Genomic DNA, 72,089 nt, shown 5'->3' on the forward strand with positions numbered 1-72,089 from the left:
TAAAGGTATAACATTTTTTGAAAAATTCCTATAGAGATAAAACAATGTGAGAGACCTGGGTTCGATCCCTGGGTTGGGAAGATTCCCTGGAGAAGGAAATGGCAACCCACTCCAGTACTCTTGCCTTGAAAATCCGATGGATGGAGGAGCTTGGAGCAGGCTACTCTCCGTGGGATCTCAAAGAGTCGGGCATGACTGAGCAACTTCACTTTCACTTTATAGAGATAAAAAGTTGCAGAACAGAGAAAAACATTTATCTTGTTACATTGTGGCCAGACCTTTGTATACAGGGGCAATAACAAAGGATTCCTGCACCAAGAAGTTTACAACAACCCCACCCCCACCAGCCCTGCCTTTAGTATAAAAGATGCCTGAATTCTCACTTGGGTAAGATGGTTCTTTGGGACACTAGTCCATCATAGTCCCAGTCTGCTGGCTTTCTGAATAAAGTTGCTTGCCACAACAACTCATCTGATTTTTTGACCTGTTGTATGGTAAGCGGTATGAGTTTAGACTCAGTAAAACTTTAATGATTCGACCTGTTACTTTTAATATTTTAAAAATATTCCACAGAGATCATGCCACCAGTTCACTTAATTTCTCAAAGGGCTGTTAAAGGGTCTAAAACCATAGCTCTCATATGAATCGAAAAGAAACATATGTCTCAGATTTTATTTAACTCATTAATTAATGAGGGAACCAGCAAGACATTACAACAGATTCAAAGGATGATTCAAGGGACACACATCTATGTGCCATCATGAATGTTAAAAAAAAATTTACAAATAGATGCAGAACTGGTCAGTAGCTTCAGGGCAAAAATCAATTGCATCTGTGGTCGAAGTTCATTTGCATTTCTAAATACTAGAATCATTTATATTACTTTCAGTTTCTTACAACTTTTTATTAGTCAGTGCCCTACAAAAACAGCACCAATAAGTTATTTATTCATTAATCAATTATGAGAAATTGGTCCACGTGATTATGGAGGCTGAAGAATTCCTTGACCGTCTGTCTGTAGGATGGAGACCTGGGAGGGGTGGTGGTGTGGTTCAGTCCAGATCTGAAACCCTGAGAACTAAAGGACTGATGGTCTAACTTCCAGTTTGAGTCTGAAGGTCTGAGACCAAAGAGGGCCAGTCTCTGAGATCAGAAGAAGACTGATGTCCAAGCTGAATAGTCAGACAGAGAGGAAATTCATCCTTCCTCCACTTTGTGTTCTTTTTAAGCACTCGACCCTGATGCTGGGAAAGATTGAAGGCAGGAGAAGAAGGGAGAGACAGAGGATGAGATGGTTGGATGGCATCACCAACTCAATATACATGAATTTGAGCAAACTCTGGGAGATAGTGAAAGACAGAGGAACCTCGTGTGCTGCAGTCCATGGGGTCGCAGAGAGTCAGACATGACTTAATGACTAAACAAGAACAGCAACAACAAGGTTAGATGAAGCTCAAATCTGCCTGCAATATGGGAGGCCCAGGTTCAATTCCTGGGTCAAGAAGATCCTTTGGAGAAGGAACTGGCAACCAACTCCAATATTCTTGCCTGGAGAATCCCATGGACAGAGGAGCCTCATGGACCATGGAGTTGCAAAGAGTCAGACACCACTGAGTGACTAGATGATGTGACCCACAGTGGGAAGGAATCTGCTTTCCTCAAGTCTACTGATTCAAATGCCAACATCTTCCGGAGGTGCCTTCCCAGACACACTGAAAAAGATGTCTAACCAACTCTCTATGTGCTTCCATCCAGTTGACACATAAAATTAAGAAACTTAGAGTTTCCAGAAGCTCAGAGACAGCTCAGGTCCTATTAAATCAGATAATCCCATAATCTTTTTTCCCCATTTCAAAGTTTTCACCACTCTTCTTGATGTTTCTTTCTGTATTAGAGTTAAAGACAAACCTCTTGTCTGAATCCTCGGTCTGGACCCTGCCTCTCCTCTGCATCCAAGGCCACCCCCCCACACCCTCCCCCGACCCCACACCTATTTGCATTCAGGTCCCATAAGGCTCTTCAATGTCTTCAGGGTACCAGGCCTCCTGCCATTCATCCTGCTGCCAGCAACCATGAGTTCATTTCTCTAAGTCTGTGAATCACTTTCTGTTTTGTAAGTAAGTTCATTTGTATCATTTCTTTTTGGATGCCACATATAAAGGATGCCTGGTGACTGATATTCTAAATGTCAGGATGGAATGAAGCCAAGAAAACAAAAAAGCACATTGGGCAAAATGAGTTATGTTGGCCTTTGATTTTTTGGTTCCTGTGGCTCATTGCCTTGGAATCATTTGAGTTTTGAATTATCTCAGTCCTTCAGGGTCACAGCTCCTAAATAAGATGCTTTAATCCTGTGTATATTTGTGAGATATTTGACAAATATATTGACTCTCCAGGTCTACCTGCTTGTTTACCATTTTTCTGACCAGCTCCTAGCCCCAAAGCCTGGTTGAGAAGCAAAAAAAAAAAAAAAAAAAAATCTTTTCCTCTATCCTCTTAGGTTCTGAGCCTGAGGCCTGTGAATTAAACTGACTATAGCTGGATTAAGAGGAGAAATGTTTATTTTGTATGCATATGGGAGCCAACAAAGGAGGTAACTGTCTCATTGAATGGTTAAAGACTTGCATAGCTAACTTACTAGGAGAAAGGAAGCGGTTGAGAAAAGTCATCTTAGGCAAAAAACACAGTTTTTTTAGGATAGATGGGAGTTAAGAAGTTTGTGGTGACATTCGTCTACGCAGGCATGAATGGTCTTTCTGTCTTCCTTAGCATCATAAACTCCCCTGGAGACAGGACTGGGAGTAGGTCATTTATGTTTTCTCTTCTGGGAGTAGACCTACCCTGGAGAGAAATTTATGGCAACCTAATTTCCCAGAAGGTGCTGTTTTCAATCAGAAAAGGAAAGCTCTGAGAAGGTTATTTTTCCCTTTGTCTTTTTTTTGCATCTGTTGCATCTCAATCTTCAGCTTAAAAATAATCTTTATGCCAAAGTGGCATGTTTTGGGGTGGTGTGTTCCGAATCCCTTCATCTGGAAGGCACAGTGTTTCTCCCATATTCATTGCTTTCCAGGGTCTTACTCTCAGTATAAGATCCACACCTTTGCCCTGAGTTCCATGACTGGATTAGAAGGTGATGGAGAGCAGCCAGAAACTCAGAAAGAACCGTAAGAGAGTAGACAATTTGGTACGATGTTGCTTCATGATTTGGGGGATGACTTTTTTTTAGGAATTATCAGTGCTCCGAAAAGCGAAGTTCCTTGATTCGCTTCCAAGGGGCTGGGGTCTGGGACGTCTGTAGAAAACCTCTTAGCAGTTCTCCAGCGAACCCTCCATGGGAAACAGGACTTGACTTTTAAAGCTGGCTCTACTCCAGAGGACTTCACCCTCAGGACTTTGTTTTTTTTCTTTCACAAAAGAACCTGTTCTTGTGGACGTGGAGGAACCTGGCTGGGAGCAGGAACCGGCTTTGCCAGCCCCAAGCCTGTGCCGGAGCCCAGGGAGCAAGGTTGGCTGGCGGCCGGCCGGGTCGGCGTCCATATCTATATCCACAACCATGCGCAGAAAGGGGCTGCTGTCCTCCCGCTGGGGCAGGAGGGCTCGGGCCTGGCTCTGCTGGGTGAGAAAGCTCGTGGGCGGGAACCAGGGGTGGAGGCCAGGTGGAAGGGCAGCCGTGGCCCTGAGGCGGGGCGTTGTCCGTCTGACCGGCCCTCGGGCTGGCTGATGATTAACTGATAGTCTGCTGCTCTGGGCCCGAGGCGGGAGGCCACCTCTGTGTGCTCGGCCTGTGACGTGAGCCACTTCCTGGTAACAGCTGAGCACCGTCCAGATTCTCTAGTGGCCGACAGATTTGCTCCTGCGTTTGTGTGGGGAGAGCTCGGAGGCAGGAAAGAGGGGACCGAGAACCTTCGCTGAAGGCCTGAGGGCCAGATCCACCTGCCACAGGTGAGACACCCCGTGGGCCTGGTGTGTGGCCAGTGGACTCCCCGCAGGTACCGGCTTCCTCCGGGGAGCTGGTGCTTAGCTCCTGGAGGCCCGCTAGCTGGCCTTGGGGGAAAGAGCAATCTGAGGCATATCTGTTTCCCAAATTCCACAGAGTTAAAATGAAAACACCGGGATGCCCTGTGAGTGTAGGAATTTTAGACTGTTTCTCAATTCTAGCTTCATTGGGAGCTGTTCTTGGGTTGCGTTGAAAGCTGAGACTCCGCTGGAAAATTCCTGGCATGCCTGTTATTCATTGGACAGACTTTAAATGCCGTTTATTCTTCCCCAAGTCTTCCCCAGTGGCTCAGCAGTAAAGAATTCTTCTGCAATGCAGGAGATGCAGCAGACTCAGGTTTGATCCCTTGGTTGGGAAGATCCCCTGGAGGAGGAAATGGCAATTCACCCCATATTCTTGCCTGGAGAATACCACAGATAGAGGAACCTGGCAGGCTACAGTCCATGGGATCGCAAAGAGTTGGACATGACTGAGTGACTGAGCATACACACATATCTTTCCCCAGTGAGAGGGTTGATGGAAGGGAAATTGCTCTAAATCTCTGGAAGTTCTAAGACTCCCCACATCTGCTGGCAGAGTAAGCGCCCCTCTAAATATGGGGGCGCCCTGAGCTGAGGGACTGGGTGGAGGAGGTGCCTTGGTGCCTTTGTATGTGCACAGAGGTTTGCAGAGAGCCCCTTGTGTGCATTTAAATTCTCACTGTCTTCCTTGTTTTGGGGTTTAGAATTTATGTTGATGCCTAAAGACAGGATGTCTGCAGCCCCTGAATTTTGTGGTATCAGGCTGTTTCTAAGAACCCAGCCAAAAGGGTGTGTGTGTGTGTGTTATGGGTAAATAAATCAGATGATCAAATTCAACAATTTCCTTCCTGAGATGACGAGCTTGCTGGGTGCAGATGGGTCTGCTCAGTGTTTCTGCCTTGTCTGGGCAGTAAAGAGTGGTTGGTATTTAAATCCTGTCCTGATGCAGTTTAATAAGATTTGAGACTTTTAACATTGCAGTTCTTCAACTAAAAGCAGGTAATGCAAGTCTTCTGTAATAAAATGAATAAGAAGTGAAATCTCAAATTACTCCACCAAGATATGAACTTGCAAATTACCTGGCAGAGATTTCCTTTAATTAAAGGGACTTGTCTGAGCTCAGTTACAACTTGAAATCAACCTGATGACAGTTCTTCTCTATACCCACCCTTTGAATAGGGTTTGCTCACAAATCCACATCTGGGTTCCTGTAGCACTTGGGGTGTTCCCATACCCCAGCCGGGGGGCTGATGCTGAGCTTTTAGGAATGGCCTCATTCTGTCACACAGAGAATAAGTGAATTGTCATCTGGTCCTAGTTGGCAGCTCAAGTGACCCTGACCATCAGTGATTAGAAATACTTCATGGTGGACCTTAAGCTCTTGCTGCAGTTTCAGTGATGCTGGGTCCACACTTCACGTTTATTGCTTTTGGTAAAATGTGTGACTTTTATAACTCGGCAGCTCAATTTCTCCTCCATCCTCTGCTCTGGCCTAGATTCTAGGTGACTCGCCTAGCAACTGACTTGTCCACTTGTGTTCATCGAACCTTGAAAAAATTAGTAAATGATTTATTTGGTGCTTGGTAATTTGGGATCTTGGATCAATCTGGGAAGCCTATGATTTTAGTTTGTGTTCAGCTGCTGGACAGCTTGGTGAAAGTGAAAGTGTTAGTTCTTCAGTCATGTCTGACTCTGAGACCACCAGGGACTGTAGACCTGCCAGGCTCCTCTGTCCATGGAATTCTCCAGGCAAGAACACTGGAGTGGGTAGCCATGCCCTTCTCCGGAAGCTTGGAATCAAAGCATATTTGCAGGGATTTGCTGAGTCTGTTTTCGATGATGGAAGAGGCTGAGGTGGGATGCTCCTGCTGCACAGGTACCATGACCCCTTACACGACACAATTGCACACAAGTGGACATGGTTTCCTACACAGGCTGAAATTTACTTTCCAAAGTCATCAGAAAACAAAGAGGGGGAAATCCCACATTCCTTCTCGTGATCTTGTGAGCAACCAGTGACATGCTACCATGTAAAGAGGGGGTCACAGGCCCGGGGGTCCTCAATCCTTCCCACCCCAACTCTGATTCAGCAGCTTGTATGTGGCACCTTTCACAGGTGGAGGTGATGCAGTTATTACCTGTGTCTATTTCAGTTCTCGTATTTCTGCTTATGCGTTGTTGTGGGGCCTGCCTCCTACGTCCTGTAAAAGAAGACAGGATGGATCCCAGGGTGGGTGGGTCAGTTCATCACAGAACCCTGTGCAGGGTCTCTGATGGAACCTGTTGCCCCCCAATTTGGGGGGATGGGTTGTATCCCCCAAGTGGAGGTTTGAAATTTGTGTGGATGCCAAAGCCAGAGTGAAAACTCCTGGCAGGTCAGGTCACTGTGCTAAGGATGGGTGAAATAAAGAGCCCCTTCCCTGGGGCTGAGGAGCAGGTGTTTCTAGAGACAATTCAGAATACATTCAGTGGACGACTAAAATGCTCCAAGCAGTGCTGGTGACAGTCTTGGACAGGCCTGTCTCAGGGAGAAGGAAAGAATAAAACTAAAAATGAGGGGACAGGGAGTGAGCAAGAGGGTTATCACAGAAAAAAGGATGGGCTGAGATATGTGCATGACAAGACTGCCTTGTGCTGCAAGGGGCCAGCAAGGCCTCACCTGGTCTATGCTGACCGCTCCCCTTCCACTCACCTTCATTCTCTGCCCAGGCCCCAGAGTCTCTCTGTAGTTCCGCAAACAAACACAGAGGCACAGTTTCACCCCAGGGCCTTTGCACCTGCTGTTCAGCCTGGGAGGCCCTTCTGCACTTACCCACCTGCCTGTCACCTCACCACCTTCCCTACTCATGGGACACCTTCTTGGGAGCCTTTCTCCGATCTCTCCTCTGAACCATCAGCCAGCACATCCCCCACACCCCCTCACACACACTCCTCTCCACTGTTTGTCTTCATACCTCTTACCACCTTCTAATAAGCTTATGATCTAGGTCTTCATTTTGCTATTTTTATTCTGATAATGTAAACTTGTGGGTAGGATTGTTTTTTCTCAGTGATTAGAGCATCCATTCCCATCCATATAATGGAAGGGAATAACAGTAAACCCACACTCAGACCTCTCAGTCAGTGATTCTGTGGTCATTGTAGAGCATAGTAGGTGTTTCCATGATTTATGCATGGGCTTGGGAGCAAGATCACTTAATACAGTGATTCTCAGACATGAGTATGTACCAGAATTGGTCCCATGCTTAACTTTGGGCAGAATTCTTCCTGCTCACCCCCTAGACCTAATCCAGTAGGTCCAGGGTAGGCCTGAGAATCTGCTTTTCTAAGAAGTTCCTTGGTGGCTCAGCAGTAAAGAATCCACCTGCAATGCAGGAGACTCCCTGCGAGGCAGGAGGTGTGGGTTTGATCCCTGGGCCAGGAAGATCCCCTGGAGAAGGAAATGGCAACCCACTCCAGTATTCTTGAGAATCCCACGGATAGAGGAGCATGGTGGGTTACAGCCCATGGGGCAAAGTCTCGGACATGACTGAGTAACTAAACCACCACCACCAGGTAATCAAACCACCGACAAGTTCCCAGATGAGGCTGGTGCCCCTGCTGATCAGGCTGAGAAGTGCTGATTCATCTCTCCAGGGACACATGCGCACTGGGAGGGTCCCCTTGGGTCTCTGCAAGGGGACCAACTGTGACCTGCCTATTTTGCTTTCCCAGGTGAGGAGGAACATGTGAGATGGAGGGAGCTGCCGAGAGAGGCGTCCTGGCCGTGCTGGTGGTCCTGGCCGTGCTGGCAGGTAGGGACCACGTAGCTTGGTGGGATGTTCTGGGGTATCCTCCTGGAGTGGGCAGAAGGCACCTGGAGTGGGCCCTGGGGAGCATGGCTGCCCAAAGATTCTTTGTTGAGCTCTTCGAAATGGGTCTCCGTCCTCCCTCCACTTCCTCCTGCCTGTGCCTGCGTGTGCTCAGTTGTGCCCGAGTCTTTGTGACCCCAGGGACTGTAGCCCACCAGGCTGCTCTGTCCATGGAAGTCTCCAGGCAAGAATACTGGAGGGGGTTGCCATTCCCTCCTCCAGGGCATCTTCCTGACCCAAGCACTGAACCCAGTCCCCTGCATCGCAGGCAGATTATTTACCACTCAGAGGGGTCCATTGTCTGCCATGCCAGCCCTACTCCAGAAAGGTCCTTCATGTGCCTGTGAGCCCACAAATCCTCCACTGCGGGGTCCTCGCCTTGGGAGTCTTGCTGTGATCCCTTCCCAAAGTCACTGCTCTTGTTAGAGCATTACATTCTCCTGCCTGAACTTTCTCCTCTGATTCTACCTGGTCTTCAAGGAAGACCTGACTCAGGCATCACTTCCTCTCTGAAGCCTTCCTGACCTTGCAGTTTTCAGGACAATCATCCTATTTCCCATTAATGACAGAGTAAGGGGCCCATCACCTGTGAGACCTCCTGGTCCCCCCAACAGCTCCTTCTCAGCCTGGAACTTTCCCAGGGTGTCAATCAGAATGAATTCCAGGTGTCCCAGACCAGGGTCTCCCAGTCAGATTCTGCATCGCAATAGATGGAGAGTGCAGATCCTGGGGTGCTTAAAGTAACCAGTTTATACTTCAGCTTTTTTTGGACTATGTCTTGTGCTGATTTCATTGCTTCTGGTGTGTTTTTCATGTTTTCCTAGCTAGTTCTAAACTCCTCAGGGTATTCTTCCTGCAGTGATCTTAAGGTGCTGTATTGAAGAATACAGAAAATTGTGCAAGTCGTAAAGGTACAGCTTGATGAAATTTTACAAACTGAGCACTTTTGTGTATCAACAAGGAGCCCAAGAACGTTTCACAAATGTTTCCTTTAGCCCCTCCCCCACCCCTTCCCTAGAGAGACTGTTATTCTGACTTCTAGCTGTGTAGATATTTTGCTTGCTTTGTACCAAACACACCTATGGGCTTCCCTGGTGGCTCAGGCTGTAAAGAATCTGCCTGAAATACGGGAGACCCAGGTTCTATCCCTGGGTTGGGAAGACTCCCCTGGAGGAGGAAATGGCTACCCAATCCAGTATTCTTGCCTGGGGAATCCCATGGACAGAGGCACATGGGGGGCTTCAGTCCATGGGGTTGCAAAGAATCAGACATGACTGGGTGACTAATGCTTTGACTTTGATATACACCTATAAACTCTGTTTCAGAGGGCTAGATAATATTGTTGTTGTGTTTTAAACTCTGTCTATGACAGCAGTGAAAACATAACTAAAACAGAAATAAAATAGTACAGGGACGATCAGAGTGTGTGAGGTGCAGTCAGGACTATTCCATAAATGTTGGTTTTGGGTGTGTTTACACATTAAGACAAGGGAAGCTGGCTCTGGGGTGTTAACACGTATTTGGGGACAGAGATGTTTGGACGGCCTCTGTCTTGTGCAGGGTGTTAAGCATTTTTTTAGGTGGTTGATGTGCATTTGTCTGTAGGCTGGAAAGAAGACATTTTCTCTGCTTGTGCAGAACTTAGGGACTCATGGGGTGCAGAGCTTAAGGACTCGTGGGAGTAGCAAACCAGGCTCAACCATATTTCCAGGATATGGCTCCCACATGACTTTCTCAGTCACAGTGGCAAAAACCTCTTCCAATGGCTTAGCAGGAAATTGTTAAATTCCATATCTACAATTCTTCTGAGCCATTTACCCTGGTGGCTCAGATGGTAAAGCGTCTGTCTACAATGTGGGAGACCCGGGTTCAATCCCTGGGTTGGGGAGATCCCCTGGAGGAGGAAATGGCAATCCACTCCAGTACTATTGCCTGGAAAATCCCATGGACAGAGGAGCCTAGTAGGCTACAGTCCATGGAGTCGAAAAGAGTTGGACACGACTGAGCGACTTCACTCACTCACTCACTCTGTTTTGAAGGCAGGATTGGCTTGGGTTGAGGCTTGGGTGTGGCTATTCCAAGAGGGCAGAAGTTGTTGTTCAGTCGCTAAGTCGAGTCTGTTTGCGATCCCATGAACTACAGCATACCAAGCTCCTCTGTCCTCCACTGTCTCCCAGAGTTTAATTTATTCATGTCCATTGAGTCAGTGATGCTATCTAACTGTCTCATCCTCTGTAGCCCCCTTCTCCTCTTGCCTTCAGTCTTTCCCAGAATCAGGGTCTTTTCCAATGAGTTGGCTCTTCACATCAGGTGGCCAAAATATTGGAGCTTCAGCTTCAGTATCAACCCTTCCAGTGGGGATTATGGGTAAATTCTAGAGCCCCATGGTGGGTGGGGATCCATTGAAAAATTCTGACCCCCTAGGAGGCTTGAAAAGTTTTGGGTAAAGACTCCTTCTTTTTTAGACTTAGCTTTGAGTAGCTAAGGGCAGCCTCCATGTGTACGCAGAGGGCTCCTGCCAGCCCTCTCCTCTCCACCTTACACCCAGCATGGCGGATTATACAGAACTTGACCATCCTGTTTCTTCACTTGGTGAATATTCACTTGGGGCTCTTATGTGCCATTTAGTTGCAGGCACAGGGATGTGCAAAATCGGGCAGAGTCCCTGCTAGCCAAGAGCTTAGACATCAACTAATAGAAAAATCAATACGAAATCACCGCCGTGACAAGTGCTTCACTGATTCAAAATCCTGTTCTGGATAATTTGACTTGTGTAAAGTGGTCTGGGAAGGCTTCCTGAGGGGGAGACTACTTGGCTGGGAGCAGAGGTGTAAATGAGACTGGCTCTCCAGGCAGTCTCTGCCTGTGCAAAGGGAGCCAGAAAGAGCTGGTAAGTTTGATAGATGAAAGATGATCTGGTGGTCAGAGGGTGGAGTTGGGGAAAAATGAAATGGATGTGAAACTAAGCAGGGTTTTAAGATATGATAATGTTAAGGATGATCTGGTCTATATTCTAAAGGGTGGAAATATTTTAAACAAAGTCTGGGATGGGGGTAGGGAAGGGTACCCGATCATATTGGCGTGTTGAGATCTGTCTGGCTGCCACGTGGAGAGCAGTCTTGGGTGACGGTGGCGACAGTGATGCTGGCACCCCCTGCTGCAGTCAGCAGGATGCGGCGGGCAGCTCAGATCCACCTCCGGACCCCTTCCTCACTCCTCAGTCTCCTTCTGATGGCCCAACCCTCCTTTTGGTTTTCTTTTTTTTGAAAGTCTTTCTGATGTGGACTGTTTTTAAGGTCTTTATTGAATTTGTTACAACATTGCCTCTGTTTTATGTTTTGTTTTTTTGGCTGCAAGGGATGTGGGATCCTAGGGGCTTCCCTGCTCAGGTGGTAAAGAATCTACTACAATGCAGGAGATGGGGGTTCGATCCCCATGTGGGGAAGATCCCCTGGAGAAGGGAATGGTAACCCACTCTAGTATTCTTGCCTGGAGAACCCTATGGACAGAGGATCCTGGTGGGCTACAGTCCATGGGGTTGCAAAGGGTCAGACACGACTGAGCGACTAACACTTTCTTTCATGTGGGGTCTTAGCTCTCCAACGAGGGATCAAACCCATACTCCTTGCATTGGAGGGCAGAGTCTCAACCACTGGAACAGTAGGCAAGTCCCCTGCCTTGATATGCTTTGACTTCATTTTCACCTTTGGAGCTGCCTCACCAGGGCCCTTCCCTTCCACTTTATTTACCTTGCTCCATTCTGTCTTTTTTCCTCTTTATTTATTTATCATTATTATTATTTTTTATTTGGCTATGTCTTGGTTGTGTCATGTGGGATCAAGTTGTCCAGGGATTGAACCTGAGCCCCTTGCATTGGGTGGATCCCTGCACTGGCTGGACCCCTGCATTGGGTGGACTGAGTCTTAGCCACTGGACTGCCAGGGAAATCCCTCCCTTCTGCTTTTAACTGTCTGCTTTTCTATTCATTTCCAATGTTAAATAACAGATGGGAGCAGGTTAGAGGTCTACAGGTACAGGAGGGAAGCTTGAGAAGAGGTGAGTGGAAGACTAGAGGGGTCGGTTTGGGCAGACCCGCTGTCCCCCCATGCTTGGGAGACACCAACTGCTACCCTAGGGGGCTGAGAAGAAATCACTGTAGAAGAATGGTACTCATGTTCAGGATCTATCCATGGAGGACTGGAAGGGGCCAGGCAGCTGGCCACATGTTCCTGTGTGAGTGATTTTAGTTTTGCAGATGTTAGTGTGGTGGCAGTTCAAGCATGGGTTGGAAAAGAGTTTCCAGACACAGGCAATTTCAGAAGGGAGCGAGTTTATTAAGAACAAAGAGCAGAGATAATGTGGATACCACGAGTACAGTGAGGTGACCTCTTGACAGACCAGGGATAGTCAATAGTTTTGTGGGTTAGCAGCCAATTTTTATAACCTCAAGACAAAGAAAATTCCTGCTGGAAGGTTGGTGTTAGGTGAGTAGTAGGGTACTATAGGTGAGCACTGGGTGGGTACTTTTGCCTAACGTGGGGTCAGGGAGCTGGTTGGTGATGATCAAGGGGGTTTTGGGCAATGGTACAAAAGGGTTCAATCAGTTTTGGAGGTGATCTTGGTTCTGGCTCCACTTCTGTGGCCTTGGGGCAGGACTCCACAGTTAGGACACAATTAGTTGGAAGGGGAACTTCTCAATTCTGAGGGGCAGCCAGTCATTTACATGGAGATGCTTGGTGGAGTGGGATTTGCAAAGCAGGAGGAGAGAAAGGGTCGGGGTGGGGGCAGGGCAGGAGCCCTGCATTTGGAGTTGAAGGCTGTAGACATGACAAGCCTCAAACAAGTGGGTCAACTCTGGCAGGGGAGGACTCGGTGTTGGGTGACCCCCAGAGCTGGTCACTTCAGCGAGCGAGGTGGGTGGGGACACTGATGGTTCATTCCTATGGCTCTGCCTGTGGTTTGGTCCTTTGCTCTACAAACTGAAAGAGCAAAGGGGAAGGTGAGGTTTTGCATCGAGATGGGGACTGTTTGAGACAATTTTCTCATATTTGTCATGTGTGGGGCAGGTTACACACCACAGCTGATAGGATGCAGGTGAGGAGCAGTGAGAATTCAGGGCCTCACGTCACCTAAAATAGAGCTTCTGAGTCACAGGGCAGAGCTGGGGGGAGTCAGTTTGTGGTGGTAGCAAAGATCACTGGCAATGATGTCAGAGGGGTCTAGTGATTAGGGTTCGGTGCCTCCTGTTTAGCTTAAAGGCCAAGTTCAAATGGGAAGTCTCCGTTTGGCCCAGGTCCCTCCCTCGCTCTTGCTTCCCTGCACAGTAAGGTCTGGACCCTCATGCGTTCTTATTCCCACCTGCAGTCCACAGGGAATTTAAAGACTGTTTTGGAGTGAGCAGGGTTTTAGAGTAAGCGCGGTTTTGGAGTGAATAACCTCCCTGGTGCCAGGCAGTGATGGGACCAGGGTTTCAGACGCTTTGCTTAATCCTGTTGGAGTGGCCTGGACTGAGATGCTGGCAGGGCAAGCCTGGGTTTCACCCCCTGCCCTCCCACACCCAGCCCCGCAGGCTGTCTTCCAATCTGCTCACACGGACCTGAGTCTGAATGGGGAAGGATGGTGTTATCATAGCGTGGAGTATGACAGTGTGTCTAGTCTTTCTTTCCTCGCAGTATAGATTTGGCCCTTTCTTTTCTTTTGTGCTTCTTCCTAAGATGAGATTCAGGGCTCATGGAAAGATCCAAGTTGGCACAGCGGCTGTGGCTTCCCTGGGGAATAATCTCTGACTTTCCTTCCTCGGGCTTTCCCCGCCCCTCCCCCCCTTAAAAAAAAAAAATCCCATATCAGAGGGATCCTAGGATCAGAGAAATATGCCCACGGTTAAGGGAGAAGACCCACTCTGAGCGGTTATTTAGGATCTTACTTTTTCTCTTTTTATTATGCCCAGAGGCAAAATAAAGAATAGTGATCGTGTTTATCCCTATCTGGGATTAGTTTAGTTAATTTTGATCTTCTTTTATTTCTGCCTTTTTGAAGCCTGGGGGCCCCCTCCTTGACTCTACCTTGCAGGCATCTGGGTCCCTGTCTCCTATCCTCTCCAATGGACCTGGCCCTGCAGTGGGCACATCCCCTGCAGTGCATTTTGGGTACTTCAGTGAGTGATGGGCAGGGAGGTTCCTCCCCAGAAATCTTTCATACAGTAATCAGATTCCTTTAGAATCTTCCTTACAACTTGACCTTGTAAGATTGGAAGGGGGGAGCCTACAGTTCCAGAAGGTGATAGGAACATGTAGTCTTTACTGATGGTGGCAGGCGTGGCTGAGAAGAAACCAAGGGTGTGGGCTGCCAGGGCTCTGTTTGCCATAAACTCTGAGATCAGAGAGGAAAGAGTGGGAAGAGGGAAACTTCAGAGTGCAAAGAACTGAGTTTATGTCCCAGCAACATCCCTGTGCTCACAAATCCCGAGATGTTGCTGGTCTTCATTTCTTCACTATTAAAACATAAGAGGGGTGTTTTCTCGGTGGTCCAGTGGTTGAGAGTCTGCCTCCTAATGAGGGGGACACGGGTTCAATCCCTGGTCCAGGAAGATCCCATGTGCCTCGGAGCAACTAAGCCTGAGAGCTGCATCTACTGAGTCCCAATGCTGCAACTACCAAAGCCCACGTGCCTAGAGCCTGTGCTCTGCAACGAGAGAAGCCACTGCAACGAGAAGCAAATGCACTGCAGTGAAGAGCAGTCCCTGCTTGCAGCAGTGAAGACCAGTGCATCCAAAAAAACAAAGGAAAACAAACAAGCACACACTAGAGGCAGAAGATGAGAAATCGCGAAGACTCTTGGTTGCTATGCAAGTTCTACTTTGAATTATTACTACATACATGGGAAAGTCTAGGAAAACTCTGGCCACCACCTTGCTTTTCCTGGTGATAAGAAAATCAACTAAATGACTGAAAGATTCTTGAGTTCTTCAGGAGCAGAACACACTCCGTGTTGAGTGATTCTGCCTGAGTTCCTGTGAGCTAGAGTGGTCTTGGTCCCCTCCCTGGGGAAGGCCAGTTAGAAGTTGTCATTTCAGTTAAAGCCAGTGTCAGAATGCATCTGGTGAGGGAAAAGTACAATGCTGTGAAAAGTGTGAAGGAAATAATTTTACTTTCCTCTATGATTTTCTTGGTTTTCTTGCAAGTCACATAATAGTGACTGCTTCCTGAATGCTTGAGTGTCATTGTAAAGGCTTTGCATGGGTTGTCTCATTTGGTTCTTAAAACTAATTGCTGCGGTACTGTAAATCAATCTTGGGTCTGCTCGCCCAGCACATAGCCAAACCAGACTGCTGACACCAGGTTGTGGTGAAGGAAAATACAGCATTTATTGCAGGTGCTGAATGAGGCAAACAGGCAGCTAATGCTCAAAAGACCCAAACTCCCTGATGGCTAAAAGGCAGTTGAAGCGGGGAGGTCACAGAGTACATGAGCAGCTCATGGACATTCTTCTGATTGGTAAGAAAACAGGGTGGTATTTCAGATATCAATTTTATCAGCCTTTTGGTTCCAACTGGTCTGTGGTCTCTGTGCTTGTGAGCAGCAAGCAGCTAACTTCTTTCACCTGGTGGGGGTTTTGGACTCTGCAGAACAACTCAAGAATTTGGCTCAGAACATTATCTAGAAGACTCTTGAGAGTTCCTTGGACTGCAAGGAGATTAAACCAGTCAATCCTAAAGGAAATCACTGAATATTCAGTGGAAGGAAAGTTGTTGAAGCTGAAGTTACAATACTCTGGCTACCTGACATGAAGAGCCGACTCATTGGAAAAGACCCTGATGCTGGGAAAGATTAAGGACAGGAGGAGAAGGGGGCAACAGAGGATGAGATGGTTGGATGGCATCACCCACTCAGTGGACATGAATTTGAGCACACTCTAGAAGATAGTGAAGGACAGGGAAGCCTGGCGTGTTGCAGTCCATGGGGTGGCAAAGAGTCAGACATGACTTGGTGACTGAACGACAACAACAAATGATCAATAGCTCTGGAGGAGGAGCTAAGGGTCCTTGACTTTGTTTTATGGCTAAACTATTAATATTTTGTCTTGTTTGACTGTTTTCATGTGTGTGTGTTTTCACTTCTCTGATTAAATCTGTTCTTTGGGACTTGGGCAAGGCCTAGAAGGCTAAAGCTTTTCTACAAACAAGGAGGAGGAGGGGGTGGGGGAGGGGAGGACCTGTACCTGGGGAGACCCTGCAGCACCCTTCTGGGTTTCAGTACCAGTGACCCCCCCTGGTTTACAGTGAGAGGAGTGGTCAAGGAGAAGTGTGATAACTTGCCCAGTGGGCCAGGACTCGCTCCGGAGTCCACAGTCTTATGCCCTGGAACTACATGCTCATGTGTGGGAGTTTTAAACTGGACACTAGATGCTGTGAGACTCTATGAGGCTGTAAATGCCTCCCTCAAGTGTTCTTGCTGAGGGATCCCGCTCTCCAACATCCTTCTATGTATTTTCCCTCTCTGTGTCTCCCACATGGGTCTCTTCTCATCTTTGGAAAAGACCTGCCTCAGTGACAGGTCTGTCCTAAAGGTGCTGGGGGGGTGTGGTGGACCATGATCATGGCAAGCTAGGGTCTCCATTCTCTGTGCAAAGAGACACTTCCTTCCACTCCCCGCTTTGAGCCTTGAAATCTCAGAGGTGGAAATCATCTGTCTTCCCCATTTCAATGGGAGGAAAATTCCCACTTTATAGTGAGGCTGAAGAACTTACCTGAAGTAACAGAATTGGGCTAGTGGTGGCTCTCTGGACAGGCTGGGGTCAGATACTTCAGGGAATGTTCCCTCTGGAGGCGGGGCATTGCTTCCCCCATCCCCAATCTTGCTGGGATTTCCATAGACTGTGGAGTTGGGGGTGTGGAAAGGAGGGCTGTGGTTTCCTGTCCCCATGGCTTCCTGTCCACTGGCATCTCCTGATCTACTGGGAGCCCTGGTGTTGGGACCAGCAGGACATGGAGTCTGAGCCATTGGATGGTCCCGACTGGTACACAGAAGGGCTACAGTGTACAGCTGACCTCTGTAGAGTCATCCCCTCACCACCTGCAAACCTGGTTGTCTTTCAGCCTGTGGATCCAGCAGTGAAATCATAGAGGGTCCCAAGAATGTCACAGCCCTGAAGGGCTCGGAGGCTCGCTTCAACTGCACCATCTCCCAGGGCTGGAAGCTCGTCATGTGGGCTCTGAGAGGCACAGTGGTGCTGAGCATGACACCTAATGAGACCATCATCACCAGTGACCGCTTCACTTCGGCAAGCTACCAAGAGGGCGGGAACTTCATCTCTGAGATGATAATTCATGACGTGCAACTCAGCGATGCCGGGCAAGTCAAATGCAGCCTTCAGAACAGCAATCGGGATGGAGCCGCCTTCCTTTCTGTTCAAGGTGTGTATGCAGGCAACTCTGATGAGGAGCACTTGCAGTCCTCTGGATAAAACATCAGGTTGCAAAGAAGCTTCTGAAGCTCATGTCATGTGGGGACATCTAGGGTCAGCCTTCTGTTGGTACCATGCTTGGAATTATTCTGAACTGATGGATATTTTGCTGTTTATTTATCATCTCTCCCTCTCTCTCCCTTCTTCCCTGCCTTCCTTCTTCCATGTGTGGACTTGCCTTTGGCTGATATTATGCTTCTAATTTCTCTGAACTGACTAGTGTTTGTTGTTTTCTCATGTGTTTATTTCTCTCCTCCCTTCCTCACTGTCTTTCTACTTTCTTTCTTCCTGCTTCTCTTCCCCTCCCCTTCCATCTTTCCATTCCTTTATTTTCCATTTTCTCTTATTAAGGCTATGAAAGACAGGTTTTTTTTTTTTTTTTTTAATCACTTTCCCATCTGACCAATTTCAGTTCGAACAGCTTTTCTGGAAGTGTATCCTGGAATTCTAAGGCCAGTTGTGGTCGTTCGTCTTTGACTTAGAGAGAGAGAGTTGACAATCATTGCCCTTTTCCTAGTTTTTCATATCCTGGCTCTGTTTCTTTACCTGAAATCATGTATCAATTTTGAATCATGCTTTAACTTTTTCCTCTTTCTGGCTGAATTTTCCTAATCTCTTTCCTGCCCCTAGTGAGTCTTACAATCAATGGTGCGTGTTCACTCAACCCTACCATGTCTCTTAGAGAAAATAAAACAGTAACAAAATTTATAACAATGGACAACTTACTTTTCCTTTTATCGTTCATTTTCATTATAGGGAAGTTGTGGCATCAAAGGTAATTTTGAGGTGCTGAAGATTATGCTACATAGTGAACAAAATAAAAGGATACTTTACAAAGATTCAGAATATCTTTATCAATGTTTAATCATTTTGCATTCCTTGAAAATGTAACTATGTAATATTTATAGATGTATTGGAGCTTTTAGAGTTCCTGATTTCTATGGCAGCATCTCTTTTAACAGACTACATTGTGGCTTTGAAATTTTTTCTTATGTATATTTATTTGTTAGTTCAGGAGAAATTTCCGATGATTTGGTCTATATTTGCACTGCTGTCAAATCAAGTTTGATAATGTTTGGTGGAGATACAGGTCTACCTGTTTCTACTTGCTTATTTTTAAATTTAGCCAAATTGTTTTATCTTTATTTTTATGTGTCCTTGATTTTGTGTGGCTTAATTAAGGGTACAATGATACTCTCTAAAGTGATCATGTGAGGCTACCTGGATTATTGGCTTAGTTTGCACAGTGAAATTGTTCCTCTATTACTTTGTGGTAAAAGGAAAGAGCGCAGGACAAGGAATCAAAGATATGAGTGCTGGTTTTGTTGTCATCCCACCTTGGAGACTCCTGGAATGGCTCAATTTCTTTATCTTTAAAGTGGGGATAAGGCTCCCCTGCTCACATCACAGGTTTACCCTGAGGATCAGATGAAAAACTGGCTGAGGGTGGTTTGAAGACCCCCATGCTCTGTCTGTTTCAGTTTCCTGCCTATGAAGCTGGGGGCCAGAGAAGTCTGGGGGTTAACAGCAGAGGCATGGGAGCCTGGCTGCCAGATCAAATTCCAGCTTTATTGCTAACTGTGTGACCTTGAACATACTACTTAGTGACCTTGTGCTGTAGTTTCCTCATCACAGGGCAGTTGTGAGATCAAAAGAGTAGGTCTATATAAACGCCTTTAGGTCAGCACCTGATTCAGAGCAATCTCCATGTAGTCATTTGCTATTATTTATTGTGTTCCCAATAGGAGCATGCCATTGCATTAGGCATTTAAGGAAGACTCAAAGGTAAGTGCAATAAGACACAATCCTGTCCTCAAGAATTCGAGAAGAGTGGATAGGGACTTCCCTGGTGGTTCAGTGGTTAAGAATCCACCTTGTGAAGGAGAGGACTCGGGTTTGATCCCTGGTCAGGGAACTAAAATCCCACATGCCACGGAGCAGCTAAGTCTGCCTGCCACAACTACAGAATCTGTGTGCCACATGAAAGATCCTGCAGGCTGCAACAAAGGTCCTGTGTGCAGCAACTAAGACCCGACACAGCCAAATAAATATTAAAAAAAAAAGAGTTGATGCTGGAGCTGAAGCCCCAGTACTTTGGCCACCTGACACGAAGAGCCGACTCATTAGAAAAGACACTGATGGTGGGAAAGATTGAAGGCAGGAGGAGAAGGTGGCTGGCAGAGGATGAGACGGTTGGATGGAATCACTGACTCAGTGGACATGAGTTTGAGCAAACCCCCGGAGATGGCGAAGGACAGGGGAGCCTGGTGTGCTGCAGTCCATGGGGTCACAGAGTCAGACACGATAGAGTGACGGGACAACAACAACAAAGTGGATAATGCAGGGGCATAAACAACAGCGGTGCAGTGTAGTTGCTGGCCAGTGCAATGAGAGGGAGACAAGGTCAGGTTCAAGTTGTGAAGGGAGATGAGAGACTCAATGAAGTATTCTAGGTTGGCTCCAGGGAGCAGGTGCCATATGAGAGGTGCTTTGAAAGTCTGTAGAAAACAGGCAAAATGGAGAAATACCTCTGGATCAAGGAAACAAGGTCAAAGACATGACTTGCTGTTGCTATGCTTTTGGCATATCAGATTCTTAAATCCATGTGGTTTTATAGCATCTTGCTGGAAGCTATGAATCTATAAAGTCGCCTGAACACTGCAAACGTGCATTTTTTAATGTTGATAATTACTGTGGCCTTTGGTTTTTAACACAGATGGAAGAACAAGCATCTAGGGAAGATATAGTCTTCCCCAAGATCGCGTGGAAGGAACCCACAGATTGAGACAGAACTGCATCCATTTATCTTGATTGTAATGATCTGAATGGCACTTCATTCAGTTTACTTCAAAAGACTGTTTTTTTCCCCTTCCCGTGTATCCACAAGAAAAATAAAGAGAGCTTACATAACTGCATGTTGAGTCATCCTAAATCTATGTGGATGTTCTAGCTATCACCTTGTGAAAAGTGTTTCACACCACTGGATGACCTTTGTGAAAGCCCGTGAGTGGGAAAAAGTGGATCACCTATACATACTGAAAAAGAAAATGCTTCAGATTGAGTGTTTCTATTTACTGCCCAATCCACCAATTAATCACACACTGAAATCTAGACCTCAGGTGTTTTGAGGGCCACTAATACTGGCATACAAAATCACTAAAGCAGCAGTATTCCACTCCAGTTCCTGTCTTCTTAAACATCTCCATCATGAAACAATGAATGAAATGAAAAGAATAAGCACAAACCCCTGCAGCCTGCAGAGGGACAAATCCGTTCCTCTCTCATTATATTTACAGTAATCCTTGAGATAACTAATGTGCTTCACTTACTCTAAGACACTATCCAAGAAAGAAATAATGGGAAATCTAACATTTCAGAGTAAGAAGGGCTTTCAGAGCTGACTCCGTTCAGTCTAGTCTGGAAACTCCCCAGCGTCTTCCCATGTTCTTTCAGGGTGGTTTATGAGAATACATGTCTCCACAGTCATACTAAGATGTTATTGCCTTTCTCATGCATTGTCATGAATGTACAGGGAGTTTCCCACTGTACACTGGGAAGGGCTGCATAATTTAGTGGACCGGCATTTTCCAAGTGGCTGATGTATGATACAAAATCATGCAAGGATAAAAGATCCACTCAAAGTGCCAGCTAAAGCAATGAATTCTAATGTAACGGAATAAAAGTTTATTTGTGTGGTTTCAGTTTATAGTGTGTGTGAAAGTCGCTCATTTGTGTACGACCTTTTGCAAGGTCGTACGACCCCATGGACTGTAGCCAGCCAAGTTCCTCTGTCCATGGAATTTTCCAGGTCAGAATACTGGAGTGGGTAGCCATTCCCTTCTCCAGGGGGTCTTCCCAACCCAGGGATTGAACCCAGGTCTCCCGCATTGCAGGCAGATTCTTTACCATCGGAGCTACCAGGGAAGCCCTCCACAGAGTAACTAAACTTTAAGAAAACACTACTTGTCAAGTTTAGGTGTAGTATTAAAGAATAGCCATGATTATCTGAAAAGCCTCCTTACCACTCCAACCATATATCTGTGTGAAGTTAGATTTTCATGTTTTCTTTATATAATCCAAGAAAGCAATATATGCCAACAGATTGAAGGCAGCCACATGATGTTAAAGAGATTTGCATAAATAGAAAACAATGTCATTTTTCTTACTAATTTATTTTGGGTTAAATATATTTTTCATAAAAATATGTTAATCCGTATTAACCAGCAAAAGTGTTAGTTGCTCAGTTGTGTCCGACTATTTGTGACCCCTTGGACTATAGTCCCCTACGCTCCTCTGTCCATGGAATTCTCCAGGCAAGAATGCTAGAGTGGTTAGCCATTCCCTTCTCCAGGGGATCTTCCTGACCCAGTGATCAAGCCTGGGGCCTTCTGCATTGCAGGCAGATTCTTTATCTTCTGAGCCATCTGGCAAGTAATGGGTTACTGATGTTATTTTAAAATATGTGTTTGAAAATAAGCAAATATTTAATTCTAATTTCAAATATGGGAAATATAGATAGACCCCACCTAAACCAAAAGTCTTTGGCATCCTCAGCGGTTTTTAAGAATATGAAAGGTATTAAAACCAAAATGTTTGGGAACCACTGATCTAAGTTAAAGCCTCTTGCTCACCAGGTAGTAAAAAGAGAGCCTGAGAATTTCAGTGATCTGCCCAAGGTGATAACAATTTTGTGGGAAAGTCAGGATCCAGAACAGATTCTTTGATTCTTAGTCCAGTGTTTTTTCCATTATAAAATGTGAGAGGGAGTTTTAGGAAATTTTAATTTGAATGTTTCAATGTCTATGTAATTCACTAAGGCTGTGTCTTTTCCGGGGCCAATCCTCAGGTTATTTTAGTAATAGTAGCACATACAAGTGCTATTTTCAAATGGGTTATTTGCAGTGTGAGCCCTGGCATATGCAAGGGAGTCTTTACTAAAAACTTTAAAATAATTGATCTAATATATTTTGATACAGGATTTAAGGTAATTATTTCTATGACTAGATTAGATTTGAATCTAATTTGTACCTAGAAAAATATTTTAAGGCAATATCATAGGAAATTATATTTTAAAATGTGTTGTCCCAAAATAAAGAAAAATGAATCAAAGAAGGCCAGGAGAGACTTGCTTCCATCATGAAACTCTGAGATGTGTTCTCTCTACAATGAAAAGAATGTAAAGGTTCTTTCCCTTTTTGCATTGATTCTTAGGGCAGCCCAGGACAAGTTTGCCACTCTGCTGCAGTGATCCTGTAGCCCTCTGTGGTGGGCACATTCATCCCATCTTTCCCATGTAATTTATATTTCCCTGGATCCTGATTTTTTTTTTTTAAGAAAACGCTTATTGTTTATTGCCTGTGAAATTTAACAAGGATATTTTCAAAAGGTAATAACAATCAGAGAATATTGCTTTAAGACAATTAAACAAACCCTTAAGTGAAAAAATGAAAAAACACGGAAAGATGTGAATTACAGATTTGTTATAATTAACAACAAAATAAATGATCAGTGAAGGTGAAAGACAAGTCCCTAAGAATTCGGTGAAAGAATACAATTAAATAGAGATATAAATAGATAACCACCTGAAGAATGAGTCCCAGGGTTTCTATATGCATATACTAGGGATTCTAGATAAATGGAATAGAACAGAAAGAGGAAATGCAATCAAAACTAATAGAAAAAAATTACGTGTTGAAAGAGAACACGAGTGTTTGAATTAAGTATGCTTCCCAAGTCCCTGGATCCTGATTTTTTATTTATTCATTTTCTCTGGAATCTGTATTTTCTGGTGAGCCACCTCCCCTTCTTCCATGGGCCTGACAGGTGTAAGCTGAATACACAGATCAAACCTGACTTACGGCTTCCGGATACAGACACAGTCAATTTGGGCTGGGGAAGACAGCGCTCATGCAATGTGATCTAAAGGAAAATTTTTGGAAAAATCTGGCTCTGAGAGGCATGATCATTCCCTCGAACATTTCTCTTTTCTCCTTTAGTCATGGGGCAGTTGCTCATTCCTGGAGGCAGCCTTGTAGTCATTGAGGATAAGCCTTGTAATGTGACTTGCCGTGCACTGAACTGGACCCTGCTCCCAGATCTTTCCTGGGAGATAGGGGTTCCCGTGAGCCATTCGAGCTATTATTCCATCCCGGAGCCTGAGGACCTTCAAAGTGCAGTGAGCGTCCTTGCTCTGACACCACAGGGCAATGGCACTGTGACTTGTGTGGCTGAGATGAAGGGGCTGGACGTCCGTGAGTCTGTAACTGTCAATCTCACTGTGGTTCAGCCTCCCTTGGGTAAGTGAAGACTTTTTGCTTCATATAAAGTAAATTATTATTGCATGCTTTACATTTTATGTACTGTGCTGCTTAATCAACGATGCTCAGGAAAATCGTATGGTGACCTTGATCTCAGGAAGGGATGGTGATGGAGACAAAGGACTTGTGTCAGCTTCTTGACCCTGTAATTTCACGTTTAAATTCCCTCTTCAAGTGTTTTCTCTCTTTTCTACTTACATATGGAAATCACTGAGAATCTTGACAGCTACTTAAAAAAGAGCATTAAGTTTTCAGATATAAATTCTTGAATTCAGTGTTTTTCTCTAGCTCTCACCTGTTGTTCCTGTCTGATCCCATCCCCTGCACCAATAGGAAAGGATTCTTCTAACTTTTGAGGAAGGTGTGCATTTTCTCAGGGATTCCTTCCAACCTTAGTGGAATTAGGAGGGATCATTTTTTTTACACAGCAAATCTAGTATATCTGAAAGTACCAGGTCTATGCATTTTTTAAAAAATGTACAAGATGACATCAGATCAGATCAGTCGCTCAGTCGTGTCCAGCTCTTTGCGACCCCATGAATCACAGCATGCCAGGCCTCCCTGTCCATCACCAACTCCTGGAGTTCACTGAGACTCACGTCCATTGAGTCAGTGATGCCATGCAGCCATCTCATCCTCTGTCGTCCCCTTCTCCTCCTGCAAAATTTAGATCCAAAGAGAATCTGCTGTAGGGTCCTTGTTGTTCAGTCACTAAGTCATGTCTGACTCTTTGCAACCCCCTGACCCCATGGACTGCCGCATGCCAGGCTTCCCTGTCCTCGGAGTTTGCTTAAGTACATGTTCACTGTATTGATAATGCCATCATCAACAGGGTCCTTGGCAAATGCCAGACTCTGACCACACATCTTCATGGGGCCTCTCTGAGCCTGCTTGGGCTCAGAAAGCACAGGGGTCGGGGCTGGAGATTTGCTTTCACACGTACATTTTGGAAAAGTGAAAGGAAAGGAGGCCCAGAGAAGGACTACACTCTGTTCCAGGTCGAATGCTGACGGCACAGAGGGATCCCGAAGCCAGGATGAGTTCTCCCATGTTGCATAACTCTTCCCACTATGAAAATATCTTCACTTAAGATCTTCCAAAGTTTGGAACAAAGTTACAGCCATAGCAAGATTAATAATAACAAAAATAAAAAACAGTATTACATATCACTTATTAAGTAAAGACTATTTTTTTCCAGCTCAGTGTTTTGCTTTATTATTTTTTAAAATTTTTATTGGTGTATACTGATTTAAAAAATGTTGTGTTAGTTTCTGCTGTACAGTTAAGTGAATCAGCTATATGTATACACACCAAACAATGTATCTCCTCTTTAAATACACTAGTTTAAGTGGTTCTCAAATATTAACCAAATTAGCCTGCACAGCTTTCTCATGAGTGGATGCTGTTATATTCTCCTGTAAAGATGAGACGACAGGGGAGCATTGTTTGGAACATGTCCATGTTTATAGTAGATGGCAGAGGTGGCCTTGCCAGTGTGTGTCGAATCTGCTTACCTGTCCACTCTGCCCTTCCACTGTGAGCAGCCCTGGAAGGTGTGTGAGTGTCCTGGGGCCATGTAACCTCAGACTGGGTGCTTAAACAACAGGCATGGTTTCTCTCAAAGCTCTGGAGGCTGGGTGTCTGAGATCAAGGTGTGGACAGGGTTGGCTTCTTCTCAGGACCAGTTTGTTCCAGACCTCTCCCCCAGCTGTTACTGAACCAAGGTCACTCTGCTCACTGCACAACAGCCGGATAAATCCAAGAGATGAGATATTGAGGCAAGGAATATGACTTTATTCAGAAAGTCAGCTGACTGAGAAGGTGGCAGACTAATGCCTCAAAATAACCATCTTATTGGGGTTTGGATGTCAGGTTCTTTTACAGAACAGAGATAGGGGGTTGGGTGAGGAAACAAAGTATAAAGAGGCCATTAATCTTGTAAATATCTCCTAGAATGGCAATCCTCAGGCAGGGGATGCATTTATTTCTTTCATCCTGCCACCCACATGTGGACAGGGGCCTGAACAAAGGCATTTTGGTTTAACATTCAGGTAGAGGGGCAGGGTTTTCTGAGGCAAGCCACTTTGTATGGGCAGTATCCTTTCAGTGAACAAAAGCAGCAGGAAGCAAAGGTTAAAGAAACAGATCCAAATGAAGCTGTAATTGGTTCTTCCCTGTAACACAGCTTCTGGTGGCTTGCTGGCCATCTGTGGTGTCCCTTGGCTTATGGACACTGCCACTGATCTCTGCCTTCGTCTTCACATGATGTTCTCCCTATGTGTGTGGCTGTGTCCAAACTCCACCCACTTCCTTTTTAAAAAAAAAAAAAAATAAAGACACCAGTCATATTGGATAAGGGGCCACTCTATCCAGTGATGTTAAGATGACCTCATCTTAACTAAATTCCATCTTCAACAATACTGTTTCCAAACAAGGTCACATTCTGAGGCTCTAGAATATAGGACTTTAACAAATGAATTTTGCATGTGTGCATGCTAAGTCACTTCAGTCCTTTTCAACTCTTTGCAGCCCTTTGAACTGTAGCTCTCTTCTCTGTCCATGGGATTCTCCAGGCGAAAATACTGGAATGGGTTACCATGCCCTCCTCCAGGGGATCTTCCTGACCCAGGGACTGAAACCAGGTCTCTTATGTCTCCTGCATTGGCAGGTGGGTTCTTTACCACTAGTGCCACCGGGGAAGCTTGGGGAGAGACAATTCACTGCACAACAGATGATGTCTCTGTGAACCTGTAAAAAGCCATTTAGAGCCTAATGTGTTTGGATCCTGTTACCCTGAACTTTATACTGCAGGTGATCATCCCCAGTGTAGTACCAGCACAAGCCCACGCTCTTGATGTTTGGCCCTTTTCTCCAACTCAGACACCCCCAGAGACCAGGCAGACGACAAAAATGAAAGCATGGGTGAATACACGTGTCAGGTAGGAGACAGATCGTAGGGGCTTGTTAGGAATCAGACAGCATGCCCTATCCACACAGAGCAGGTGGACCAGCTCCAGCTGGTGATTGCCAACAGAAATGGGAGCTCAGGACTGCCAGAGCTTTGACCTGCTTCTGTGAATATCTGTCTTTTTGATGGTAAAGATCACAGAGATCTGTGGGTTTTTTTTTTTTTTTTTAAGTCAGGGTTAACTTATTTCAGCTTATGAGACTCCAAAGAATTTAGTTTATTTCCTACTAAGACTATATATGTATATGAAGAGGAAGCTAGAATTCAAACCTAACTTGCTTTCCTTACTAGTTTGGACAATTAAAAACCTTTAGAAGAGTTGCAAGAATAGTACAAGGAGTACCAATGTATCTTCACTTAGACACAACAGATGTGAACACCTTCTCACGTTTGCTTCTCTCTCTCATCTTTTCTTTCCCTCCCTCCCTCCTTGTCTTCCCCCTCCCTGTCTTCTGTCCATCCTTCCCTCCCTATTTTTACAATTTTTTTTCCTCTCTCTCTTTCCTTCCTTCCTTCCCTTCTTTCCTTCTTTCCCATTTAAGATTTGCTTGGAGGTTTATGACACTTTACCCCTAAATACCCCAGGATATGTATCATAAGAACAAGGCCATTCTAATTAACTCCAATGTTCTTGCAAGTCAGGAACTTTAACATTGATACAATACTATTATACAATATTCAGTTCATATTCAAATTTCTCCCATTGTCCTTTCTAGATGTTTCTCCCCCCAAGCCAGTATCCAGCTAAAGACCATGTGTTACCTTTGGTTGTCATGTCTTCTTCGGTCTCCTTTAATATCCAGTGGTACTCCCACCTTTTTTGTCTTTTCTAATAAAAACATCTTTGAAGGATCCAGACCTTTATCGCAAGAAGCCCTTCAATATGGATTTGTCTCAGTTTTCCCAACATTCTTGATGAAGGTCAAATATTTTTGCCAAGTTATGAGTAATGTCATGTGGGCGCATGATGCCAGTTTTATTGATTACTGGTAATAAGTTTGATCATCTGATTAAAGCACCATCCCCTAGATTTCTTTATTGTAAAGGTACATTTTAGCTTTTATAATTAATATGTAATCTACAAGTACTGTGTGAATATCTGTTTCTTGACAGTCTTTCACCTAATAATATTTGCATTCATGAATAAGTCATTGCCCAAATCAGTTATTTCTTTGGTGGTTGTAAAAGAATGATTTTCTGGTTCCACCATTTTTCTATATTTTTTAGTTGTCATTTTTCTGTAATGGGTTTCTTAGGTGACACAGTGATAAAGAATCTTCCTGCCAGTGCAGGAGACATAAGAGACGGGTTCCATCCCTGAGTTGGGAAGATCCCCTGCAGTAGGAAACAGCAACCCACTCCAGTAATCGTGCCTGGATAATCCTGTGGACAAGGAGCCTGGCAGGCTACAGTCCAGGGAGTCACAAAGAATTGGACGTGACTGAACAAATGAGCACACACATTCTTCTGCAAAGAAGAGACATCGCTGTCTCTTTCTTCCTTTTCTTTCTTCTTCTTCTTCTTTTTTTTTTTCTTACAGTTTGGTGTGGACTCATTTTTATCCAATACATTGTAATTTACTCCCATCACTATCCGTTTTGATATTCCAATTTTGACCAGGGGGAATCCTTTCCAGCTGGCTCTGGTGTCCTGACGTGTCCCTCTTAGTTTCTGAGCACTTGGCTCATTAAAATGTTCCAAATTTTCTTTGCATTACCCCTGTTCTGGCCTGGAATTGACCATCTCTCCAAGGAGCCAACCCAGCTTGCTTTCAGGCAGTTTAAATGTGACAAAGTATGGTCCAGGGTTTGAAAGGGAAGATTGAAAAAAAAGTTCTATTAGCACCAAATGGTACGAAACTGTTCAAACCACACACTTTATTAAGGCAATAATGCAACAAAGAGCTCTGGTCTGACTAATGATGCCTTGGAGAAATGGATCTGGAGATGAGCTTGTCTGCAAAGTTTGTCTTTTTTTTTTAAAACAACTTAAGATCTTTTACTGACAGCCTCAATGTAACAGTTGGAATGTTAAGACACTTACTCGTATAGAGTTGAACATTTCTGTTTTGGGTTTATGTCCCACAGCTTCTTATTACGGACAACATACTCATTACTATGCTGTTCATACAGAGCTTCAAATTCTTCTATATCCTGCTGAAGGTGATCAGGCACTACAAAGGGGCCCGCAGAATTTAAACTGCGTTTGCTGAAGTGACAGTCTCATTGTTTGGTGTGACTGAAGGTGTTCCAGATCCAACTAACATAGGCTTTGAATCTTTTGGCTTCTCAAAGTTTGTCTTTTGTAGGGAAAGGGGAGGGGCATTCACTTTCCCTTGATAGGGTTTAACTCGGCTGAATTCTTCTTAGCCCGGCACCAGTGAAGTGAGCAGCTTAATTATGGCATCTGGAGATCCAACAGCTTCACAGAGGAGAGCGTGATGTGTATGTTGCAATGAGACCCATTTTATTGGACTCATCTGGAGATGGGTAATTTGTTTCTAAATTATTCATCAAGATCGAGAGCAGCTGGTGGCTGGTGGTGTGTTGTGTGTTTTATGCAAGTTTTAGTAGCTGAAGACCTCGTTACCACCTGGGCTAGGGGAGTTGGCTTCTGGAAGCCAAGCCACGTTTATGAAGAGCCGAGAGTGCATGAGGCTGTGCTTGTTCAAGCTTCCTCAGGAATCAGATAAAAGCATCAGTTCTGCCACCCATTTCCTAAAAGTGCAAGGAGTTTGTGTTCATTTGGGGGTAATCCTTTTGAGCCCTTGAGGAAAGTGACATTGACAGCTTAGGAAGCTTGATGAGTTTAAGCCAAAAGGTTGCATGAAGTACTTATTGATTCTATAAAGAAAAGTGTATTGAAAGGCGCATGCTGGTGTCTTTTTAAATTGATTTTCTTGATTATAGAGGTAATACAGACTTTAAGATCGCAGACATAGAGACAGCGAGAAGGTGAAAACCCCCCTCACTCCTGCCTTGGGCCAAGCTCCCTCAACCCTCTGTCTGACCATCTGGGTCATTTTCTCTGCAAACTTACAAGTGTTCAGGCTGTAGACTGAACAAGTGAAGCCATAGTTTTAGGACACACGATTGCCTTGTAGACTGGTAATTCCTGGTGAGATCTGAGTTCTGTGGGACATGGTCCTTTTGAGAGCAGACAAGAGTGGTGGGTGTGACCGTCCTTGTTGGAGTTTGGGCACTAGTTGCATGACATTGGGCGAGTCCTATGTCTTCGTGGCATAGTTTTCTTGTGGGTAAAATGAGGGGCAGGGAAGAGAATAGGATATGCATTTCCCCTCCTCGGCTGCTTGTTAAGGGAGCTTTAACACTTATGCTGATTCTCAGGCCCCACCCCAGAGTTCTGTCTCAGTCTGTGTAGTCTGGAAGCCAGCATTTATTATTATTATTATTTTAAAAAGCTCCCAAATTACTGAGCAAGCAGGATTAGGAGCTACTGAAATGGAAACTTTCTAAGGCTCAGCCTCCCAGCCCAGCCTCATCAGATGCTACTCTTCACAGCTTGATGCCAGACAGCGTGGACTCAATTCCCAGCTTGCCTTCTTACTCACAGTGTGGCATTAGGCAGGTGACTTAACCTCTCTGAGCCTCAGTTTTCTCATCTGTGAAACAGATAATAATAATCCCTACCGTCTAGGGTGGTTATTGGTATGAGAAGTAAGTGGGTTAAAACACCCGGTGCCTGCACCAGAGCCTACAGGACAGGAGAGTGAGCCACGGCTCTCATTTATTTGTGGCTTCAGTGATCTCCCATGTCCTTTCTGGTCCACATAGGAGCATATTTTGCACATTCTGGTGGTGACATTTTGCAGTCATCCTGCTGGTTTTGAGAAAGTCTATGTGCCCTTTTAAAACTCTGAGCACTTCTGTGAGAGCACCTGGGATCTATTTTCCTTTTCTTCACAGATGGGAAAAGGACAATCTCGGATCTGAGATTAAAGTCACACTGTAAATTCAGTCTTGCAGTCCTTGCGTGCAGGCAGTTATGGGAAGGAATGTAGGGAGGAAGGCAGGTGGTGTTGAACTTGGAGGTAACCTTACTTAGTCACTGTTTGTGGGTAACAGGTAACAGGTATATACCCAGGGATCGAACCTGGGTCTCCTCCATTTCAGGCAGATCCTTTATCACCTGAGCCACCAGAGAGGCCCATAGTATATCCATCTGTACCTGCAAATCTGCTTTCCATCTTGAATCATTGTGCCCACACCCTTTGCTAAGACACAAATCAGGGACTGGTGTCCACTGAGAGTCCCTAATTCTTATAGGACCTGGGCTGCAACTTTCCAGGCAGGAATTTTCCAGATTAGAGACCCAACGTGGCAGAATAAAGAGTCAGCGACTCTGGGGCTTCCCTGCTCTGAGCACCCTTGGCTAACCTTTAATGGAGCTTTATCCTGAGTGTCTTATTTGCACGATGAAGGGGTTGGGTAATGGATGAGATCATTCCAAGATTGTGTTTTCTGTTCACTGTCATGATTTTCATTTTATCAATGTAGGACTATTGTTTCTCTTTCTTTCAACCCACTGTAAATGTGCTCATTTAAAAATTGTTGTTGTTTAGTTGCTCAGCAGTGTCTGACTCTTTTGAGACCCCAGTGGACTGTAGCTGGCCAGGCTCCTCTGTCCATCCAATTTTCCAGGCAAGAATACTGGAGTGGGTTGCCATTTCCTTCTCCAGGGGTCTTCCTGACCCAGGGATTGAACCGTTCTCTCCTGCATTGGCAGGTGGATTCTTTACCACTGAGTCACCAGGGAAGCCTTGCTCATTTAAAACTTAGCCTCATGCTAAACATAGATACCTGTGATATATATGCATGTGTGTACATATATATATATATACATACTGTGATATCAATTAAAAGTTATTATTAAAGTAAGGAAGGAGAGCTATGATTAACCTAGACAGCATATTAAAAAGCAGAGACATTACTTTGCCAACAAAGGTCCGTCTAGTCAAGGCTATGGTTTTTCCAGTGGTCATGTATGGATGTGAGAGTTGGACTATAAAGAAAGCTGAGCACTGAAGAATTGATATTTTTAAACTGTGGTGTTGGAGAAGACTCTTGAGAATCCCTTGGACTGCAAGGAGATCCAACCAGTCCATCCTAAAGGAAATCAGTCCTGAATATTCACTGGAAGGACTGATGCTGAAGCCGAAACTCCAATCCTTTGGCCACCTGATGCAAAGAACTGACTCACTAGAAAAGACCCTGATACTGGGAAAAATTGAAGGCGGGAGAAGAAGGGGCTGACAGAAGATGAGATGGTTGGATGGCATCACTGACTCGATAAACATGACTTTGCAGAAGCTCCAGGAGTTGGTGATGGACAAGGAGGCCTGGTATGCTGCAGTCCATGGGGTCGCAAAGAGTTGGACATGACTGAGCGACTGAACTGAACTGAAGGAAGTTTCCTCTCTGTGGCTCCAATCCTAAATTATATCTGTTTAAAACACACACCCCATGCTTTTCTTGGGGTTCCCCTGGAGCAGAGAGAGGGCATAAATCTTTCTTAGGTGGGAAACTCTGTGGGAGGTTTGACCCCCAGTGTAGCGAGGTCACAGCCAATAGGAAGCAAAAATCTGAGCTGTGTGGTTCCTGATGTAAGTTGCCATGTTGATGAGAGCCTGGGGCTTTTAGGTGAGTGCAGGCATCCCTCTTTTGAAGTTGGTGGTTAAACTAAGGGACACGAGAGGCAGGCAGGGTGCAATATCACCTTCTCTCTTTCTTGGTTCTGTCTCCCATGCCAGTGAGGTGGCCTCCCTTCCTTCAAATAGGCCCTCCCTAGGGTTATCTTGCTGTACCAGATTAGGGGGAAGATTGTCATGCTAAGAAACAGCTGACCCAAGTTGGCATGCTGAGAATTTTTTCCAGCAGCAAAGGAAACGCCCCGATAGAGCGTTTGAGTAAGTCAACAGTGTGTTGACTTTTCCAGTAAGGATTTCATGCCTTTCTCTTGAATCTTGAACCAGACCCACCTACGCTGGCTCCCTTCTTATAAAAGCTTCTATTTTTTTCAAACTTCAGTTTGTAAAAAGAGTTCATCAGACCGAATTTAAGATGAGCACTGCAATCTGGAACACACGCGCTGGACCTCACAGTGTTTGGCACTTTGACCCGTGCCTCTTGAGTTTCTGAACAGCCTGGTGGGCTGAGAATTGTTACTAACGTGTGAGCCCAAGATTAAAGGGAGCATAGACACACGGTGACCATGAAATTTGATTGTTCTATTGACATGGAACCCGAAGCTCTCTAAGTCACAAGGCTTCTGAAGAGTGGACAGAGTGTGAAGATCCTAAAGCAGTTCTGGGTTTAATAATTTTGTCATCATATCAGTGGGAGGGAGAATATAGGGGTTCCCTGGAATGTGGCAGTTTGCTTGGGCAGTATTTATATCTTGACTGCACTCAGGGATTCTCAAAGTGTGGATCACCAACCACCTGCCTCAGAATCACCTGGGGTACCCCTGACTTGGCATCGAGGGAGCTGGCTCTGAATCCATGAGCACAGCAAGCATTTCAGGTGATGCTTGGGAGTCTGCTTTCTGTGGAGCAAGGGGATGAGTCATGTTACTCTCTGCATGTGACTGATGTTAAGGGACTGGTTTGTTTTTTGACCATATACTGTATTTTATCTCATTTTTATTTTTTTAAGTTGAAGTGTAGATGATTTACAATGCTGTGTTAGTTTCAGGTATACAGCACAGTGATCCAGGTATATATTCTTTTACAGATTATCTTCCCTAAATCATAAAATATTGAGTATAGTTTCCTGTGCTATACTGTAGGTCCTTGTTGTTTATCTATTTAAATATAGATATACCCATTTGAATGCAGAATAGCGAGGAGAGATAAGAAAGTCTTCCTCAGTGGTGCAGTGCAAAGAAATAGAGGAAAACAATGGAATGGGAAAGACTAGAGATCTCTTCAAGAAAATTAGAGATACCAAGGGAACATTTCATGCAAAGAGGGGTTCAATACAAGACAGAAATGGTATGGACCTAACAGAAGCAGAAGATATTAAGAAGAGATGGCAAGAATACACAGAAGAACTGTACATAAAAGATCTTCACTACCCCAATAATTACGATGATGTGATCACTCACCAAGAACCAGACATCCTGAAATGTGAAGTGAAGTGGGCCTTAGGAAGCATCACTATGAACAAAGCTAGTGGAGGTGATGGAATTCCAGTTGAGCTATTTTAAATCCTGAAAGATGATGCTGTGAAAGTGCTGCACTCAATATACCAGCAAATTTGGAAAACTCAGCAGTGGCCACAGGACTGGAAAAAGTCAGTTTTTATTCCAATCCCAAAGAAAGGCAATGCCAAAGAATGCTCAAACTACTGCACAACTGCACTCATCTCACACGCTGGTAAAGTAATGCTCAAAATTCTGCAAGCCAAGCTTCAACAATACATGAACCATGAACTTTCAGATGTTCAAGCTGGTTTTAGAAAAGGCAGAGGAACCAGAGACCAAATTAGTCCAGCATCCACTGGATCATGGAAAAAGCAAGAGAGTTCCAGAAAAACATCTATTTCTTCTTTATTGACTATGCCAAAGCCTTTGACTGTGTGGATCACAACAAACTGGAAAATTCTGAAAGAGGTGGGAATACCAGACCACCTGACCTGCCTCTTGAGAAATCTGCATACAGGTCAGGAAGCAACAGTTAGAACTGGACATGGAACAACAGACTGGTACCAAATAGGAAAAGGAGTACGTCAAGGCTGTCACCCTGCTTATTTAACTTATATGCAGAGTACATCATGAGAAACATTGGGCTGGAAGAAGCACAAGCTGGAATCAAGACTGACAGGAGAAATATCAGTAACCTCAGATATGCAGATGACACCACCCTTATGGCAGAAAGTGAAGAACTAAAGAGCCTCTTGATGAAAGTGAAAGAGGAGAGTGAAAAGTTGGCTTAAAGCTCAATATTCAGAAAACTAAGATCATGGCATCCAGTCCCATCACTTCATGACAAATAGATGGGGAAACAGTAGAAACAGTTTCAGATTATTTTTTGGGGCTCCAAAATCATTGTAGATGGTGATTGCATCCATGAAACTAAAAGACGCTTGCTCTTTGGAAGGAAAGTTATGACCAACCTAGATAGCATATTCAAAAGCAGAGACATTACTTTGCCAACAAAGGTCCGTCTAGTCAAGGCTATGGTTTTTCCAGTGGTCATGTATGGATGTGAGAGTTGGACTGTGAAGAAGGCTGAGCACCAAAGAATTGATGCTTCTGAACTGTGGTGTTGGAGAAGACTCTTGAGAGTCCCTTGGACTACAAGGAGATCCAACCAGTCCATCCTAAAGGAGATCAGTCCTGAATATTCATTGGAAGGACTGATATTGAAACTGAAACTCCAATACTTTGGCCACCTGATCTGAAGAGCTGACTCATTTGAAAAGATGCTGATTCTGGGAAAGATTGAAGGCAGGAGGAAAAGGGGATGACAGAGGTTGAGATGGCTAGATGGTATCACCAACTTAATGGGCATGAGTTTGAGTAAACTCCGAGAGTTGGTGATGGACAGGGAAGTCTGGCATGCTGCCGTCCATGGGATTGCAAAAAGTCGACATGACTGAGTGACTGAACTGACTGACTGATATGTTAATCTGAAACTCCCAATTTAAGGACTGACTTGTTTTAAAGCTCCATTTATGGGGCTAGGGAGGATGATATGGGGAGTGATAATTCTGTTACCTCCCCCTTCATTTTTTTGGGGGGGTAAATCTCTTTTTACCTCTATCTGTCCTAGCTTACCTCAGAAGAATGGTGGCTGATGTGGAGATACATATTAGTTTTGACTTTTCTAAAGTCCTGTAATCCTTGTCCAAGCATCTCAATATGAGGAGAAAGGTGAGTCCCAGTTCTGGCTCAGCTGCAGCTGACAGTGTAGTATACAGATTTCTCTTCTCCGTGCAGAGTCAGAAGGAAACAGTCTCTTCATCTATCCATCCATCGATTGATTCATTGGTTCAACATGCCCAATTTTAATATGCCTGTTGCCTGGGGTATAAGCAGAATAAGATGCAGTCTTTGTGGGAACAATTTAGTTTAGATAGAAGGAGAAGTATAGGAAGAATGGACCTTATAGTGGCCAGTTTCACAGACATTTAAGGTGGCATTGAATATGAGATGTTTAAAAAAGAAAGAAATATAAAAAGGCCATCATAGGTAATGCAGAGAAGCTTTGCATGAAGGACAAATGGAAAATATCTTTTTATATTATATAGTTCTTCAAAATTCAGAGTTCTCTGGATTTCAGCGCTTGTTTTGAGATAAGTCTGTGGATTATTCTGCAGTGGGATCATTGCCCATCCAGAGGTCAGCACCCAGAGGTCAACACCAAAGTATTGCTGCTGCTGGTGCTAAGTCGCTTCAGTCATGTCCAACTCTGTGCGACCCTAGGGACGGCAGCCCACCAGGCTCCCCCGTCCCTGGGATTCTCCAGGCAAGAACACTGGAGTGGGTTGCCATTTCCTTCTCCAATGCATGAAAGTGAAAAGTGAAAGTGAAGTTGCTCAGTTGTGTCCAACTCCTAGCAACCCCATGGACTATAGCCCACCAGGCTCCTCCATCCATGGGATGCTCCAGGCAAGAGTACTGGAGTGGGTTGCCATTGCCTTCTCATCAAAGCATTAGTGATCATCTATAACCATTCATGCAACTTATTCTGAGCCTTTAACTTTTAAACTATGATTTCAAGGAAAACTCTAAGTAAGAAAATCCAAGAGACATTTTTCAGCTATAGTCTCTGGTTCCAAAGTGTGGGGAGACCATTGATTTACAAGCAAATCCTATTTTTCTTCATAGAAAGTCTCTTGTTTTAATATTTTTCTAATGACTGGTATCTAATAAAATAGCACACATTTACACTGAGATGCTACCCAAGCACCCAGAGTTGAGTGACAGACTTTCTTGAAAAGCAATTCACATTTAAACAGATCAACTTAAACATGTTGTTATAAAGTTGTTTTTTAAATTTATGTTTAATTAGAGGATAATTGCTTTACAATATTGTGTTGGTTTCTGCCATATATCAACATGAATCAGTCATAGGCATACATATGTCTCCTCCCTTTTGAACCTCCTTCCCACTTCCCATCCTGTCCCACCCCTCTAGGTTGTTACAGAGCATGGAGTTTGAGCTCCCTGTGTCATACAGCAAATTCCCACCCACTATCTATTTTACATATGGTAATTTTTAAAAATTTTGTTTCCATGCTACTCTTTCAATTTGTGCCACCTCTCCTTCCCCCACTATGTCCATAAATCTGTTCTCTATGTCTGCATCTCCATTGCTGCCCTGCAAATAGATTGATCAGTACCATCTTTCTAGATTCCATATATATGTACTAGTATATGATATTTGTTTTTCTCTCTCTGACTTACTTCTGTAATAGACTATAGGTTCACCCACCTCATAGAGCTGACTCAGATGTTTTACTTTTTATGGCTGAGTAATATTCCATTGAATGTATGTACCACAGCTGCTTTATCCATTCATCTGTCGATGGACATCTAGGTTGCTTCCATGTTCTAGCTATTGTAAATAGTGCTGCAATGAATATTGGGGTACATGTGTCTTTTTCAATTATAGTTTTCTCAGGGTATATGTCCAGAAGTGGGATTGTTGGGTCATATGGTAGTTTTATTCCTAGTTTTTAAAGGAATCTCCATACTGTTCTCCATAATGGCTGATCAATTTACATTCCCACCAACAGTGCAAGAGGGTTCCCTTTTTTCCACACCCTCTCTTATTGTTTGTAGATTTTTTGATGCTGGCCATTTTGACCAATGTGAGGTGATACCTCACTGTAGTTTTGATTTGCATTTCTGTAATAATGAGCAACGTTGAACGTCTTTTCATGCATTTATTAGCCATCAGGGAAAGATTGGGAAGGTGGTGTGATCCCACTGGACTCTCCCTGATGAAGGTGAGGTTCTTTATTTGGGCTAACTGAGCCCTGAAATGTGCTGGTATGACTGGTGCTGAGTATGTAATTGTATATAATTGTATGTAATTTAAATTAGATTAAATTTCAATTTAGACAACCATACCACATGTATTGGAAAGTGCCCACTAGGGCATGGCCATGAAAGATCAAAATGGCTTTTCTTCTCTCTTTCTTTCTCTCCCCAGCTCTCCTTTTTGTTTTGATTGCACTTTTTAAAATTATCTAGACATTTCTAGAATAATTACAAATTTTCTTACTACTTCTGGCTTGCTTAATTAGCACAATGTAGTTTGCATGATCATGATTTCAGAACCCTATTTAAAGCTGTGTACATCAAAACTCTTTCTAAGGAACATGACTTTGCCATGAACGACTTGGAAATCACATCATCATTGTCATTACTTTCTGGGGGGAAACACCTTTACAATGTTATAGTACTGCTGGATACATTAATGTAAATAAAATAACAGCAACTCCAAAAGTTTACCAGTTGTTTCCATTCCTGAAAATAAATCGGTGATGAGGCATGACTTGAAACACTGAATAGGTCAGTCCAGTTCAGTCACTCAGTCATGTCCGACTGTTTGCGACCCCATGGACTGCAGCACGCCAGGCTTCCCTGTCCATCATCAACTCCCAGAGCTTGCTCAAACTCATGTCCATTGAGTCGGTGATGCCATCCAACCATCTCATCTTCTGTCGTCTCTTTCTCCTCCTGCCTTCAGTCTTTCCCAGCATCAGGGTCTTTTCCAATGAGTCAGTTCTTCACATCAGGTGGTATATGGTTTATCACAGGGCATTTTGAATATATTTCCCTGTACTGTATAGTAAACCTTATTGTCTATTCATTCTATATGTAATAGTCTGTATCCACTATTCCCAAACTCCTAATTCATCCCTCCTCCACCCCCTTTCCCCTTTGGTAACTGTAAGTTTGTGTTTGGAGCTGTCAGTCTGTTCCCATTTTGTAAATATGTTTAGTTGTGTTGTAGTTGAGATTTCACATACAAGTGATATCATATGATATTTGTCTTTCTCTCTCTGGCTTACTTCACTTCGTATGATAATCTCTAAGTCCACCCATGCTGCTGCCAGTGGCATTATTTCCTCTTTTTTTTTGTGGTTGACTAGTACTCCATTGTGTACATCTTCTTTACCCATTCATCTGTTGATACACATTTAGCTTTCTTCCAGTCTTAGCTATTGTGGATAGTGCTGCTGTGAACAAAGGGGTGCCTGTTGCTTTTCAAATTAGAGTTTTGATCCAGCAATCCTACTCCTGGGCATGTATCTGGTCAATAAGCATTTCTTGAGTAAGTAAATGATATCAGAGCATGGAAACCACTGTTCCAACCTTAGGGAGTGGCACAGCCTAGCTTATCCACCTCTTAGGAATGTTAGAGGCGTTGACCAGAGAATGTTTGGACTGTGTTACTAGGCAGGTATTTATTAGTAGCAGTAAATGGATGAGAAAGTAATGGAAGATACTGTAGAACATTGAATATTTAATCACACTGAAGGGAACTTGGCCTTTGACATCTGGCTGTAGCAGATGCAATAGTTACAATATTGTCGGAAAATGTATTCTAATTTATGGTGTGGCAGATTCAGTGATTACATACCCTTGACAACGGCAAGCATCACTAAAATATATTTTTTTCTCCTTTCTACCTTATAGACAGTATTGATAAACCAGGTACATCATTGCCTACCTGGGCCATAGTTCTACTTGCTGTGTCATTGTCATTGCTTTTGATCCTGATCATTGTTCTGATTATAATATTCTGCTGCTGTGTCTCCAGGACAGAGAAAGAAGGTAATTTACTTTTGTTCACATAGATTTGTATGTGTTTTTAAATTTTTGGTACAAGGATTTGTAGTTCATTAGCTCATCTGCTCTTTCAAAAGATACATTGGCTTTTAGAGTCCTTGAAAGGAAATGCATGAAATTAGTAGAGAAGGAAAGGACTTTCTCATGGAAGGAAGCCTGAGCCAACCCCTCAAGGAAGACAGATCTTCACACCCTGAGAAGGTTAAGAGATGGTTGTGTGTTTATTTGCAAGGCGTGTGTGCTCAGTCATGTCCGACTCTTTGAGACCCCATGGACTGCAGCCTGCCAGGTCCCCGTGTCCATGGAATTTTCTAGGCAAGACTGGAGTGGGTTGCCATTTCCTGCTTCATTATTTGCAAGGATATAAGGCTATTTTGATGTGTCATTCAGATGCTATGCCTTTTTTTCTTTCTAAAATAATATCTACCTATCTGAGCACATCAAAAGATTATTTTCTAGTTTGTAGGATTCTGACTCTCCTTTTCTAGGTGAATATCAATGCAGTGGTAGAAAGAAAAACATGGTCTTTTGTTAACAAAAATAGTACAAATAAAATTAATAAATATAAGTACACATCTTCTAAATGAAGTCTTTTGAGATACTCCAAGATATGTGAAGGCAGTGGCCTTGTCTGGGGGCAGGCTCAACCTCAGGGTGAGTTTATCAGTGTTAGGGTGGGAGTAAGTTCATGGTTTTGGAAACCACAGGCACTTTGTTGTATGAACTCAGGACTACCCAAGGGATACCTCAAGGTGCCACTCAGGACTACCCAAGTGTTGAGTGTGTGTCCATCTTTGTCTTTCTTTCTCTCCTAAAACCTCCATCTACTCTTATTTGAATTTTTTTTCTTAAAGTCAGAGTTTTGATGTTTGGCTACATGTCAGTTTAATTGTACTTTTAATTTTACTAGCACTATATGATTTGATGAGCACTTTCTGCATGTCTGCCAGGCACCATGTTATCTACCTTTTTACTTGGACTAGCTCTCTTAGTGCGATATTTCACGTGACGTGCATTGTCCTGCCTAACTGGGCTACTTGCCTAGACTTAGCTCCTGTTGGGTTTAGTTTGTCCTTGGAGAATTACCTCTGTGCTATACCTCTATTCAGACTTCTGTGGTGGCTCAGTCACCTGCCAATGCAGGAGACACGGGTTCGATCCCTGGGTTCGGAAGATCCCCTGGAGAAAGAAATGGCAACCCACTCCAGTATTCTTGCCTGGAGAATTCCATGGACAGAGGACCTGGCAGGCTACAGTCTATGGGGTTGCAAACGAGTTGGACTTAGCAACTAAACAAAAACATACTTTTATTCTCTAAGAAACAGAAATGAAAAGTAGTGAACCCCTGTTGACCCATATTTGATGGAAATTTGTTTTTCCTTGGGAGTTATCCTGTGTGTCACAGATCCATTATTAACCCCACTGAATTTTAATGAAAACTATGGATAACTTAAATTTTAATTCAAAACAGACAAGGATTGCTTGTTGCCTTCAGATGATTATTTTTGACATTAGCTATTGTGGTATGGTTGAAGAACATTCTGGTTATTTGGACTTCTGAATCTCCTAGGCTTTTGTCTGCTCCACACCAGCCTAATAAGAAGGTCTGGTCCACATGGGTTGTGCACCCAGAGATCCTCTGATTCTTAGTTTCCTCGTTTACAAATGAGGATAAGTCCTATCCTAGAGATTGGTTGTTGCTGTTGTTGTTGCTAAGTCATGTCTGACTTTTTGTGACCTCATGGACTGTAGCCCACCAGGCTCCTCTGTCCGTGGGATTTCCCAGACAAAAATACTGGAGTAAGTTGCCATTTCTTCCTCCAGGGGATTTTCCCGACCCAGGGATCAAACTCACGTCTCTCTCTTTACAGGTAGATTCTTTACCATTGAACCATCATGGAAGCCCAGAGACTGGTTAGGAGAATTAAAAAAATTAACATAATAAAAGTTTATGTGATCTGTCCTAGAGTTTATCTTTTATTTATCTCTGAAAAGCTGATTCACAATGGACACTACACTTCACCTTGACATAAACGTAGAGGATCCAGCAAAGTCTTGGACTTCCACATGATAATTATTTCCATGCTTAAAACTGTTAAAATTCCAGGATTTTAAAAAGTATTTTCAGGAAACTTCCCTGATGGTCCAGTGGTTAAGACTCCATGCTCCCAATGCAGGTGGCACAGGTTCAATCCCTGCTTGGGGAACTAAGATCTTCATGCCACAAGGTGTGGCCCAAAAAATAAGTAAATAAAAACAAAAAAGTTATTTTCTGGTGCTCCACTTTTTTGGTGCCTGAAGAATTCTCAGTGCTCTTCCTGGTTTCTGGGGACTGACTGAGGATGGCTGGGGACCCCACTCAGCATGGCCTGGAGGCTTTGGGAATCCATGCTTCTAGAGCAGTGGGACCAGGGGTCCCTGTCCTTCAGACTGAACCTGACTGGAACACAACATCCTCTATCACCACGGGGAGACCAATCTCTTCCTTTCAACTCAAATAAGATTCCTTCTGAGGTTCAATTTGAGGTGTCAATCAGTAATGTTGTTAGAACTGAAAATAAGTGAGAACATTATCCAAAAAACAAGGAAAATGAATATTTTTTGGATCGCGATAAAGCAAGATGCATAGGGGCAGTAGACAGGAAGGTGAAGATGCAAAGCACACTGGTTTTAGAGCCAGGTGGGCTGGGTCTATTGTGGGGGCTGTGCTGCTCCCCATGTTGAAATGCTAGATTACTTCCAGCCCAAGAATCCATTGATGAAAAACACTAGCATTGTAACAAGAGCTTTTGAGGGGTGGGCAGAACTGTGTGAATTGATTCTATTGGTACATATTGACTGAAAACGTATTTTAGAATGAAGAACTATAATGCTTAAGCAATATAATTCCTTATCTGTTAAAAACATAGTTACCCTTGTGCAATAGTATCTAGTTTGTTAAAAATAAGATAATGCTAACACTTATCTCTTGGATTGTTGTAATGATTAAATGAAATAACACCTTGCATAGCACTGGCACGCTGTCTGGACAGGTAAGCACTGAATGATCGACAGCAGAGACTGGGAACACAGAGTCCTCATGGTGAACTAATGCAGTCTCTATAACCTCAGGAATCAGATTCAGTACTCACTGAGTACATACTCGGCCCCTACTGTATTTCAGGTACCCAAGTATCATAAATATATCTATTTATGATAGTGAACAGTGAATTCTACTTTCCTTATGTTTGAAGTCATTTGGTAGTTCACTGTTAGGGAACTAAATACCTGTTGGATCACAAACACTCAGTAATGTGAATGTTTAAAATGAGGGGCCTATAAAAATTGATGTGATTTTATTTTCAGAATAACTACCCTGATTTTGCTAATGTAATTTTGTTCCTTTTCTTTCTCTTTTTGCAGAATCCAGTTATCAAAGTCAAATAAGGTAAGTCTGAGATCACGTCAATTTTCTGAAAATAAAAACAAATGAAAATCAACCAACACACACAGCTGTGGGATTTTAGGACTATATTACTCAAAATAAGGCACTAAAAGTGGACAACTCTGAAAAACATGTATGCCAATCACCAACTCATAGGGCGATATTAACTGTAGAATAAAATAGGTGGGTTCCTACTGCCTGTGTTTGACTTGCTCACTTAGGAAAATGGAGTAGATTTTTACTTGGTGTCTGGCATTCGCCACTCTTTCCACAAGAGGACACTCTGTACCATGACTGGTGCCCTCTTGCTTTAAGTCATGGCTAGGGTTCTGAGGTGTTCTTGCCTGGAGAATCCCAGGGACGGGGGAGCCTGGTGGGCTGCCGTCTCTGGGGTCGCACAGAGTTGGACACGACTGAAGCGACTTAGCAGCAGCAGCAGGGATCTGAGGACCATTTTAAGAATCAGGCAGAGGTCCTACTGAAACTTCCAGGGCAGTGGAGACAGCGAGACCAGCTGGGTTGCTTAAGGCAATGAAGCTGACTAGGCAGACAGGTTAGGAGTGTTCACTGCTCACCCCCCGCGGGGGAGGGATGGAAACATTCCTGCCCTTCTCACAGCTGTCCATATATAGCTACAAGCATTTTTAAGGTAACTACATCAAAGACTTATAATAACCAGTTTAAATGTCTGCAATATTTACATAATTATAAATGCAGTCAAGGGAGGGATTTCTAGACAGTGGTGGTTTTGTTGGGAGTGTTAAAACCACATCCAGCTTTCAGTATCTTATTAGACAATTTTAATACGTGTAATGCTACAATTTAAAATATCTTCTGGCTACATGTGATGAAGGAAGTTGTATGTAATCATCATTAGCTCATGAATGGACATCCTTTCAGGTAAATATTTGCACATACCCTTGCTTATTTCCCTTGCTTGATAATCAATTCTTAGTGGTAAAGCATAAATATTTTAAAATCTTTGGATATCTACTGCCAAACTTCCTTCCTCTGGGAAGCTGTACCAATTTTTGCTTTATTTCAGAGGCAGACTTTTTCTATGAAGGGCCATAGTAAATCTCTTTGGTTTTGTGGGCCACATGCTTTCTGTCACAGCTACTCAACTCTGTTGCTCTAACAGGAAAGCAGCCATAGACAATATGGAAGCAGACGAGTTCCAATAAAATTCCATTTATAGAAACAGATGGGGGCCCAGATTTGGTCTGTGGGTCACAGCTGGCCAATCCTGCTTTATTTAGTCACTGGTTTCTGAGAGTTGAGTATCAACCATGTGGGGATTGGCGTTAATGGACCTGTCATGATAAAGTTCCATTTCTTCCCAGAAGGGGAGTGTGTGAGCATACAGGAGTCTACATAGCCATCCTCCTGGGTATGAAAGTCCATCCTGATGCTGGCCGCCCTCCAGGATCCAGGGCCTGAACTTCAGCCTTGCGTTAAGTTCTTTGTGTGTGAATGCACTTGGTGGGCAGTGAGACCCGAACATCTATTGCTGATGAACATTGCTTTTTCAAATGGTCTAATTCTAGGAAATCTGCAACTGTGAAGACAAGCAAAGACACTGCTGGGACAAAGTTGAAGAGTGCAAATGAAAACTATGGCTACCTTTCAGATGAGTCAAGGACCACACGTGAGTGGCTGGGTTTGGACAGGGAGAATGTCAGAGGAGGAGCTGGCCCACCGAACACCATTTCTGAAGGCATCTGCTTAGCTCTTGGCGGTCATTATTTGGGGTGTAATTTTTAGAAGAAGTCATTCCAGAACTAGAAATATTCTAGGAGACAATAACAGTAAAAATCCACCTGTTTATCTAAAGTTAAAAGAAATTGAGGTGAAAATTTGTTTTTAAAAATAATTTTGTTCAAAATTTTTTTTAAATTATTCTACCTTAAAGTATGTGAGGAGGCACTTTTATACATTGGAGTTACTTCCCCAAAACTTCAGTTAAATCTGAAATTCAGCAAGAAATCTTTCCTTTTCAATTTGATAGTCATATTGGGTTCTTTGAAGCCACTGTCACTAGTGAAGGGTACAGGTAGGATCTGAACCAAGATCCTTTTCAAAGCAGTTGAGAGACAGACTGTACAAATTACCCCTTAGAAGTTGGGGGCTGGCCCTAACAATTTGCCCGCAAATCAAATTCCACAGGAAGATTTTTGGTTAATCGATTCTTGCAGAGATGCTCAAAACTGTTTTCTCCACTAAGACTGGGACTCTATTCTTGGTAGCTCTTTTCTTCCCATTCTTTTGTGCCTCCCTCCTATGTACCTTCCAAATGTATGCTTCAGATTCAAAGGAATATCACCAAGCATGGACAGTTTCCTCGAATAATCCCATCATAGTCTCTTGCAAAATTTCCTGTGATAGAATATTTACTCATTAGTATTTAGAGCAATGAATCAAGTCCCTTGACCAAAATTGTGGCCCAAACTGAATCTCTCTGGCCCCCTTTTCCCACTGTGTCTATTTCCCTCCATCAGACGTTAAAGCTATGGATTCGTCTTGTTTCTGAATGCGACTAACTTCTCAAGAAAGGAATCGATTTTGAGTCCTTTTGCTATATTTTTATTTCATTAGAAAGAGAAATCTCTAAAAACATGTCCCATCAAGTAAACTTTAAAAAAGCCGTTTGTGGTTAGGAATGATTGATGCCAGGATACTACATAAAAGTATTTCTTTATGCGTCAGAGTTGTTAGAATAGGCAGTGGGGTTTGGGTCACTTCTGACTCTAAAAACATCTTCTTTCTGTTGCAGAGCCGGCTTCCCTCCATGCCAAGTCCTCTGAAGCCGGTGTTCCAGAGCAATGCAGCAGTAGGCAACCTCATCAGGTGATTCAGACCTTCTCCCCCTTTTGGACTTTTTTTTTTTTTGCCATTAAACAGCTTTGCCTCATGGCAGGCGATTATGTTATATTCACCATGGACAAATGTGGCATTTGCCCATCTCTGAGTCAATGGGACAGTATTGGGGAATGGGACCAGAACACGTAGTATCTCTCCCTGTGGAGCAGGATTTTTGGGAAAAGACCAAAGTGTAATTGTTGACTGGTAATATTGAGGAGTCTGTTAGACGTCCACACAGAGATGTGGGATGTGCAGACGGATGTGTGAGCCTGGGGCACCAGGAAGAGCATGATTTTTTTAAAAATTTTATTTTTTCTCATATGTTTTTCAAAAATATTTATTTTAACTGGAGGGTAATTACTTTACAATATTGTGATGGCTTTGGCATACATCGACTGAATCAGCCACCAGTACACATATGCCCCCCCCATCCTGAACTCCTGCCCACCTCCCTCCCCACCCTTTCTCTCTGGGTTGTCCCAGAGCACTGGTTTTGAGTGCGCTGCTTCATTCATTGAACTTGCACTGGTCATCTATTTTACATATAGTAATATACATGTTTCAATACTGTTCTCTCAAATCATCCCACCCTCACCTTCCCCCACAGAGTCCAAAAGTCTGTTCTGCTTTGCTACCTTGCATATAAGATCATTGTTTCCATCTTTCTAAACTCCATATATATGCATTGATATATAGTATTTGTGTTTCTCTTTCTGACTTACTTCATTCTGTATAATATGCTCCAATTTCATCCACCTCATTAGAACTGACTCAAACATGTTCCTTTTTATAGCTAAGTAATACTCCATTGTGTATATGTACCACAACTTCCTTATCCGTTCATCTGCCAATGGACATCTAGGTTGCTTCCATGTCCTAGCTATTGTAAACAGTGAGGGAAGAGCACAATTGACTGCAGGTATTTCTGGTTGCTAGGCAACTTTTGATGGGCACTGCCCTTCCAAGGGACATTAACATAAGGGAAACCATCCATGAGGAGCCGTGGAGACACAGTTCATCATTTTCTGACACTGAGCCAACATTGCTTATTACTCGAATGAATTAGAGTTCATATGCAGGATGTATGGTTCTTTATATCCAAAAATTATATTAAACAAATGTGTATATGTCAATCCTGATCTCCCAATTCATCCCACCCCCTCTTCCCTCCTCGGTGTCCATAGGTTGTTCTCTGAATCTGGATTAATATATATATTCTATTCATACTATGTGTAAAACAGACAACTAATGAGAACCTACTGTACAGCTGAGGGAGCTCTACTCGGTGCTCTATGGTGACCTAAATGGGAAGGAAATCCAAAAAAGAGGGGATGTATGTATATGTGGGCTTCTCAGGTGGCTCAGTGGTAGAGAATCTGCCTGCCAATGCAGGAGACATAGGATATATGGGTTCGATCCCTGAGTTGAAAAGATCCCCAGGAGAAGGAAATGGCTACCCGCTCCAGTATTCTAGCTTGGGAAATTACAGTCCATAGGGCTGCAAAGAGTCAGACATGACTGAGCAACTGAATACAGACACGTATGTATATGCATGGCTGCTTCACTTTGCTGTACAACAGCAATTAACACAGCATTGTAAAGCAACTATAGCCTAGTAAAAATTACTTCAAACAACAAACAAAATACAAATGTGTGTCTAACCAGGGCCATTTTCTAACTTGTGCATCTTCAAAAGAGAAGCACTTAGATGCGATTCTGCCCTAGTATCCCCAATGGGTGTTCTCCTCTGCTAGATTTTGGGGAAGCCAGACTCGCAGCTTGGGGCTCCGACAGCTTATGGATCACATAGCCTTAGCTCTGTCTGGCCTTGGAGTTGGTACCTGCCTGAGGCGCTACTGCTGAGTGCATGCCTTCGAAGCCCCATCCTTCTCTCCTGGCATTGATGTTCACTTCAGCTTCCAGCTGGCTGCCGGCTGTAATATGCCTCCCTGCAGTTGAGACCCAGCTCCATACGTACATCTTGCCAGAGACATGTGCCTCCCAGGCCTGTGCAGGAAAGGGGACCTTGATGGATGTTTAGCCACGTATAGAGAGGAGCTAAATGATGCTGTTAGCAGCAACTAAGGTAGCCAGGCAGGAAGATGTATGAGGGGTTCGAGGCACAGAAGCAGATGGACCTGCGTGACAAATTGTGAGCTCCTGGTATGAGTTTGAGCTACTGCCTCAGGCTGGGTGGCAGGGAATAGAGAGGTAAAACTCTTCCCATCAAGCTGCTCCTGTGGGCACATGCATCTATTGTCTGTAGCAATGCAACAGTTTCCCCTTTGAAGGGCCAGTGTCTCTTGATTTAAGAGGTGGTGGGTGAAAGGGAGCAATTGCCAAGCTGTGATGGGCGTTTCCTGTCCAGACCCCACGACCAGACCTGAGTGGGCACTGCGTGCTGATGAAGGGGCTCTCCCTCAGTGTCAAGCATGGTCATCCCAAGGACACATTTAAGCTGGTCATTACTTCAGTGGCCTTCCTGTGGTTACATGGCATGTGTCTTTCCACCAGAGAAGTCACAGGGCTCAGGTCTGGGATGGAGGATGGGGCAGCGGGGAGGAGATACAGAAGTGGGTCATGTCCCATATCCCTGATATAAATGAAGAGAAAGGGGGACTATGGGTGTGCTTGTATGCAGGAGGATGGCATTCAGAGCTCTGAGGGGACACTCAGTTCAAAGCGTTGTTTTGAAAATATACAGGGAGACATTTCATTTAGTATGTTTTCCAATTTCTCCATCTCTTCCTTTTTTTTTTTTTTTGATGTTCTTTCTCAAGCACAGTAGAAAAGCTTTTTTGTACATATATAAATAGTATGTATAATATATATCTTAGAAAACTTATGAATTTTTGCCTAACTAAAAAATTTATGACATTTTGACTTCACTTATTTGACTTAGTATGAATGAAATGCTAGATTCCAATAAAAAAAAATAGATGCACAACAAGCAACAAAGATTTACTGTATAGCACAGGGAACCATAGTCAATATCTTATAATAACCTGCAATGGAAAATAATCTGAAAAATAATATGTGTATATGTATAATTGAATCACCTTACTGTGCACCTGAAACATTGTAAGTTAATGGTACTGCGATGAAAAATACATATGATGAAAAAAATATACAGGGAGAGAAATTTAGGATGTTTCTTCTTCTTAAACGTGTAACCAGTTAGATAATCTATTGGTGGAAAAAGAACAGTGGCCATCGAGGTGCTGGGCCCTGGGGGCTGGTAACACACCCCCACGCTTCTTGAAGTGTTTGTAAGGTTTCTAGGCAAGCAGGGCACCTCAGCCAGAGGACCAGGTTTCTTAAGGATCAAAAAGGATGCAAGGAAGATGAACTATTTTTGCCTGAGCTAGAAACTGACAAAGCGTTTTTAAATAGCTGGATTTTTCTAAGCGGGGGAACTTAGGACAAACACATTTCTGAAAAGGTCCATCTTTGATCCTTAGGCAAAAGGTGCCTTGCAGGTGTGGGTCCAGGCACTGCGTCCTCATTGCCCATTTGGGAAACCTGGACGTGAGGTGTACCATGGATTATGCTTCCTGTGAGGCCCTTAAAGGAGGGAAGAATTGTGTTAGTTGCTCAGTCGTGTCAGACTCTTTGCGACCCCATGGACTGTAGCCCATTAGGCTCCTCTGTCCATGGAAGTTTCCAGGCAAGAATATTGGAGTGGTAGCTATTCCCTTCTCCAGGGGAACTCCCTGACCCAGGGATCAAACTCTGGTCTCCTGCTTTGCAGGTAATTCTTTACAACTGGGCCACCACAGAAGCCCTAAAGGAGGGAGGGAACAGACAAATATCATATGATATCGCAACTATATGGAATCTACAAAGTGATACAAATCAACTTATTTACAAAACAGACTTGCAGACATAGAAAACGAACTTATGGTTACTAAAGGGGAAAGTGAGAGGAGGGATAAATTAGGAGTTTGGGATTAACAGATACACATCACTCTATATAGATAACCAACAAGGACCTACTGTAGAACACAGGGAACTATATTCAATATTTTGTAATAACCTATGAGGGTAAGATAATCTATAAAAAGAATCTGAAAAAGTATATGTACAGGTGAATCACTTTGCTGGACACCTGAAACGAGCATGACACTCTTGTACTCCAACTTAATCAAAAGAGGAGGAGGGCGGGAAGAAGAGGGTCCATAGAGGAAAGGCCTGGGCCTTCAGTAGTTCCCTCCCATGTCCTGGTTCCAAAGAGGACACAGTCCTGCATGTGGTCATCTGGGCCCTGGAGACCCACCAGGAGGTCAAGCCACAGCTTGTAGGAGCAGGTCCAGGCCACCCTTAGCGAGAGGTTCCTTTAGAACTTGCCACAGCCAGGCCTGCAGCTGGTCTGTGTGGCCACGTCGCCCACTCTGCTGGGGGTGGGGACCCTCCTCAGAACTTCTTAGGCCACAGAGCAAGGACAGTACACTGTGATTTCTTTCCTTGTAACTTTTCTCCCTGTGCAGTGACCCCTGCTCCCTGGAGGGCCCAGGACAGGCAGCTGAGAGTCAGAGCCCCGTCCCTTGTCCTTCTGTCCTGCCCTCCTCTCCCTGGGCCTCCCTGTGAGTCAGTTTGTTCACTCTGCTGTCTGTGCTGCTGTCGGGGGGTCGCCACCCACCCCAGGGGCCCAGAGTAAGTGACCAGTGAGATTCCTGCCCAAGAGCTGGCTGGTTAGACTTCAGGGTGGTTGACTATGGATGATACAATTGTAAGGAAAATCTGAGCTAGGCTCAGGTCCTGAGCAGCCTGTGAGTTAAACGGAGAGATCTCAGGTTGTGAGTCAGCCTGTAGCAAAAGTGTGGCCCGGGCTCCTCACCACAGAGCTGGTTGGGTCAGATGCCTGTCCCATGGATTGAGATAGGCTGTGTATGTGAGAGCAGCTGAGGCTCCTGCCCTGGGTCAGCGGGTCTCAGAGCAGGGCCATCTTGCCTTTGACTAGACCAGCATCTCATGAGTCTACCTGTGTGTGTTCTCCCCACTCCGCCTTCTCATCTCAGCTGATGTCTTACTTACCCTCCACATCTTCAGGAGGTCTTAGGTAGTGGGAGGCCGTGGAATCCGTGCAGTCTGGCATGGCATTCTGGATTGCTCATTAAACACTAATTCCCTCTACTGGAGAACACCCAGCATTACGCTGTCGCGAGTAAAGTGACACCAGGAGCCTGAGTGCTTATAGACTGCTCACCACAATACAATCAGGACAAAAATACTATTTGACCGGAGTAGATGAGTATGCAATGTTTTGTTTCGGGTCCTTGAAGACAGGTGCATGATTCCAGGTCAAATGGTCATCTTGCTCCTTTGTAATTTTGGTCCCTCAGGGCTTCCTCAAGACTGTCTTGTTCAAATGATCCAGGGAAGGGGGAGCCTGAAGGGCCCTGGGTGCAGTGCATAGGAGAGTCATCGGTGTGGCCTTTGGGGTACCCAGGTTCCTGGTCCCCCCCATCGTGGATCTCCTGGCTCAGTCCAGTTGGTGGTGGGGCAGCCTGGGCATCTCTGCATTTTAGAGCCAGTGGAGGGGTTTCTGACACGTGGCTGGATTGAAGGGGTTATTGCCTAAGATGGAAATGACCTTGTAGGTGGGGAGAGTGGGATGTTGCCAAAGATTGACTTGGCTACTTTGTCATTTCACCCTGGGCAATACTTATGATATGCTCAGAGTCCCAAGACATTCATGTTAACCGAACTGGGCTGGGATTTACTGGGCCGCTCTCCAGGACTGATGCTGCCTGCACACCGTGCGATTCCCAGGTGGCTCAGCGGTAAAGAATCTGCCTGCTAGTGCAGGAGATGCAGGTTCCATCCCTGGATCAGGAAGATCCCCTAGAGAAGGAAATGGCAACCCACTCCAGTATTCTTGCCTGGAGAATCACATGGACAGAGGAGCCTGGCAGGCTACAGTTCATGGGGTTGCAAAAGAGCTGACATGACTGAGCGACTAAAGAGGCAGCAGCACTCTTGCTGGCATCATGTGGACCCCGCTACAAGGAGAGGAGGCCCTGGGGTCTGTGACCACACCTGCTCAGAGTTGAGCACAGGCGCCGAGGAGCAGGCTGTTTGGGGAGTTAGTCTCACCCTCCCTTCAGTCCCACCCAGAGTTCTACCATCTGTATCTCTATCCCCAGGCTGCTGAGAGCATCCACATGCTGTGTCCTCATCGTGCATCACCAGGCGTGAATTTAATTACACCTTACGCTCAGCAGTTACTGAACAGGAGCCTGGCTCCTTAATACTTTGTGTGTGTGTGTGTGTTAGTCACTCAGTCATGTCCAACTCTTTGCGACCCCACGAACTGATCTCAGGTTCCTCTGTCCATGGAATTCTCCAGGCAAGAGTACTGGAGTAGGTCATCATTTCCTTCTCCATGGGGTCTTCCCAAACCAGGGATTGAACCCGGGTCTCCCACACTGCAGGCAGATTCTTCACTGTCTGAGCCACCAGGGAAACCCTCTTCATACTGTGAGTGGGTGAGTGACAGTCGCTCAGTCATGTCCCACTCTTTGCGACCCCATGGACTGTAGCCTGCCAGGCTCCTTTGTCCAGGAAGGGGTAAAACCCTATCTGCCGTGGCACCAGCCCCCGTAACTCTCGCTCCTTCGACACCCTCCCTGTTAAGGTCCAGAACACCGGAGGCCCGCACTACCATGGGAAGGTCGCCATAGTTGTCGTGGGGAAGCCCTTTTTTCAGATCCCCAGGTGCCTCCAATTCTTTCAGTGGTGACGGTCCTTGAGGACTTCAGAAGCAGGGAGGGCTCAGCTCTGGGGCAGTGTCACTGGGGACAGGCCGTGGGCTGGAGGTTGCCTCCACATAAGGCCAGCCACTGTGCTCTGGAGCTACCAGAGGCCATGGCTGATGTAGGTCAGGTCCACTGGGAGTCGCAGGCTTTTAAATCAAGGGAAGTGGCCCCCTGTGGCCTCCTGGAGCACTTCCCATGCTCATCCCCACCTCTCAGCCCACTGCCCTGCCGGGTCCCCCCAAACTTGGAAGTCTTTACCAGGGGCTGAGAGAGAGAGTCCTTATTACTGCCACAACTGGAAGAAGTGGGGAGTGCTTCTCCCGTATTCTGGGTCCCGAGGAATGCTCGCTGAGTGTGGAGATGAAGCCGGCACCTAGAAACACGTTAGTCTGGGTACCAGCGGACCGAGCAGTGGTCCTCAGGACAGAGACGCACTTCAGGGGCTTGTTAAAATGCTCCCTCCTGAGTCTCTTCCAGACTTTCTGGGCCAGAATCTCTGGGAGATATGGCTGAAGAATGGACACTTTTACTGCGCTCCTGGGCAATCTGCTTTGAGGAAAATTCATTTGTGGCTCCGCGTGAAAACATAACAGACATGCATTGCATCGTTCCTAAGGGGACATCATCCCCGAGTTTGGGAGACTCACTTACATCTGTGCGTTCAAAATGACCCGTGTTCACGACCCCACTGCAGGGAACTTGCTGCAGAGCACAGAGGATTCAAGATGCTTGTTGGGGGCTGTGAAGGGGGTCACATGGAAGTGGCCTGACATTGACGTACTCCATAACCATGAGGCATCATAGTTGGGGAACACTTTTTAAATCTCCCATGTTTTATGTGGGTCCGAAGGCACAACGCTTTCAATATGAATGAATAAAAGAGGATTTTAGGCTGTAGAAATCCCAGATCATGCACTGAATTTTAGGAAGACTCAGAAGGTAAAACGAGACTGATTTTCAAAATTTGCATTAATCAAAACATGACACTTTTCTTTCTGATTATTTCTATTCTGGTTGAATCTCCAGTTAAGACATATAACACTGATGTTCTTTTCCAGACAAGAATTTCTGTTGGTGAGGTACAGTTAATGTAGGTGTCACTGTCCATTAATTCATTAGCACAAAACTGATAAAGTCAGAAATTTCTTTCTGAAAATTGCAGTCAATGAGAAAGGAAAGCTTATTTTATTTTGATACAAAACCATGGGGTTTGCAAATATTTAGCATCATGATGAATATTTAAAACAAACAATCCTCCTTTTCCTCTCCTTGACTCACTGGCAGTCCATTTTTTTCTGGTTATTTCAGGCAATTCTGTCTTTCCTTCCAAGTCTGTTAGTTTTGGGGGATGAGCTTATGAATAATTCGAAACCTGGGTTATGTCTTCCCCGCTTATCTCTCCTGTGCTGAGACCAACAGAAATAAACTCTTGATAAATTTAGAAAACAACATTGGTTGGTGCAACCATGTCATGGGGAAAAGACAAACAACAGCAAAACCCCAGGCATCATCACAACAGAAGCACCATCCTTGTGGCACGATGCAGCCCCCGTCAGCCACAAGGTTCTCCTTGTGTGACCGGGAATCAATGAATTAAGACCGGGAGTCAGAGTGGTGCCATCCCCAAGACTCGCTGCAGTTCCATTGTGACCTTAATTATTCATGGTGGCCAGTTACATTATTTAAGATGTTAAATGCAGCTCCAGGGCCCTGCAGTCTGAGCCAATATCTTCAGGATGGGCAGGAAAATACACTGCATGTAATTTATTTTTTATTTTTTTAAACCTTTTTATTTTGCATTGGTGTATGCATGTGTGCTAAGTCACTTCAGTCGTATCCGACTCTTTGCAACCCTATGGACTGTAGCCTGCTAGGCTCCTCTGTTCATGGGATTCTCCAGGCAAGAATACTGGAGTGGGTGACCATGCCCTTCCTTCTCCATGGGATCCTCTGGGTCCAGGGATTGAACCTGCATTTCTTAGGTCTCCTGCATGGGCAAGTGGGTTCTTTACCACTAGCACCACCTGCGTAGACAATTAACAATGTAGTGGTAGTTTCAGGCGAACAGAGAAGGGACTCAGCCATACATATACATGTATCCATTCTCCCCCAGCCCATCCTCCCATCCAGGCTGCCACATAACACTGAGCAGAGTTCCCTGTGCTATACAGTAGGTCCTTTTTGGTTATCCATTTTAAACATAGCAGTGTGTACATGCCCATCCCAGACGCCCTAGCTATCCCTTCCCCCTATCTTTTCCTCTGCAACCATAAGTTTGTTCTCTAAGTCTGTGAGTCTGCTTCTGTTTTGTAAGTTCATTTGTATCATTTCTTTTAGATTCCACATATAAGGGATGTCATATGATATTTCTCCTTCTCTGTCTGACTTATTTCACTCAGTATGACAATCTCGAGGTCCATCCATGGTTCTGCAAATGGCATTATTTCATTCTTTTTAATGGCTGAGTAATATTCCATTGTATTATGTACCTTCTTCTTTATCCATTCTTCTGTTGATGGACATTTAGTTTGCTTCCATATCCTGACTATTGTAAACAGTGCTGCAATAAACACTGGGATGCATGTATCCTTTCAGATCATGTTCTTCTACAGATATACTGCATGTATTCTAACAGGGAATTACTCTTCCACAGGCATTGGCCCCTTGGAGGAGTGAGTGATCTGCTTGGGAGTGCATTTCAGAAGGGGAATGTAAGAGCCAGGAAAACTGTCTGAGGAGATAGATGGGTGATCTACATGGAGTCAGTTCATCAATTTTGCTCCTTTCCTTTAGGAAGGAGAGTGTTATTTAAAGAAAGTTGAAAATATTCTATATTTTCACATAATGGTGAGATTTAGGAATATTAAAAAACAAAATTGTGAATTTTTGCTGTAATTTGCCTTCATACACATTCTAGATTCTTTGAATTGGATCTCTCTTTAGGCCCTGAATTTGGGAAATGTCTAGAGTGTTGTACTGAAAATCATAAAGGAAGGACACATGCTAACAATTGGTATTTCTTTCTGCATCCTCATTTTACCTTTGCTGATGAGTAGAACTTTCTTCTCAAATGTGCCTTTTATGGTGATCTCAAGCAACTCAATGCATCTTTTTTTCTTTGTCTTCAGGAGTCTGATCACCGCCAGCTGGGCCCAGCAAATCACCCACAGGTTTCCTTTTACGTGGCCAGTCCTAAGAAGGTCAGGAATGTGACTTTGGTATAGTACAGACATCCCTTTGGCTTCACATGGCTCTGACTGAGGACCTACATCTCATTGCTCATGACGTCATCATTGCTTACTGTGATGTCATCACTGCTGTCATTCTAATGCTGGGCTCCCACTTTGCAGCATGACCTGGAAGAAGCAATGTTGTCATCATCAGAATGGATATTTTATTTTGAGAGAAGGAATCCATTTTCCCAGCTTCTAAAGTGGAATTTGGCTTTTAAAATATTTCAAGATTTCAGCGAATTCCATAGTTACTCAGTAAAAGTTGCACATTCATTATGATAATGCTTCTCATCACTCAACACTCCTGCTTGCTAACCCAGCACATGGCAGATATGTCTACATCCCATTGTGACGTTGAAGACATCTTTATTATCTACAGTCTCTTGAAGATAATATTTATGTATGTTTACTATATGGTTATTATTGCATATTATCTGTGGAAAAAAAGGGGATTAAACATTAGGATCCATTAGATGAGTGAAATTGCCCAGAAAAATCCTAAGTTGTAGGTTATAAATAATATTACATTCTAAAGCAGAAGTGCACCTTGAGAAATATCTTATTATTGGATATTGACATGAAGACATTCATTTTTATCTGCTCCCTTATCAATCTTTTTCTCACGTCCTCAGATGAGTTAGATGTGGATTTTGCTGTTTGGGGGATGTATCTCCAGCTATGAAAAAACTGGATATGGGCAATACATTCTTTCATAAATAAAAGGGAAGGCACCAAAAAACCTTTTATTGTTCTTCTTAACTCTTTACTGTTTAAATGGTTTAAATAATCATAGAGTTTAAGAATCAAGCATTTTCCAAGAAACAAAACAGGAGACCTCTATTAAAAATTCTTTTTTCATTTTTCATGTAGAGATTCTCAGTGTATTTTGCTGACAACCCCATCTCTTCATATTTAACGTAGAGGTTGGACTATGATTTGACTGAGCTCTGCGCTGGTTGATGCAGATTACTATGATGGCTAGCAATTAGTAACTGCCCTGCGCCCCCCAGACCGAACCATGCTATTGTCAAGATAGAATTTGACTTTTCAGAAGTGTTAGGATTTTAGTAAATTCCTTAGAGTTACCTGGTAAAAGACACAATACATTGTGATGATGATGTTTTTTATCATACACTCCTGTGTGCTAATCCATTCACAAAGAAGTCTGTACAGGCAGACCTCAGAAATGTTGTAGGTTTGGTTCCAGACCACAGCAGTAGAGCAAGTCACACAATTTTTTTTTTTTTTTTTGATTCCCAGAGCGTGTGAAAGTTATATTTACATATACTGTAGTCTATTAAATGTGCCTTTGTGTTATGTCTAAAAGAACAATGCACACATCTTAATTAAAAAAATATTTTCTTGCTAAAAAATGCTTGCCACCATCTGAGTGGTCAGTGAGTTACAAACTTTCTGTAAAAGTCACATCAGAAATCACTGATCACAGGTTATCGATTGAAAAAAACTGCCCAACCTAAAAACTGAGAATTTTTTTATTTGGAAAATTTTCTAAAGACATCGAGCCTGGAAGGCAGACTCCTAGTGAGCTCCGAGGGATTACTCCCAAGAAGTAAGGGAAGAGACAGGATATGTAAGAGTTTTTGCAACAATGACCAGATAGTCATCAAAAGATGACTGTTAATTAAAGAAAACCAGACATCTCAAGTTAAGCAATTCAGTGTTTTTCTATATATGGGGAGATACAAGAGCCTGTGCTTGCTGAAATCATTCCTATTCTGTGCATCTCAGCTGTCTGGAGCCAGGATCTTGTTCTTTCCTATCCTGAGTCCCCTCAGGGCTCACCTTCGGGGCCGACTGCAGTGGCTGTTGGCTTGATGGCCACAGCATCCTTTGTTTGCTGATACGGCAGGCAACGTTTTGCATCCACAACCGCAGCAAGTATAATGAAAGTTTGAAATACTGTGAGAATTACCAGACTGTGACACAGAGACAGGAAGTGAGCAAAGGCTGCTGGAAAAATGGCACTGATAGACTTCTGCTGGGTGTCACAAACCTTCAGTTTGTAAATGCAATATCTATGAAGCACAATAAAGCAAAGCATAATAAAATGATGTGTATCTGTATATTATCATGATATAAAATACTTTTTAAAATCTTAAATTACATTCAGCCCCTACCCTAGACCCTCTTCTATGAATTGATGACTAACTCAAGGGAGATTTGCTGGCACAACATGGGACTGTGTTCTGCTCTGTACCTGTTCTGATTGGCTGGTTCCCATATATTATCCATTCTGATTGGTTGATGTACATACAATACCTTTCTGATTGGGTGGTTCCCATGCACTATGCATTCTGATTTGTTGGTGTACCTAGACTAACCATTCTGATTGGTTGGCTCATCTACCCTGTCCATTCTGATTGGGTGGCTTTCCTGCTTTCAGTTCAGTTCGGTTGCTCAGTCATGTCTGACTGTTTGCAACCCCAAGGGCTGCAGCATGGCCATGCTTCCCTGTCCATCACGAACTCCTGGAACTTGCTCCAACTCATGTCCATTGAGTCGGTGATGCCATCCAACCATCTCATCTTGTCATCCCCTTCTCATCGTGCCTTCAGTCTTTCAGGTTGTCAAATACTTTGAATATCACCACTACTTAGAGGATCCTGAAAAAAATACCTCTTATAAGACTGTGTCCATAATGTGAGGGAATTGGTCACCTATGTTCTTGAAGGGTGAAACTGAAAGTGCAAAATTTCAGAAAGCCATGAATATTGCTATCACTTTCCTGAGAGAACTTTTAATGAGAAACATTAAATGTTTTTAATGAGAAACATTAATTGCCAATACAACTGCTTAAAAATGAGACTCTTTGTTTGTTATCAAGACTTCTTTACTTCCTGTAAACATGATTCTGTCTCCCGCCACCATCCCTGAATGAGAAAGAAGAAAGACCAGAGTTTTCATGAGACCCTTTAAGCAGAGGTGTTTGATGAGTGAATTCTGTATTTTTCACTTCATGGTTTGCTTTCCTTAAATTGCCACAGAATTTGGATCCTGGGACAAAGCAAATATTATGTCCTTTATGCCTTTTGTAACATTTATAGAATCTAGCATTCTGTAGGCATTAAGTAAATACTGACATCAAATAGTTCAATATTGAGAAAGATAGTATATTGAAGTATAATGAATATTTGCCATCTGCCTGCTATAAGAATCATATTCTTGTGGTTATTTTAGGAGTTGGGGGGGGTTGCATGTAGAATACAATTGAACTTTAAGTTTTAAACTCTGGAGAATGATGCCAAATGATTTCCATAGAAATATCTCCAACTTGCTACATGCTTGGTAAATCAGTCTATAATATTTTTTCATCCATTGGATTCTGGGAAGTTTTCCTATATTATGAGTAAATAGGTTCTAACAGTAGCTTATTCCATGAGTAAGTTTTCTCAAAGGGATCCTTGGCTAGTTTATTTTTTAAAAAATTTATTTATTTATTTGGCTGTGTTCAGTCTTAATTGCAGCATGGAGGATCTAGTTCCCTGACTGGGAAGGAAACCCAGGTACCCCTGCATTGGGAATATGGAGTCTCAGCCACTGGACTACCAGGGAAGTCCCCTGACTAGTTTTTATTTTACAAGAGGTATAAACATTTTATAAACAGAACTATCTAGAGTTGACCTATGCAATACCATAGGCACATGTGGCTATTTGCATTTAAATTATTTGAAATGAAATATGATTGATTTCCTCAATCCCAATGGCCACATGTCAAGTGCTCAATACCATGTGTGGCTAGTGGCTGCTGTGTCGGACGTGTAGATTACAGATTTCATTGCTGCATAAAACTTTTTGGGTAGTGCTGACCTAGAGCTTTCTACTTGGAAATGACCTTGGTGTGTCAAGGATGAGCTGTTTTACACAAACATGCAATCTGTGTTTGCTCTCAGTGCTATGTCTGTGTACTTGCCAGTTTCTATTTAGGAATCCTGCAAACCCCAGGGCAGCTCTCAACTGATAATGGGATTGTGCTGATGTGATAAATCTCTCTCTCACTCCTGCAATGCACAGAGCTGAAGCAGGCTCAGGGGAAGGGGTGAGAGAAGTTAAAGCATCGTGTCCAAGGATGTTTCTCTGAAAGATACATATGCCTCTCTGCCAGTGAAAGACCAATGAAGCTACAGATGCATTTAAAGAAGTGTCCCTCAGAGCCTTGAGTCATAAAATGATACCCAGGGAGACCACACCTGCCCATCCTTCCAGGGTTCTTTGATGTTGGTTACACTGTCAGATTCCAAGCCTGCCCCAGGGAGTTAAGGATCTTCCTTTGTTTACTTAGGGCTTCCCTGGTGGCTCAGCTGGTAAAGTAGGACTCAACTCATTCAGGAAATCAGCCCTGAATATTCATTGGAAGGACTGTTGCTGAAGTTGAAGCTCCAATATTTTGGTCAGCTGATGTGAAGAGTGGACTTATCAGGAAAGACTCTGATGCTGGGAAAGATTGGGGGCAGGAGGAGAAGGGGATGACAGAGGATGAGATGGTTGGATGGCATCACTGATTCAATGGACATGAGTTTTGAGCAAACTCAAGAAGAGAGTGAAGGACAGGGAAGCCTGGTGTGCTGCAATCCATTGGGTTGCAAAGAGCCAGACAGGACTTAGTGACTGAACAACAACAACAACGACTCAAGTCATAATGTCAATATATCGAAGATAATTGAAGAGGTCCAACAGAAGCATCCTGTGCTCTGTGTGGCCCTGATCTGGGAACACCGTTAGGGCTCTTAGAGCTGGGATGCTGGGTTTTGGGTGGTGATGACCTGAAGGTGAATGGATGCTGTTGAGGATACAGGAGATGCTGCATCAGCATCTGAACCTACCATATAAGTGTGTATCATGCCCTTGGAGGGGCTTCCTTGGTGGCTCAGTCAGTGACGAACTCCCCTGCCAATACAGAAGACACGGCTTCAATGGATATAAGTTTGAGCAAATTCAGGGAGACAGTGAAGGACAGGGAAGCCTGGCGTGCTGCAGTTCGTGGGGTCGCAAAGAATCGGATATGACTTCGTGACTAAACAACAGCAACAACAACAACATTCCCTTAGATAGAACATGTGTCCTATGCAAACAGGTAGGACAGTCCTTTTTGTGGGTGGACTGACCCAGGTGAGACCCAGATGAGAATGTGGGTCTCAGACGGAGGAAGAGATGGGCTATTCCAGGTGAACGGGTTCAGGCAAGTAGAATGGGATAGATGGTGATCCAGCAGGCCTTTGTAGGACATATAGGTCAGAGGAGCTATCACCATCCACAGGACTGACGGGGCACGAGAGGTGGCCAGGCCTGCACAGAGAAGACCCCTGACAGTTGCCGGGGCACAGGTAGGGGGACACAGCCAAGCTATGGACAATTGACCAGGAGGGAGTCAGTAACAAAGACACGGTCTCCTCACTCTGCTGCTCACCAAGCCTGACCAGAGCCAGGACTTCAGGGAGCTTGCTGCTGGCATCCACGCAGGATGGAGAGGGGTGAGTGTGGCTGATGGATGGGAGAGGCAGGGAGAATACACCTGATAACATTTAGGAAACAGAAATTGAGGCATCGAGAATGTGCTTGTGATGTCACAGGGAAAGATGTTGTGCCTGGCAGGGTTCCACTTCTTCTTCTTGGGGTGAATCCATTTACCCCAAGAGGACACAGGTTGGAGGAGAGGAATTTGGCTGCATTGAACTTTAGTAGGTTTTATCTTTGGTGATGCATCAGTAGAACAAAGGGATTGAATGGTGAACTCCTGAAGTCCCTTCTGGAAATGCCCACCTCCCCACTCCCCTGACCTGTCCTCACCTGACATGGTCCACTTCTTAGGACTGAGGTCACTCTGTTCCAAGTGCGTGCAGACTTTCCTCATCCCTGCAGCATGTGGAAGGAATCTTGTTCCCCTGCAGTTGGTAAATATTTAATTCTCACCCTGCACAGCCTGTAAATCATGCCGCAGGCCGCAGCCTCGGGTGAGGCTCACGGTCTAACATTTATGAAGCAGGTGCCCTGGGTTCTCAACTTGGGAAAGGCAGAATTTGAGGCAGCAGCCTGGGTCCAGAGCTGAAACAACCCCACAATCGTCTTCTTTTGTTGAGTGAGACATGTTATTTCTAAGACTATAATGAGATTCTGACCCTGCAGGCTGGTGGGAAGATTTGTGAGAATCATCGCTCACCCTGTGGCTTCAGACGGAGAGGTTCGTGCCTGGCCTCATAATCGTACTGGGTTGACAAAACAGACAATTTATAAGATTCTAGTAATGTCTATGGGGGAAATGTAGCACAGACTGTATTGATTATATTTCTTTACAGAAACCTTAAGAATGTAGGATGTTTCACAGAGTAACTTAATTTAGCAACTCTTGGTAATGCTCCAATTTCATGGCTGATAAAGTCTAAGGTAGTTCAAAGAATAGCACATGATTGTCTAAATCAAAAACTAATTTAAAAAATTACAGTTGATATAGTATAGTTTGTTTCACTCAGAATGGACAAATTGGACTGGACTAAAAAGTGGTGCAGTCAGCCTGGAGGCTTAGAGCAGCCTCTTCACAGTTGTGTGTGTGTGCGTGCGTGTTCTGTGTTTGTGCATGTAACTGTATGACGTGTGTGTGTGTGTGTGCTGTGTGTGTGTATTTGTATGGTGTGTACGTGTGTGTGCTGTTTTTTGTATATGTGAATGTATCTGTTTGTGTTCTGTGTTTATGCATGTGAGCGTATGACGTGTGTGTGCTGTTTGTGTGTTTCTATGGTGTGTACGTATGTGTGCTGTTTTGTTCACGTGCATGTTTATGTGTGTGTTCTGTGCTTGTGCACGTGAGAGAATGATGTGTGTGTTCTGTGTCTGTGGACCTGAGTGTTTGATGTGTCTGTGTGTGTGAGTGCTGTTTGTGCTGTTTTGACAGTGTGTGCCTGTGTGTACGTTTGTGTCTGTATGTGTGGGTGTATATGGTGTCTGTACATGTCTGTGTAAAGAGCAAGGTTAAGGGGAGAGACACTAGCGTTGTGTCCCCCATGGTGGCTAGTGAACTACAACTCCTGAGTCAAGTTCAGCTGCTACTTAGTTCTATATGGTCCACGAACTAAGGATGGTTTTTGCATTTTTAAATGGTTGAAAAAAATGGAAAGAAGAATAATGTTTTATGAGGTGAAAATTATGTGAAATTCAAGTGTCAGTGTCCACAAGCGAGGTTTTATCAGAAGCGAGTCCATGTGGACGTGTTTTCTGTGGCTACATTCAGGCCTGATGACAGAGCCGAAAAGAGCTGTGACCGAGCCCATTCGGCCCGCAAAGACCGACACAGTCCCTCTGTGGTCCTTTGAATCAGCAGTGTGCTGACCTGCCTCCGCACAAGGACACTTTCCTGGGTTATGTCAGTGAGTCCTCGCTTAGTCCAGTGTGGTCCCAATGAGCCAAGTGAAGTCACAAGATACAGTCCCAGAGAGACCCATGTGCCTTCTGATCCCAGGCCTTTCAGACTCCAGGGTAGGTTCTCTGCCTGCTGTGTGTCCTGGGCGACTCTCCCCTGCCTCTCCACTGCTCTTAGGATGAAATCTCAAACCCTGCCATGGCTTCCGAGGCCCAGCTGGGTATTCCCCCAACCCTCCCTGGCCAGGCACCACTCCCCACACTCTGGTCACTGCAGTGCTGAAAGTACCACAGGGATCTATGGGTCCACCCACCCCAGGGCCTTTGTACCTACTCGGATCATCCACTCCCCCCTTCCTTCACTTTATGCGACTCCAGCTGATCCTTCAGCTTCTCTTTGCTGAAGTCTGTGGAAGCTTCTGCACTGTTAGTTGGCTACTCTGGCTGCTGTGGTTCTGGATGGGAGCTGGCTGCACAGAAAGATGCCTGAAATTTGGGAGGCGGACATGAAGGCCCAGTGACGATGCACGAAGAAGGGTGGGGTGGGGCTCAGGTGCCCTTGGACTTCACCCCTGCCCAGGCTGGCCTGCTGCCTGACCTGCAGCTCATCTGGCTTGCCCATGACCTTTTTGCCTGCTTCTCTGGGTCCTGGCAGGTGTGTAAAGCTCTGCAGGGAAGGTTGCTGGCTTCTACAGGACACCTGTGTTGGGGTGTTAGAGCTGAGAGAAAGGCTGTGTTTCTTCCCAGGTTCTAGTCATGTGGCTGCTGACTATCGCATCACATCTCACTCTTCTGCTGCGGTCTGACTGCAGGGGCCGTGCTCACCTGGGCTTCTCAGCTTCCCCTCACAAGCCCTGCCTAGGGCCTCTTTTCTGACCCTCCAACCTCTCCTCTTCTGGGCCTTTCCTTCCCCAGCATATTCTGTGATGTGGGAGGTGGAATTCTGATGATTAAGCCCTTATTCTGACTTTTGAGAATCTCTTGGACTTCAAGATCAAACCAGTCCATCCTAAAGGAAATAAACCCTGAATATTCACTGGAAGGACTGATGCTGAAGCTGAAGCTCCAATCCTGGCCACCTGATGCGAACAGCCGACTCATTGGAAAAGACCCTGATGCTGGGAAAGATTGAGGGCAGGAGGAGAAGGGGTGACAGGATGAGATAGCTAGCATCACTGACTAAAGGGACATGAATCTGAGCAAACTCCAAAAGATAGTGAAGGACGGGGAAGCCTGGCATGCTGCAGTCCAAGGGGTCGCAGAGTTGGACCCAGTCGAGCGACTGAACAACAACATTCTGTATCTGAGCTTCCTGCTTCCTTGATGGAACTTCCTTGATGACTCCTTCCCTGCTGCGTTAATGCCTCGACACAATTAATATGTCACCTTCACTGTCTCCATTGCACTAATGACGTAATTGTGTAATTAATTACGGACTGGCTTCTTCCCCATTAAATTCCGAGAAGGTGGGCTGGCTCCTTACCCACCAGCTCCCTGTGGCCCTGGTGTCTTTCCTATCAGGGCAGGCGTGTTCCACATGGTGGATACACCCCTGCAAAATGAATGATTCATTTCAGAAGCAGCCTGGGCACATGGAAATTGGTTTTGCTCTTCTGCTGTGGCTTACCTTGTTTTCAGAACCTCCAGGCCTTCAAGGCCCATGTTAGTGGCCACTCTCCCTTCCTTGGCTCAGCTGGTCCCACAGTATCTCCAGTCAAGGGGACACAGGCACCAAACTGTGGCTCAAAGATGCACAGTTAAGGTAATTGCTGTGATTTTTTTTTTTTTTGGGGGGGAGTCATTACTGAGTTAAATTTTCCTTTTTTTTGGAGACTGCTGCTGCTGCTGCTAAGTTGCTTCAGTCGTGTCCGAGAGACCTCCAAAAGCCTGGTGCAGGGGAAACAGCCTGCAAAGAAGCGACTGGGCTTGCAGCCAGCTTGCCCTGTGACCCTGGGCACATTGCCTGGCTCTTTTCAGTTTTGTGGCCTCTTTGGTCAAAGGTGTGGCCCTTCTTCTTGTGTAGGTACAATGTTTGAACTTCTTAGTGATTGACATTCCTGGAGACTTTCAGTTGAAGGTGGGTTTCTAGATTTCTACAACACTAGGGAAAAGTCTGCAAAATGTTCAAATGTCCCACAGACATTCTACATAAGTGATAAATCTGTATCATCAAAAATCCACAAATAATAAATACTGCAGAAGGTATGGAGAGAAGAGAACCTTCCTACACTGTTGGTGGGAATGTAAATTGGTGCATCCACTATGGAGAACAGTATGGAGGTTCCTTAAAAACTAAAATTAGAGGTTCCTTAAAAAACTAAAAATAAAGTTGCCATATGATACAGCATTCCTGCTCCTGGGCATATATCCAGTGATTAATTTAACCTGAGCCTGTTTTTCATTATAAATATCTCACAATAAATACAATCATAAAGTATATTTATCATGCATGTAGGGTACATTGACTTCTCTATAAACACAGTTACCTTGACAATCAACAGAAGATTAAAGTTTGTTTAGGGAGGAGCTTCCTCAAGACTTGTTTGCCATTTTGGAAAAGTTTATCCCCAATAGCACCGCTATTCTGAGTATTTGAGTTGCTCATACAATGCCCAGGGATCCGTCTGGATTTATAGCTGCTGCATCCCGGTAATTCTCAGTGTGGACTCAGGGACCTGATGACTTCAGATGTCTTCTGGTATAATCCTGTGCTTGTGTGCTCAGTCGTGTCCAATTTTTTGCGATTCTTTGGACTGTAGTCCACCAGGCTCCTCTGTCCATGGGGATTCTTCAGGCAAGAATCCTGGAGTGGGTTGCCATTTCCTCCTCCAAGAGATCTTCCCAACTCAGGGATTGAATCCATGTCTCCTGCACTGCAGGCAGATTCTTTACCTGCTGAGTCATTAGGGGTCCTACCAGGCCTTATTTTTGTAGTCTTATAAATGACTTCCCTTTCATATCACCTTAATTAGTTAAAAATTTATCTGATTAAAGTATAGGTGATTTACAATGTGGTGTTAATCTCTGTGATACAGCAGAGTCATTCAGTTATACACGTACATACGTTCTTTCCCATTATGGCTTATCATTGGATATTGAATATAGTTCCCTGTGTTATGTAGTAGGGCCTCATTGTTTATCCGTTCTATATATAACAATTTGCGTCCGCTAATCCCAAACGCCCAGTCCATCCCCCTCTGCTCCTTAGTAAGCACAAGTCTGTCCTCTAATCTGTGAGTCTGCTTCTGTTTCATAGATAAGTTCATGTGTGTCATATTCTAGACTCCACATGTAATATCATTTGATATTTGTCTCTGACTCACTTCACTTAGTATGATCATTTCTAGGTCCATCCATGTGGCTGCAAATGGCATTACTTCATTCTTTTTTATGACTGAGTAGTATTCCATTGTATTTACATACCACACCTTTATCCATTCGTCTGTCGATGGACATTTAGATTGTTATCATGTCTTGGTTATTGTGAATAGTGCTGCTATGAACATAAAAGTGTGTGTATCTTTTTGTTTTTTTCTTTTAAATTTATTTTTAATTGAAGGATAATTGCTTCACAGAATTTTGTTGTTTTCTGTCAAACCTCAACATGAATCAGCCATAGGTATACATATATCCCCTCCCTTTTGAACCTCCCTGCAGTCTCCCACCCCTCTAGGTTGATACAGAGCCCCTGTTTGAGTTTCCTGAGCCATACAGCAAATTCCCATTGGCTATCTATTTTACATATGGTAATGTAAGTTTCCATGTTACTCTGTCCATACATCTCACCCTCTCCTTCCCTCTCCCCATGTCCATAAGTCTATTCTCTATGTTTCTCAATTAATGCCCTGTAGATAAATTCTTCAGTACCATTTTCTAAATTCTGTATATGTGCATTAGAATATGATATGTATCTTTCTCTTTCTGACTTACTTCACTCTGTATAATAGGTTCTAGGTTCATCCACCTTATCAGAACTGACTCAAAGGTGTTCCATTTTATGGCTGAGTAATATTCCATTGTGTATATGTACCACAACTGCTTTATCCATTCATCTATCTAAGTTATTTCCATATTCTAGCTATTGTAAATAGTGCTGCAATGAACAATGGGATACATGTGTCTTATTCAATTTTGGTTTCCTTTTCCATAATTTTTCAATTATGCCTAGGAGTGGGATTGCTGGGTCATGTGTTGGTTTCATTTCTAGTTTTTAAGGAATCTCCATACAGTCTTCCATAGTGGCTGTATGCATTTCAGCTCTTCCCATCTGTTGTTTTTCTTAACTGTTTACATTCTCCTTGGAATAATTTTGAGTATTGGAGAATTATCAATGATATAAGATCCTCGTGGTAATTATAGTTCTGGACTTGATGTTGTCTTGTTTGCAAAGCTTATTTCTTCTGGTGCTGAATTCAGTATTTACATGCAGCAAACACATCACTTAAAATTGGATGTGGGTCCCCCTTCTGCCTAGGATGGAGAAAGCTGGAAAGAACAAAACTCAGACTTTCAGGAGAAGAAGCCAGATAAGCCACAAAGTTGTAGTTTTTCCTGAACTCATCATAGGGGCAATCGAGTAGCTTGAATTTCAAGGGGCAAAGTTCTTCCCTCCAGTCACAAGTACTGCCTCAGAACAGAGATGAAGTCACTCCTATCATCAGAGTGTTCCAAAGAAGTCAGCAAAATTTTTAATTAATTGCTACAAACCTAGTGTGGACTAACATGGCAGCAAAGAGACCCCTAGACTTAATGGGACTTGGACCCACCCCCAGACTCTCTCCTATGGAACTCCATCAGAGACTCTCCAGGCAGATTGGGTGTAGGCTGGAGAAAGCCCAACTGGTGATGCAGGCCTGCAGACTATGTTAGATACCAATGCAGGGGCAGAGTGAGGGGAGGGGAACAGTAAACCCCACCCTAATGCCTGATCCATCATTTGAAGCCTTAAATCAATGTGTTCAGTTGCTCAGTCATGCCCAACTCTTTGTGACCCCATACCATAGCATGCCAGGCTCCTCTGTCCGTAGGATTTTCCAGGCAAGAATGCTGGAGTAGGTTGCCATTCCCTTCTCCAGATAAGAAAGGAGGCAGTAGGGTTTGTAGCCTCCAAGATGTAGGTACACACCAGTTGATGCTGAAGGAAAGAAAGAAGACAGACCCACTACCTGGAGAGGCAACTCCTCTACCTGGGAGTTATTGTTGTTCAGTCACTAAGATGTGTCTGATCCTTTGTGGCTCCATGGACTGCAGTATGCCAGACTTCCCTGTCCTCCACTATCTCCAGGAGTTTGCTCAAGCTCATGTCCATTGAGACAGGTGGAGAGAGCACTGGGCCCAGCATCCTACACTGACACCACTAGCATCTCCTGTCACTGCGGAGGGCAGGGAGCACTCTTGTAGGACTCACTGCAGATGCAGAGCAGCTGGACCTTCATGGGAAGGAGGCTCAGGGATACCCACAAAGCTCCACCCTCAAGTTCCAAGCCCAAAGGATGATCTGAGGCTGATGGTGGGCTGGGCGATGAAGATGTTCAATCACCACCTGCCAGCCCAGCAAGGACAGGGAGCAGGAGAGAGAGCAAGAACTCCCAGAAGCTCAGGAAACTCAGAGAGGCAGGTATTCAGGGTTGGGTGAAAACTGAGGACAGGGCCCGAACACAGAGGAAAACCTTTCTGCACTTCAGCTCCTACCTGAGCACAGAGCATCTTAGGGGTTTTCAAATCTTTGGTTCCTTGAGCGTAATGGGATCAGTCTGCCATAACCAAGTACCAGTATCAGTTATGGTCTGCCATAACAAAGTACCACCGACTTGGTGGCTTAGAATCACAGAACTTTATTTTCTCACAGTTCTGGAGGCAGTGAGTCCAAGATCCAGCTGTCAGCATGGACGGTTTCTCCTGGGGCCTCGCTCCTTGGCTTGCAGATGGCCTTCTTCTCGTTGTGCCCTCAGATGGTCTTTGTTTTGTGCAGGAGCATCCCTGGCACCTCTTCTTCTTCTTTTAAGGACACCAGTCAGATTGGATTAGAGTCCACTCTTGTGACTTCATTTAACCTCTATTACCTCTTTCAAATGCTTCCCTGGTGACTCGGATGATAAAGAATCTGCCTGCAATGCAGGAGACATGAATTTGATCCCTGGGTCTAGAAGATCCCCTGGAGCAGGAAATGGTAACCCACTCCAGTATTCTTGCCTGGGGAATCCCTTGGACAGGGGAGCCTGGTGGGCTACAGTCTGTGGGATCACAGAGTTGGACACGAATGAGTGACAAGGATGCATATACACACACATCTCTTTAAAAGTCTCATCTCCAAATGCAGTCATGTTGTGATTTACTGGGGGTTAGGGCTTCCTCAAATTGGTGTTTTTTTAGGGGGGTACAAATTAGTTCATAATGGTAACAATAACTGAGAAAACCCAAAGCCAATTCAATCCCAGAGTTACTTGATCCTTCATCTTTTTTAAAAAAGCACCTACCGTTATAAATATTTTTCCTGTTGCTGTACGATCTTTGAGTTGCCATGTTTAATGGTTACATAACATTTCTTTTTCTGGCTTTGTCATTCTTACGTCCCTTACTGTTGTTGCACATTTTAGGTTAGTTATGTATGTCTTATTGCAAGGAAAATTCTCTATGTACATGTTTTTACATAATTTGGAATCATTCCTTTGGATAGATTCTGTGCTCAGTCGCTTCAGCAATGCCCAACTCTTTGCGACTTATGGGCTGTAGCCTGCCACGCTCCTGTGTCCATAGGATTCTCCAGTCCAGAATACTGGAGTGGGTTGCCAGTGACCTCCTCCAGGGATAGATTCTAAAAAGATACATTATTATATCAAAGGGCATGGCCCCTCTCATGGGATGAATTGTGTCTACTTCAAAATTCTTATGTTGGAGCCTTGACCCTAACAGGATGGTATTTGGAGGTGGGGCCCTTGGGAGCTAATTAGGGTTAAAGGAGGTTGTAGGGTGGGGCCCTAATCTGATGGATTGGTGTCCCCAGAGGAGGAGGAGACACCAGAGAACTCTCTCACTCTGAGCACACCTAGCAGAGGAAGGGCCACAGGAGCACACAGTGAGAAGGCAGCCGTCTGCAAGCCAGGAGGAAAGGTCGCCAGGAATCACATTTCCTGGCACTTTGATCTTGGACTTCTGTTACCATCCAGGGTTCTTCACCTTTCCCAATTGGTAGAAATTGACTAGAGGCCACACAAGAAATTCAGGCAGGGCTCTGCTGGGGTCTCTGGTGATGGCACCCCACTCCAGTACTCTTGCCTGGAAAATCCCATGGACAGAGGAGCCTGGTGGGCTGCAGTCCATGGGGTCTCGAAGAGTCGGACACGACTGAGCGACTTCACTTTCACTTTTCACTTTCATGCATTGGAGAAGGAAATGGCAACCCACTCCAGTGTTCTTGCCTGGAGAATCCCAGGGACGGGGGAGCCTAGTAGGCTGCTGACTATGGGGTCGCACAGAGTCGGACACGACTGAAGTGACTTAGCAGCAGCAGCAGCTGCTGCAGCAGGGTAGAACGAGAACAAACCACAGTTTCCCTTGCTTGCTCTCTCCCTGAGAGAGGGGTGGCAAGCTTGTTGCTTATACCTGGTGAGGGTAGAGGTTTGTTCAGGGATCAGGCTGCAGGGGTGGCTTAGGGGTCTGCCCACTCCTTAGGTGGCATCCAGAGCAAGGGGCACACACAGTGCTCTGCTTTTGCTCTGGGCTCTTTAAAAGTAGCAGTGTGGTTTTTTGGTCTCTTTGTACCTTTAGGGTCCAGAATTTGCCCCAACTGTGCGTACACATGGCTATTTTTAATCCCATACAGTTTTCTTTTATTTTGTTCTCAAGGAGAGGTATGTCCAGGTGCAAACACTTCAGCACTGCCGCAAAGGGTCCCAGGTCCCGGCCTGTCTCACTCCCAGCCTCTAGAACTGGGAGAAAATAAATTTCTGTGGTAAGGGCTACCCCTTCTGTGGTCTAGTGTATGCAGACTAAGCGGACTATTACAGCCCCTTTGTACACATGCTGTACTTACCTGTAAGTGTCCCAGCTCACATTAAAAGTCATCTGCTTTTCTTCTGACTATTTACAGAAACTTTTCTTCTGAATGGACTTTTCTGTCATCTGTAAACCTAAGATATTCAAATAAACTTTTCTCCTTTAAATAATTTTTGGAAATCTATGTCAGATCCTGACACTGGTATTCCATAATTCACAATTATGTATTTTGTATCTTTAAGCTTACCAATAACAAAGTCGTACCCTAATTCTGATATTTATCTCTCCTTTTGTTTTAGATTATCCCTTTCACACATCAGGAAGCAAACACATGACCAAATGAACAAATAACAAAAACAAAAACCCCCAAACACCCCCAACCAAACACTCTAGAGTTACAGGAATTCCTCCTTAAACTCTATAAATATCTTTTAAAATAGACATTTTCCAAAGTATATTTTTATATCTTAATAAGAAAGGACTATTATTTAAATACTTGTTGTTGTGACATGATTTGTGTTCATTTAAAAAATAGGGGAAAAGTTTGGTAAAACATTTTTCTGCCATGTGAATTAGCAAACATGATAAGCAAGAGATAGATAAAATTTATAAATGAATAGCTGAGGGGGGATTTACTTACCATCACTGGGTGATCTGACTTTTGAGATAAACCCTTGGCTTGCTCTTAGACTTCTCCGGGACTACAGAATTATCCCGATAATGGAGAACCAAATTTGCTTCAGAACCTTTAATTTGCTATCTTCAATTGAAGCTGAAGAGTCTGTCAATAAGCATTCATTGATTTTTCCAAGGCTCTTTAGGACACAAAGAATGAGATACTGTCCACATCGAATTTTCAACTCACTGGCTTGTCAGAGTCTTGTTTTAAGATTGGCTGCTGCTTATGATGGTCTCCTTGTGGACCTGCATTTTGTCTCTCATAAGAGCTAATATTATCTAAGAGACAGAAACATCTTTGCCTTTTGGGTCTGTCTACTGTATATTT

The 72,089-nt window shown here is 44.2% G+C and overlaps 1 protein-coding gene across 3 annotated transcripts; it reads left to right on the forward strand.

Annotated features, from left to right (window-relative positions):
- The first annotated feature begins 3,592 nt into the window (after positions 1-3,592).
- Positions 3,593-56,585, forward strand: IGSF5 (immunoglobulin superfamily member 5). Of its 3 annotated transcripts, XM_027546545.1 has the most exons (9): positions 3,593-3,942; positions 7,732-7,811; positions 16,963-17,280; positions 23,327-23,626; positions 39,291-39,428; positions 42,846-42,870; positions 44,415-44,515; positions 45,641-45,714; positions 55,616-56,585. In XM_027546545.1, the coding sequence occupies exons 2-9, from the start codon at positions 7,751-7,753 to the stop codon at positions 55,709-55,711; spliced, it is 1,113 nt and encodes a 370-aa protein (XP_027402346.1). In that variant the 5' UTR covers positions 3,593-3,942; positions 7,732-7,750; the 3' UTR covers positions 55,712-56,585. The 3 variants fall into 3 exon arrangements, with proteins under 3 accessions (XP_027402346.1, XP_027402355.1, XP_027402363.1); XM_027546554.1 differs by lacking the exon at positions 39,291-39,428 and having other exon boundaries at positions 3,599-3,942; XM_027546562.1 differs by lacking the exons at positions 23,327-23,626; positions 39,291-39,428 and having other exon boundaries at positions 3,611-3,942.
- The last annotated feature ends 15,504 nt before the right edge of the window (positions 56,586-72,089 follow it).

Source organism: Bos indicus x Bos taurus, chromosome 1, assembly GCF_003369695.1.
Source record: "Bos indicus x Bos taurus breed Angus x Brahman F1 hybrid chromosome 1, Bos_hybrid_MaternalHap_v2.0, whole genome shotgun sequence".
NCBI classification, from domain to species: Eukaryota; Metazoa; Chordata; class Mammalia; order Artiodactyla; family Bovidae; genus Bos; species Bos indicus x Bos taurus.

What these genes read in the sequence shown, in the direction of transcription:
- IGSF5 (XM_027546545.1), top strand. Translation starts at nt 7,751, where the DNA reads ATGGAGGGAGCTGCCGAGAGAGGCGTCCTGGCCGTGCTGGTGGTCCTG. An exon ending in CGCCTTCCTTTCTGTTCAAG is followed by an intron (nt 17,281 to 23,326) that starts GTGTGTATGCAG and finishes TTTCTCCTTTAG; the next exon opens with TCATGGGGCAGTTGCTCATT. An exon ending in CTCCAGGACAGAGAAAGAAG is followed by an intron (nt 39,429 to 42,845) that starts GTAATTTACTTT and finishes CTCTTTTTGCAG; the next exon opens with AATCCAGTTATCAAAGTCAA.